The following is a 69,007-nucleotide window of genomic DNA, read 5'->3' as shown; positions in this document are numbered from 1 at the left end:
ACCACTAAAGAATGTTATTTAACACTGAAAAGAAAAGAATTCAGCACTAAATGACTTTAGTGTTAAAGTCTCTTTAGCACTAAAAAGAAAGCACATGAGCTTTTAAGCCTTGAAAAGATAAGAAGGAACCTTAGATGCCTATTATTCAATGAAAGAAGCCAATCTGAAAAGTCTACATACTATATGATTACAACTGTACACCCTTCTGGAAAAGACAGAACTGTGGAGATAGTAAACAGTTCAGGGGTTGACAGAGGTTAGGAGGGAGGGAGAGATAAACAGATGGAGCAGGGGAGGTTGTGTACGTGTGGGACAGAAGATGTAGGGGAACTCTCTGCACTTTCTGCTCAATTTTGCTGTGAACCTAAAATGGCTATAAAAAAGTAAAATCTATTAATAAAGAAATAAACTGAAAAATGAAAAACATCTATTAAAAAATAAACAAATGTAAGCTCTAGATCTGAAAATTATAATCTAAAATGAAGTCTTCACTTAATAGGCTTGACAACAGATTGAACACAACCAGAAGAAAGGGTCGGAAACTCAAAGGCAGGTCAAAGGAAGTTCTCCAAGTTGAAGCACAGAAAGAAACCAACAACGACTGAGTGGAGGAAGGGTCAGCAAACTGTGGGCCCATGAACCAAATATAACCTGCTGCCTGCTATTGTAAATAAAGTTTTATGGAAACCCAGATGTACCAGACATTGTTTATAGAATAGCTGAGTAGTTGTGACAGAGATCATATGGCCTGCAAAGCCTAAAATGTTGTCTTGACCTTTAGAGAAAAGTTTGTCAAACCCTTGTAATAGAGCATCAGCATCTACAAAACAATATATTAAATGGGATGTTATATGTATAACTGGAGTCCCAGAAGGAGAGGGAAATGAGAATGGGGCTTCAATAAATATTTGAAGAGAGAGTGACTGTACATGTCTTCACAAAACTCTTGAAAGACGTCAACACACAGATTTAGGAATAAAAATAACCCTAAGGAATATAAATATAAGAAAGACTATACATGTACATATATATATAATCAAGCTAGAAAACAAAGGTAAGGAAACGATCTTAAAATTATCCAGAAAATAGAATTAGATTACATTGAGGGGAAACAGTAAGAATTGCAGGTGGCTTTTCACTAGAAACAAAGTCAGCAAAAATAAGACTAAAGGACCACTTTAAAGGGTCTCAAGGAAAAAATTTTGTGAGCTTAGAAGTCTATTTCCAATAAAAATGTCATTCAAAAATAAAGGCTAAATTAAGGCATTTTTAGAAAAATGAAAGGAGACAAAATTAAGGAATTTATTGCTACACTATAAATAGTACTAAAGGAATTTCTGAGGCCGAAGGGAGAGAATCTCAGATGGAAGCCCAGACTACCCAAAAGAAATAGAAAGGACCAGGAAGTACACGGAAAATATAAGATAATATCTTTTGTTTTTTACTTTAAAAAACACTTTTGGTCATTTAAAGCAAAAATAAGAGGCATGTAGAAGTAAAATGTATGATAACACTACGGCAAGAGGCAGAGAGGGATCAATACAGTTACACCCTTGCAAGCCCCTTTTATTATCTGGATGTGAGTGATGGTCACGGCGTATGATTTGTGGAAACGTATCAAGCCGTGGCTTAGGGTTTGTGTACTTCACTACATGTTAACTATCCTGCACTTGAGGAAAGTACCATTACCAAAGAGAGAGCATGCGCCGGACAGAGCTCTGCAGCCAGGAAGACTCGCGGATGGAGCAGGTATTTACGTTTGTCAGGGGAGAGACAGGGCCCCCTCCTTGGCAGAGGCTGCTGGGAGCTGAAGATGGGCTTGCCTGGGACTCAGCCCACCTCCTGCGCTGCTGCTGCGGAGGCGGCGGTTTCCTCTGTGACCGACTCCTGCTGGAGCCTTGGCTTTGTGGAGATTGCAACAGGACTTGGCCCATGAGGTGAAGAGCCCAGAGGCCTGGCCTTCTTGTCCTGAGCCTGGTCCCGCTCCTGGGGACCCTCTCCTATGGTGGAGAAAACCGTAATGTCAGCCTGGAAGGGACTTCTGATTTAGCCCCGTGATGGCAGCCATTTTATAGAGAAGGGCTCTAGGGTTCAGAGTGAACACATTCTAGAAACAGGACTGGAAACCAGGCCTCCTCTTTATACTGTAGCGGCTGTCTTGGGCCCATTCAAGCTTGTCCTTTCTAGGTCCACAAGTATTCCACTCTCTTCTCTTTTCTTTAAAATCCTCATGCCACCAATGCTAAATAACTGATGATAAAACTAATTTATACGAAAATGTGAGTGACAGATGCCCAGTTAAAGTCTTCCCAAGAAGGGCATGCATAGTAACCACCTCCAAGAAACCATTCTAATGGTGTGACCCCATTCAGCACGCAGGCTGAGGAGAAATGTTTTGGGATGGAGCAGGCAGAGGTGAGAAAAGGGTTGTTAGTCTGGAGGTGGCATGATGCAGGAGAGAAGGCAGGCCTGCGTCTTTGGCCAAGCTCACCGGATCATCTTGGACACGTTCTCTGACCTCCTCGGGTCTGTTTCTTCTGCTGTTAAATGAAGGCTGGACACTCAGATAGCCCGGGGACCTTAAGGTCTGGTGTCCCGGCCCTGGTCACTTACAGCCTTCTGGAGCTTTTGCTTTACAATAAGCAGTCCCCTGATCATCAGTGTCTCTCACGATGTTCTTAGAAGCAGATGAGAGGCTTGGGTGTGTGGGTCTCCGTGTCACAGGTGAGGGAATGGGGCAGAGTGGTCGGGTCAGTGGCCCAAGGCCACTGTTTGGGATGACCCTGCATTCCTCCCCCTCCCCCAGGCTGCCTCATGGCGGGGCTAAAGGAGCCTTCCCTTCCTGACAGAACCAGCTGCTTCTCTGGTCAGCCCAGCACAGCCGAGCCCTCCCTGGGCAGGGGTGGGGATTCAGAGCCAGCCACACTCAAGTCCCCAGGGGCAAGTACGGGGCCCCTGCCAGAGGGACCCTTCCCTCTCATTCTTCCCCAGGGGAAGCCACCCCCAGTGCCTTCACCAGCTCCCAAATGCCTCTCACCTCTGCACCTCGATGAAGCCTTTGCCCAGGCATCCCCTCTGCCTGGACGCCCTTCTCTTCTCTGCTGAGCACGCTCCCAGCAAAGTAGCCCCCCAAGGCAGCACACAGCTCCTGCTGCCAGTGGTGGACGCTGTTTCCAGCTTACTTCAGGTTCCCTTGCTGCCTGCAGACTCCTCGGGGGGAAGGAGCGTGTCTCGTGGCTCCTGTCCACCCACTTCCTAATGCACAGACCTGGCACACAGTGGGGTCAGAACACACATTCTGAGAACTTCAGCAGGCTGGCATGGCACAATGTCCCTGAATGCCCTCAGAGTCTGGGTCTGGCCTAGGCACGTTCTTGAGGATGGGAAGCTGGAGAGGTGGAAATATCTGGGCTGAAAGCCCAGCTGGTCACATAGGAGCTGGTGAACTGGGCATTTCACCTAATGCGTCCGAGCCTCACCTTAACACAGGAACCCAGCTCCTCCTCTGCAGCCTGTGGTAGTGAGCAGGTGAGGTTGTGTATGTGAAGACTTACAGCAGACGTGCCTGGGACATAGGACATGCTCAGCCTCTTCTTCCTGTGAATTCTCCTCTTATACCCGAGGGACCCTGGCCAGGCCACCAAGCCTCCTCTGTTTTCTCATGGTCAAGGGGAATAAGGGTCCCAGCACGGCCCGGTCCCTAGGGCGTAGTGAGGGGCACAGGTGGTTCATGATGACAGTTGCTAGGAGCTACAGGAGAAGCGAGGAGGGCCGGTGGGCCCCGAGGCAACTCCCTGCAGCTCACAGGAGTGCTGGAGCTGACCTGGCCGCTCTGCTCTGCTGCAGAAACTCCAGCTGCTGCTCCCTGGGCTCTGGGCTGTATCTGCAGGAGCTGGGGACAGCAGAGCCCCAACCCTGTGGAGCCCCTGCCCCGTGGTTCTGTGTTCTCTAGTGGCAACCCACAGCTGCCGTGCACCTCTCTTGCTTTAGGGATTTAAAGCTGTTTTATTTCCAAAACAAAGAGAACAAAGCCTCCTTATGGCAATAATTATGCAGTCATAAGAAGGGGCTTAATGGGCCTTCGTTAAGAGGTACGCTCAGGGAATGACAGCTCTGACAGCTGCCAGTACTGACTGTCTAGAGTCATGGCGTGGTTCCCTGACGGAGCGTCACCCCTTCCCCTGGGCTGCAGCTGCTCCTCTAGGGAATGGTGTGCATGGGAAAAAAGTCTCAAGAGCAGATCTCTGGAGCTGCCAGAGCCTGGTCCAGTCTCTGGAGTAGCCTCAGATGGTGTGTGGCTGCATTGGTGGCACTTTCTGCCTGATCAGAGAAGCAGTGAACATATGCCAGGCCAGGATGTCAGAGGCATCTAGGCTGGTCTGACAAATCCTCAGCCACATCTGACCGCCTCTGTGCCCGTCATGCTGCGCTTGTTCCTACTGAACCGAGACTGCATCGGGATTCTTCTTCAAACGGCCCTCCAGATGGCCAGGCTAGGGTGGCCAGGGAGTGGTGACTGGCTCCATATTCCCCATAGAGTCCATTTCCCCTCATCCCCAGTTGGATGTCACCCTGGGACCCAGAAAGGGTGTGACCTGAGGAACAGCCACTGCCAGATCCCAGCGCCCTCACACCTCTGGCGTGTTTGGGTGTTTCCACAGTTCACTTGTCCTCGGGGAGAAAGCAGTGACTCAGGCCTGGCTGAGGGACCTGGACAGATACTCAGCATCTTCCTCCTAAGTCCTGTTTCCCCTTGCTCAGGAGAGGAGTTTGGATTGGTCCCTGATTCCTCCAAAAGTCCGTGTAATTCCATGCCAGTGTCAGCTGGAGCTCCAGGCTCGTGACTCAGAAAAGCCAGAGCATCAGAGGCCCCTTTACTCCGGTCCCAGCTGTGTCTCTCCTGGTTGATCTGTGCCTCGAAAGCATAAGGGTTCGTCCACTTTAGTTCTATGGATGGAAGCTGGCCCCTCTGCAGAGAGTTGCCCAGGGGCAGGAGTTTGAACACACCTGGGATTATGGCGCAGCTCACATGTCGGGTGAACCCTAAGATGTATGTTTGGGAGTGGGTGAGTGGCTGGCAGCTGCAGGATTTGGCTGAGCCAAAGACGGGGCCGGTCTGTCCATCTTAGGGTTGTTGGCCTGAAGCTCAACTGCTCTGTGATGGAGGAAGGTGACTCTGGAGCTCTCAGAGGCACAGGCAGGGGCAGAGGGATGGAGAGAAGAAAGGGACGCGGGAAAGACAACACACAACTCCTTCCACGAGGCTTGCTGGATCTTCAACTCCGGGATTTGCCCCCTGAGCCTGGGAGGCAGGATCGGTCAGGAGAAGGCCCTAAGGAAGGGCTTTGGAACCTACCTGTGGCCACACTGTTCTCCAGGCCAAGAAGAGACAGACAGGAGGGGCTCTGGACAGACAGCAGCACTGAGCTCTCAGGGTCAAGGGCTGGGTCCACATCAGGCTACAGTTTCATTCCATAATGGCAACTTAACAGAGTGCGGAGTGCTGGCTAAACACTGGGTATCTTCCCTGGTTCAAGGCCAACCTCTGGGGGCTGCCACATTTTTTTAGTTGAGCAGTGGCCAACCAGCACCACAGGCCCCTTATTGCATGCCAACACTGGGTAAAGCCTGTGCTGTAGGGGTGTTGGGAACCTGAATCTTGAATGCACCCTAATGCTCTTTCTCTTGCTGGGGACCCTTCACTGGGCTGTCTTGGTTTGTGCCCGGTTCACTGGGCCAGCTCCTCCCTGTACCCCCAACCCGGCCTTGGCACTGCATCTGGAGCGCAGATGGGGGACGGTAGTAGCTTTCAGGAAACTGCCCAGTGACAGGACTGCACTGCGTGCAGGGGATGACTCATGTTATACTCTGTTGTTTAGACAAGATGCTTCTAAAAGCTTCAGAGAAAAGGTGCAGTAGAAGAAAGGATGTCTGCAAATGTCATTAACGCATCCCCACGTTTAGCCGATAGAGCGGCTGGCATATTCAGCGAGGTGCTGAGCTGCAGATAGTGTCTCCAGTGGGGACGGCGGGTTGACCCCTTTGGCTCCCAGTTGCTAGGCAGCTCCCCTGACTTTGTGGATACGGCCCTCCTCGCACCACCTCCGCTGCAATACCCTGTCACTCAGACACTCCAGCAACCCAACCCCATCTCCTCTAAGAACAAAACATCAGCTGGGCGTGTGGTGGATGCCTGCAATCCCAGCTACTTGGGAGGCTAAGTCAGCAGAGTTGCCTGAACCCCAGAGGTAGAGGTTGCAGTGAGGCAAGATAGTGCCACTGTACTCCAGCCTGGGCAGCACCGTCTAAAAAAAAAAAAAAAAAAAGGAAGAAACCACAGTAAACTTCAGAAACCAACAAGGCAAAGAGGCAAAGGATGAACTAACAAACGGCAGCTTTGATGACCAGGAAAGCACATGGCGCTGTCATTCCAGGAGTATATTTTAATTAGAGGTGCCTCCTTGGGGAAAAAAAAAAAAAAGAAATAAATAAAAAAGAAACTCCTAGTAATAAAAAAAAAGCCCGGCCCTGCTTCTGCCAAGCTCAGCTCTGGCAGCAGCTGCTCCTGTTTGGGAAGACCTATATCCAAGGAATATTAAATTTTTTATTGCGATTTTATTTTACTTGTTGATGCAGAGGGTGTTTATCTTTTGAACCAGTAGCAGCAGCGGGTAAGGGAGAAACGAGGGGAGACGAAAACTACCTCAGGGTGTTCCCCCTTCTCTGCTGGGGATGGGAGATGGCACCTAAACCTCCTTCGCTGGGCTCGCTGGTCATACAGGCTCCTGTCTCTGCTGTGGTGTGGGAACTTGTGATATTGGGATGGAAAGAAGAAGTAAAGAGAGGGTGGGGGCAGAAGAGCAGGGGTGTGTGGCGGGGGCAGGGGAGGTGGCACAGAGGAAATCCAGCTGGCACTCCCACATTCAGGGTCCTGATCATCTGCTAGAATAGGCACAGAGGGAGGGGTGTGGTCCCTGCCCATGCTTGGGGATGTTGGAATGGACTAGATCGGGTCTAACCCCTCAGCTCCAGTGGAGGAAGCAGAGGCCAAGTCCCTGCAGAGGCTGCCCAGGACCCTGAGCGGCCACCTCAGGGGCAGACCCCCTATGTGCACCCAGGACTGAGAGTCTGCACACTTCTCCTATGCTCCTGGAAACAAACAGGAAAGACCACAGACGTCCACCCCAAAGAACATGGTGAAGAAAGTGCCAGGCCCTGGCAGGGACAAGCCGGAGCATTGTGGGAACCCAGGAGGCGGGGGTGGGGATGCAGAGGAGAACCTAGTGTTACTCTTATTAAGTATCCATTCTTCTTTATGAGAAAACAACAAATATCTGGTGCCTGAATATGATCATGAATTTTAAAAGATCCAGAGGAGTACCCGGGAAATTGTTACTGATTATTGGGAAAAGGGAAACATTTTATCTTAGACATTTGGTATCCCTTAAAGCTTATGTATTTGGAGGGTGACGTATTATTTGATTAAGCAGTCCTGGCTGAAGTGGTTACCTTTAGAAACCGAAATTTGTTCTGTGGGAGGGTTAGGTGGTTAAGAGACATATTAGCACTGTCTGTAATGCTTCAGTGTTTTTCTGACAAAAAGAGATGATCTTGGACAATTTTAAAACTCCTTAAACTCTCATAAATAAACAAAAACAAAGCAACTCCTGTCTGCAGCCTCTGGCCTTCCTTCCCTTGCACACCCTGCCTGGGAGCTCAGGTTTTAGGAAGACAAGCCCCTGCCTGCAGCTCACCTTCCTAAGAGGCCTCACTGACTTCCAAGAGAGGCTGTGTGCTGAGGCCAGGGCAGCTCAGCACCTGCCCAGCTCCACGGGGCTCCAGGAAGGCTCGGAGGGCACAGTGCTTAATCCTGCTGTCAGCTGTCAGAGGGGCACGTTGGGAGCCCAGGAGCCTGGCCCAACTCCCCAGCAGTGCATGCTGCTCCTGGCACTGGTCCCGGGCCCCAGACAGACAAAGCACCATCCTAGTCTCCAAAGTCTCTAAGGCCCTGTCCTTGTTTCCTTCCCAAAGGAGCCCTGGTGGACCCCGAGCCAGCAGGCCACGCCTTTGCCCAGGGTGAGCTCTGCCTCAGCTCTCGTGCTCCTTCCCCTCACCCATGGCCTCTGGCTCCTGAGGCTGAGGGCCAAGAGCTGGAGCGGGGAGGGTTCTTGGGGAGGCATGCCAGGCCCATTCCCGGTGCCAACCTCCCCTCCCCCTCCCCGTACTCCCCCTATCCTCTCTGCTCCTCAGTGGCTGGCAGGTGGCATTGTTCAGCACCTGACAGCTCCCTCCACTCCCACAGCTCCTTGCCTCCTGAACCGTTGTGTCAATTTGGACAGCTGTCATGCCAGCTCTGAAACATACCCAGTGTTCCCTACCCAATTCTGGAGGACCCGATCTGCTGCAAGCAGCCTGGTGACCTTGGGTGTCCTTTTTTCTGTCTGGGCCAGGGATCCACCTGGGTCAAAGAGGCCAGGGCAAGTGTGGTGCAGCAGGAGTCTATTCCCTTATTGTGCACTTGCTGAGAGCTCGCTTCCCCTGGGGCACGAGAGCTGTACCACCTTCCTGCCCAGCTGGGCAAAAACATTAGGAGAGCTGAGGGTTGCAGGAAGCCTGGAGAAAACAGTGTTTTCAGTAACGCAATATGCAGCATTCACCAGCACCTGCAGCATACAGGTGCAATGCTAGGACATAACAGATGATGGACAAAGGGCTCCAGCACTGAAGAGCCCACAGTGCAGTGGAGTGGCCAGCTGACAAGTGGATGGAGGATGATGTGAGAAATTCCACAGTGAAGACATTTCAAGGCAGCAAGATAGGGCTTTGAGTTCTGCCTAGGGGAACTCAGAAGCCTTTGCAGAAATGGGGGCATTTGAGTTGGGCTTTGAAGGATGGCTAGGAGTTCACCAATTTGAGGCGACTAGAGGGACCTTGTAGTCAGCAGCCAAAGCAAAGGGAAAGCAACACATGTTTCACCCAGAGAGGCATCAGAAGGGCAGTGGTGGAAAATGAGGCTGGGAAGACTCCACAGATAGTGCTGAGCCTTTGCATCTGTTAGGGTGATTTGGCTGTCAGTAAACAAGTTGTCCAATAAAGTATATAAACACACATCGTCTTACTATGTGATATAGTTTGGATAGTCCCTCCAAATTTCAGGTTGAGTTGTAATCCCTATGACTGCCAGAGCCTTGAATGCCAAGACACTTAGGCCACAGTGGGAGGGAGAACCATTAGGGCTCAGAGCCCAGGGCGTCTGGTTGAGAAGGAGGCACTGATGTCCCTGGTTGCTCCCAGCACCTCCCCTTCAAGTCCTCACTCTTCTAGGAAGCAGAGGCAGAATTCTTCGGAGCTGCAGCCCCTGAGGTTCAGGCTGAGGATAGATCAGTGGTGTAGGCAGCAGGGCCAGAGCAACAGCCTCATGGTTCTGGTGTTTCCCGAGTCCCCAGGGAGAGGCCCTGTACTGGCAGCCCTTTGCAGCAGCCTAGAGGAGCAGAGCTGTCCTTGCGCTCTGTGGGACGCCACATGCAGGCCCTGAGCAGGTGTGCTGAACAGATGACCTCATCGAATCCTCAAAGTGACCACTTCCTAGAGTGAACACTGTCACTACACCCACTTCACAGATGAGGTGACTGAGGCCCAGCCAGGCTCCACACACAGCTGAAAAATGCAAGCAGAGGGAGGAAAGGTAGGACTTCTGCATGCACCTGTCCCCACCCTATGTTGCCTCGGAGGCTGAGGCTGTGGGGTGGAGCCCCCTCCACCTCTGAGACCCTTTCCTTTGCAGGACATAGCCAGTAAGTGCTCTGATCTTCCCACAGACAGATAGGAGAGAGAAATCAACTTCCATGGTGTTCACGTGCCATTACTCATAGCAGAAACGGATCCCAACAGACCTGAGCCCCTTACCCTTTGGAGTCCTGCAGTTATGGCCAAGGGCTGTAACCACACCATCTCCCACAGGACCTGCCAACAGCCATGGGATTCCCTGGCATCCTCATTGAGCATGTAAGAGGACCGAGGCTGGGCAGTGTTCAGGAGTCCTGTCCAGAGCCAGACGCTATAGGGTGGCTTCAGCCATGGGGCCCTCAGCCCTCATTCAGCCTGTCTCCTTAAATGCTTGAGTGGCAGCATTTGTGAACTGCTTGTTTATGAGACCTCTGCAGACATGTTGAACAAGAATCTCTAGGGACAGGCCCAATTACATGCATTTTCTGCAGTCCTGAGTGAGGCTGAAGAGCAGAGCTTGCCTGAGGCAGAGAGAAGTGAACTGCCCAAGGCCACACAGCCAGCCAGGGGCAGAGCTGACGTCAGAGTATAGATCGGCCTGGATCCCAGGCCACACCGGCTGGGGGTGAAGTGAGCATTGGCTCCTGGGGTCCCCAGAGCTGGAGGTGGAGGGGCATAAAGGCCTAGGGGCAGTGGCTGTTCATCCTGCCCTGGGGCTGGGATTGCAAGCCAGCAGAGCATTTGCTGCTCCTCTGGGCAGCTGGGACAGCTTTGCCACCCAGCACACACTTTTCCTCCTGCTGGGAATATCCAAACCCAGCTCAGGAAGGTTCTTGCTCACAGAGGCTCCCAGTCTCGGCTCCTGACTCTGGCCACTGGCTCTGACCCTGGGCTCTAGGTTGCTGCTGCTGCTGACTGCCAGCACAGGAGGCTCTGAGTAGTTAGTGGGGAAAACACTAATCTGGGAGAACAATCCCTGGGCCGGACATCTGGCTCTGCTCTTACCTTGCCAGGAGGCTTTGGGCAAATCATGCCCTACCCTGGACTTGGGGCTCTACCTCTGGATGTTCTGGGACTCAGCCTGGATCAATCCAGAGCTGAAGATGTTGGTGGGGGGGGTGTTGGTGGACTCTAGTCCCCTTCTCCAGGTGAAGATTCTATTCATTCATTCAGTCATTTGACATTCAACAAATATGCATTAAACGCTGGCTTTGTGCCAACTCCAAGGCAATAGGATACCACAGAGAACAAAGTCAGCAGTAATCCTTGACCCTTTAGAGCTGATGTTTTAGGAGACCCTAGGGCACAGGGTGACATCATTAAGCACTCTAAGATTAGATGGATGGACATGTGGATGGATGAACAGATGAATGGATAGATTGATGGATGGATGGATGGATGGAGGGATGGATACATAGGTGGATAGATGGGTGGATGGGTGAATAGATGGACTAACGGATGGATGGATGGATGGATGGTAGATGAATAGATGGATGGACAGATGAAAGAATGGATGAAGGAATGGATAGATAGAATGCATAGATGGATAGGCATATGAATAAATGGAAGAATGGATGGATGGTAGGCAGATGAATGAATGGGTAGATAGATGAGTGAATGAATGGATCATTGGATGGATGGATAGATAATTGAATGGAAAGATGAATGAATGGATGGAGGAATGGAAGATAGATGGGTGGGTGAATGCATAGATGGATACACAGATGAATGGATGGATGGGTGGATAGAGGAGTGGATGGAAGGATGGATGGATAGATGGGTGGATAGGTGGACTGACAGATGAATGGATGGATGGTAGATGGATGAATGAATGGATAGATGGACAGACAGTTGAGTGAATGAATGGATCAATGGATGGATGGACAGATAGATAAATGGACAGATGAATGAATGGATGGAGGAATGGATAGATGAATAGGTGAATGCATAGATGGATAGATGAATGGATGGATGGGTGGATAGATGGATGGATGGATAGATGGACAGACAGATGAGTGAAAGGATGGAAGAAAGAATGGATGGTACATGGATAGACAGATGAATGGATGGATGGTTGGAATGATAGATGGGTGGATAGATGGACAGACAGATGACCCAATCGATGGATGGGTGGATGAGGAGGGGAAGAAGCCTGAGCCCCTGCTCTCCTCCCTGTGGCTGCATTTCCATCTCAGGACAGAGCTGACTGGCTGGCTGGCTCTCCCAGATAGAAAGTGAAGGGGGCAGTGGCCTGGCTGATGCAGGGCTGAGGAGGACAGTAGTTGGGCTCCGGGGAGACTCTGGTGATGGATGGGCTGGATGTCAGAGAATGTGGCCTGGGAGGAGGCAGTGGGGTACGGGCTGAGTGTTATGGGGACAGGGGACACAGTACAACCATGTGAGCCTCTCTGTCCTCTGCCTCCATCCAGGTGGGAGACTCTCCTTGGGTGTGAGGATACCCAGTCTGAGATGTGCTGTTTCTCCTGTGTCCCATCAGGGCCCAGTGTACAGCGTCCTGGGGACACCAGGCGTTGGTGAGAATGAATCAGGGCGCCATAGTCGGGGGTCCAGTGCAGGGCAGGGGTGAAAGGAGCACTGGAAGCAAGCAGGCTCGGGAGTAGGTCATGTATTTGCTATTTGTGAGGACCACCTCACAGGGGGTGCCTAGCAGGCTGTGGTGGCCTGCCACAGTGCTTTAGTCTTCTCAGCAAGTCTGTAGCAAGAACCTGCCAGAAGCTGTGACATTCACAGCTGCAGGATGAGCAATTGGCTCTACAAGTTGGGCTCTGCTCCCACCTACAGGCCTACATGTGAGGTCAGAGGAACACTCAGCCCGCAGGTCTGCACAGCTGGGCGGCACAGGGCGAGGATGGAATTCACTCACCATGCAGCCACTAGGGGCCTGGCCACTGCTGGGAAGCAAGCTGAGGGCAAAGACTGCCCCACCGGGGCAAGAGCGGGAACCACAGCAGGAGGTCACCCCCCAGGCACCCAGGGCACAAAGCTGGGTGTAGACAACAGTGACTTTGAGGAATGAGCTCCCTCCACACGCACCCCTTCCCAGCTGTCCCTGAGTCACCGGCACCCTTCCTTTCCACTGTCAGGGAGGCTCTGGAGCTGCTTCTTATCCCCCACTGTCCTGTGAGTCACTGCCCCACCCTCCTCATCCCTCCCACATGGTGCAATCAGCATCCCCCCTCTCTGCCCACAAAAGTGCTTTCAAAAGGCAGAGGTGATAGGCGGTGGGTGGTCAGGTGGGCAATGCTTATCACCTCCTAGTCCATCTCTGTTCTGTCAAGTGGGGCAGCGGCAGGGCAGGAAAGACCAAGTTCAAATGATCCTGGAAGGCCTTGGGTTGTCAGGGTTTCCAGGCAGCGCATGAGGCTTTGAGGGGTGACCGTGTCTTGCACCTGGGCAGGCTCATTTCCTGCTCTGGGCTTCCCATTTGAGCAGACTCTGGAACTTACCTTTCCACCATTAGAGTGACAGATGGGCTGGATGTCAGGAAAGGTGGTATGTGTTCCTCCAGTCCATAGCCCTGGGCCTCTATGAGAACCCCTTTGAAATGAAGTGACCCGGGTGGGGAGTCTGTGGGGTGGGGGACCCATCTTCAGTGCTCTGGCATGCCTTCAATTTTCAGCCTGCTCCTATAGCCACCCCCAGCTGAGGACCAGGCCCAGATCCACAGTGGCCTGGGAAGTGCGCCCAGCAGAGCAAGCAGAGCTGGACTCCACTGCTGTCTTCCCCCTGTCCTGCTCCAAGGCCAATCGCCTCCCATTTCTGGGCCTTGAATCCCTTTTACAGCGTGGGGGTTGGATGCTCTTTGAGCCTCCTGGCTCCGATCCTGGAAACCGACACCTACTTCTGTTTGCAGTTGTGTGACTTGGTCAAATCGTATAACCTTTTGAGCCTCAATTTCATTGTGTGTGAATGAAACAGATAGTGAAAGCCCCTGAAGATTAGATTTTTGATAGAAGAATTATAACACCAGTGATCCCATAATCTTTAGCATTTGCAAGGTGCTTTCAGACACATCTCACTGGTCCCTCCCAACAATTCTACCACCAAAGGTGGTGTTACTTTCATCCCCAGCACACACTTTGAGGAACGAAGGCCCAGCGGTAGGGGCAGGTGCAGAGGTGGGCCTGGCTCCCCGGTCTCAGCCTCTGGATGAAGGGCAAGATCCCTGCAGCTAAGGACCAGGGAGTGGTGGCACAGAATGTCAGGCCTGCTGGCCTTCCTTTCCCAGCTTGGGGCATCTCTGTGGAGGCCGATGAGTGGCGGTCCCTCTCCAGGTGTTGGTGCGAGGCAGCAGGGAGCTGCTTCTGACAGCTGTGCAGATAATCGTCACTTCTCCATCACTGCTAATAGCATGTTTAGCTTGCCGACTCTTCTGTTTGCCTGGTGCTTCCCACGGGCCCAGAGCTTGGAGTCTCTTCATTGGCTGGAGTGGGACAGGGTGGCAGAGGGGCATCTCTGACACCCTGGCCCTGGCTGCAGCCAGTGGCTCCACCCAGAGCCCTATACCTGGGAGGTGGCCTGCAATGCCATGCCTTGGCTCCCACACCCCAGGGAGTCTGTCTGGGCTCTCGGACAGCAGAAATGGCCTCCGGGAAATCTCCTACCTGACACTGGACTACGTGTTGGAAGGTGCTGGTCCAAGGGGCTTTCTCCAGCTCTCTGGACCACAGGGAGCTGGTGGAACAGAGGCCAGTGCACCTTCCGATTACACCTGTACCCTTGTCTCAGACTCCTTTGCCTCCCAGGCCACTATACGATGTCTCTTACTTGCAGATCTGACCATGATGGGGGCAGGATGGACCCCAGCCTGTCAGCCTCTCATTTATGACCCTTCCTGAGCCCCTACTGGTTAGGTTATGAGAAAACTCAATTCACATTGTCGGGGACTGCTCTTCCCCAAGTCTACCCACAAACCTGTAAGCTTCATGGGCTTCCTAAAAGCAGCGTGACAAACTTCCTTCCTGTGGGGAGAAGACCCTGTGGTCTGGCAGGACCCACAGCCCTTGGTTAGGCGCCCTGGCTTTGATCCTGGGCCTGGCTCCTGCCTTAGCAGCCTGCGGACCTCTGTGGGGCCACTCCCTGGTGACCCACCCCCTGGTGACCCACCCAGCCCTGGCAGGATGGACCCCACAGTTGGCAACACTCAGTTCTGTCCATCTCCCTGCCTTGGGGAAGTACTTATCTGTGGTTTTGATTCACTTTTGACCCTGTGGCTCACTTCTGGAATGTTCCCTCCATGAGGGCAGGGACTTGGTCCTGTTCACGGGGATCTCTCTGGCACCTGGAGCAGCTGCATAGCCCAGACGGGTGCTCAGTCAACATCTGCTGCCTGCAGAAATATGTGCAAGTTTGTCTTCTCACTGCCCTTAACATTATTTATCAGTAATTTTCCAAGTTTACCAGTTTTCTAGGATGTATAATAAATACCCTGCCTTATTGACCCGCAGTTACCCCTCCCGCAACTTGCAAAGTATTTTGGCTGACTTGTCTTGTTTACTATTATAAATAATGTTGCTATAAACAGCTGTGCACATATAGCTATTTTTTCCTTTGCAATTATGTTTTTGGGAGAAATTCCAAACAGTGGGATTAGTGGGTCAAAGAGCATGGCATATTTACGGTCCCGGATGTGCTGGGACTGCCTAATTCTCAGCCCCCAGGCCACCCATGTTTTCCCTGAGGTCTAGCTCTGGGTGAACACTCACAAAAGTGTCTTTCCTTTGGTGCCTGAGGCTAGCCCGGCCACCCAGAAATGTTCCCTCTCTGGCTCTTGTGGGCATGGAGCAGATCTCATAGCGCGAGAGCTAGAGGTGGTTGTAGGAGTTTGTGGAGGGGCGAGAGGAGGCAGCTGTGGCAGCCGTGAAGATGGCTTCACAGGCTGGAGCCCTGTTCCGGGAGGGCGGTAGGACCCCCTCTTCTCCCAGAGCCCTTGCCTTCTCTTGCATGGCTCTCCTGTCCTGGAGCTGCCTGTTCCCTGCAGCTAAGCCTCTAGCCCCAGTCTCTGAGAAGGGTGTGTTTGGAAGAAGGAAGGGTGTGTATGCAGGTGTGTTTGGAAGAAGGAAGGAGACCCAGTGCCTCAGTCTATTCCCGACTTTCTCCTGTGGGCCCTGGGACAGCGCCATCCTGGGGAGAGTTGCCCCTGGAAGCTAGCTGCTGAGCAAAACGTTTTCATCACTGCAGAAAATGCACCCAAGATCTGTCCGTCTTCTGCTTCCACCGGCTGGCTCTATGGCTCCTTACTCAGGTCCTTCAGCCTCCTCTCCCCATCATTAGCCCCAGACCTGCAGCCTGGATTGTGAAAGGGGAGGGGTCCACATCAGCCCTTCAGGGAATCTTCCAGAACCTGGCTCCTATTGGAGGGCAGGGTATCCAGGGTGGCTCCTCCCTAGGCAAATCTTCCCATCCTGGGGAGACCAATTCTCTGTCTGGGGATGCCTGAATTTTATGTGGACCCTGAGGCTTTCCCCTGCCATGAGGTAGTGCCTAGGAGGTGGGGCCTGCTATTTCTAAGGGCTGGTGATCACGGAGGGTTAGGCAGTGCCCTGGGGCTGGGCCTGAGAGGCATGGGCGTGGCCGGTGCTGGTTGGGAGGAATGAGGCCCTTTTTGTCCCTAGGCTCTCCCTGGGAGCAGGATCTCTGTACCTCCTGCCCTGTCACTTCTGGCTTGCAGGCCCCTAGTGGCAGAAGTTTTTGGAAGCAGTGCAGAAGCAGCACAGGATTTGGGCATTCTCATCCAGTCTCTGCCACCAGTGGGCTGTGGGATCCAGCCCCTACCTCGGTCCTCAGCCGGACACCCGCCTGTGGCCTTGTGCAGCTCCTGCGGCCTCAACAGGGTGGCTGAGGGTGTCTGAAACCCAGGTTGTTGGGGGATCTGGAAGGAGCCTGGCTCCTGCCTCCCCATGTGGATGTCAGCCCTTGGCCTGATGCTAGGAGCCCCTCAGGGTTGGGGATGTTGCCCCCCTTCCTGCTGCCTCCCAGTCCTCCTCCCATGCCCCCACTCTGCTTTTCTGCTGACAGGTACAGGACGCAATGGCTATGGGGCATGTGGGTGCAGGTGTGGGGGGCCCAAATGGGTTGTGTAATTTTCCCGGACAGCAGGTGTGAGAGGGAGAGGAAATTATTCTGTCTAAAATCTCAGAGATGAGTCCTCGAGAGCTGGCAGAGTGACGGCTTCAAGTCTGGGTGGGGAGGCAGGAGACAGGGTGGGGCGTTTGCAGGGACAAGAGCAAGGCGGGGCAGGGCCGGTCCTCAGGGAGAATCCCAGGAAGCTCACAGCACCACAAAGATAAGCCCTCATGTTTCCCACGTGTCACCTGGACAAAGAGCTGTGATGCCCCCCATAACTGCCAGTCCTCACAAGGATCCAGAGAGCTCACTAGAAGGGCAGACATTATGATAACCCAGTTTACAGATGAGGAAACGGAGCCTCTGGAGGGGTTCACTGACCTGCCTAGGTCACAAAGCCAGCCCATTAGCAACTGAGCCAGGGCTTGAACACAGGTCTCTGGATCCTGAGTCCACATCTTCCTCCTAAATGGCCACAGGGAGGTGAGGTCTCTGAAAGCAAGCCAGGGAGGGTTCAAAGGCAGACAGGTGCTGCAGTTTTGTTCGGGCAGAAAATGCCAAAGGTCCCACACTCCCACCTCACCCCACGCAGCCATCGCCTTCAAAAGTGCATCTTTTATGCTACAGGGAGGGGGAAGGGTTGAACTGGGAAGACGTCTTCCCTATTGGGACCCTGAGGCCCAGAGGCTGGGCTGGGCAGCTCTCTGGGATTCACAGGGAGCCTCCTATGGGACTCCTAGATCTCTGCCATGATAAATTTTATTTATTTATAGCCACAGAAAAGGAGCCAGATAGCAATAGCTAGAAACTGAACCCTCCATAGGATGTCTCCCTCCTTCCCTGGCAATGTTCGCTTGCGTAGTATGAATTCCTGCAGCGATGGGCCAGGTGAAACGGAGCAGGCACGGGCTCTTGGTGAGGTGTCATTACGGTAGTCATTGGGGCTGTTCACAGATGTTCAAGCCTCCTTTATGCCAGGCCCATGGTAGGAGCTGACTTCTCCATCCACCTCAATTCAAGCATGGCCATGTGAGTTGCCCTGACCAGAAAAATGTGGGCGGAAGTGGATGGAATGTCACTTTCAGGCAGAACCCTTAGGAGCCCACGTTCTCTTTCCCCGTCTCTGAGATCCGGGACACACCTGTCGAGATGAAGCCTCTGTCAGACTGGGTCACCCAGTGACTGTGATGCCCAGAGCCCTCCTGCTGACTCGGTGGACATACTGCCTATGTCAGAACGAAACTTCACTGTTTTCAGCCACTGAGATCAGGGGCGGCTTGTTACCAGCATAACCCAGCCTGTCAGCCTCCATATAGTCACCAGGCTGGCCAGTAAGATCCCTGCCCAGGACTTCAGAAATAGGACCTACAACTCTCCAGAGGGCTGGGCCCGTAAGATGTGAACCTGGCTGCTGTGTTTTGCACTGTGGGACTGTGGAAGCAGAGAGATCATTTTTCTTTTTTTCTTTATGATGATTTATTTTATTTTATTTTAATTTTTTTTATTTTTTATTTTTTTTAAAGAAGAGGAAGAAAGAGAAAGAGGAAGAGGGAGAGAGGATGGGGGTATTGCTTTATTGCCTGGGCTACAATGCAGTCTAAATATGGGTATGCCTATAATTGTGCTTAACAATGGAGACATGAAAGAAAATGAGGGAAGAGAATAGCAAACAAGGAGCCAACCAAGATTTCTTTTAAACTTCTAAGTTGATATGATGTGGTACTGATAAGAGTGTATATTTTGTATATTTAAAGTGGAGAGTTCTATAAATGTTAATTACGTTTACTTGTTCCAGATCTGAGTTCAAGTCCTGAATATCATTGTTAATTTTCTGTCTCATTGATCTGTCTAATATTAATGTTGAAGTCTCCCACTATTATCATGTGGGAGTCTAAGTCTCTTTATAAGTCTTGTATGTCTGCGTATTCCTGTATTGGGTGCGTATATATTTAGGATCTTTAGCTCTTCTTGTTGTTGCATTGATCCTTTTATCATTATATAATGTCCTTCTTTGCTTCTTTTGATCTTTGTTGCTTAATTGTAACTTCTGCTTTTTATTTATTTATTTTAGCTCTCTGTTTGGTTGGTAAATCTTTCTCCATCCCTTGTTTGGAGTCTTTGTGTATCCTCGAATGTGAGATGGATCTGGATGCAGCATACTAATGGGTTTTAGTTTTTTATTCAAATTGCCTGTCTTTGGATTGGGGGACTTAGTCAATTTAAATTTAGAATTAATAATAATATATGTGAGTTTAATATTGCCATTAGCTGGCTATTTTGCCCATTAGTTGATGTAAATTCTTCATTATATTGATGCTCTTTTTGGTATTTTTTTAGAAAGGCTGATACTGTTTGTTCCTTTCATATGTGTAGTGGTTCTTTCAGAAGCTCTTGTAAAGCAGGCCTGGTGGTGATGAAATCTCTGAGTGCTTGCTTATTCACAAAAAACTTTATTTTTCCTTCACTTGTGAAGCTTAGTTTGGCTGGATGTGAAATTCTGGGTTGAAAGTTCTTTTCTTTAAGGATGTTGAATATTGGCCCCCACTCTCTTCTGGCTTGTAGGGTTTCTGCTGAGAGATCTGCTGTAAGTCTGATAGGCTTCCCTTTGTGAGTAACCTGACCTTTCTCTCTGGCTGCCCTTCATTTCAACCCTGGTGAATCTGACGATTATGTGCCTTGGAGTTGCTCTTCTTGAGGAATATCTCTGTGGTGTTCTCTGTATTACCTGGAGTTGAATATTATCCTGCCTTACTAGGCTGGGAAAATTTTCCTGACTAATGTCCTGAAGTGTATTTTCCAGCTTGGATTCATTCTCTTCGTCACATTCAGGTACACCTATCAAGCGTAGATTAGGTCTTTTCACATAGTCCCATATTTCTTGGAGACTTTGCTCGTTCCTTTTTATCCTTTTTTCTCTAATCTTGTCTTCTTGTTTTATTTCATTGAGTTGGTCTTCGACCTCTGATATCCTTTCTTCTGCTTGATCAATTCGGCTGTTAAAACTTGTGCATACTTCACGAAGTTCTCCTATTGTGTTTTTCAGCTCCATCAATTCACTTATATTCCTCTCTAAATTGTGTATTCTTGTTAACATTTCGTCAAATCTTTTTTCAAAGTTCTTAGTTGCTTTAGATTGGGTTAAAACAAGTTCTTTTAATTCACAGAAGGTTCTCATTGTCCACATTTTGAAGCCTGCTTCTGTAATTGGAACACACTCGTTCTCCATCAAGCCTTGTTCCGTTGCTGATGAGGAACTGTGATCCCCCGCTGAGGGAGAGGCGTTCTGATCTTGGGCATTCTCAGCCTTTTTTGGCCGTTTTCCTCCCTTCATTATAAATTTATCCATCTGTGGTCTTTGAATTCACCGTCTTTGTAATTAGGTTTCTGAGTGGACGTCCAACTTACTGATTCTCAGCGCCGAAATCTGAGCAACCCACTGCACCGACTAAATCAGCGGCGTTAAGATTGATGGTGCTTTTCCGACTCTGCACCAAGAACCGTCGCTCCAAGGCGCCGGCAAAACCGCCTCGCCGGTCACAAGAGTCGCGCTGGCGACCCGTGGGGCTCCTCCGCTGGGAATCTCCTGGTGCGTGAGCAACAAGAATTCATGTGAAGGTGTGGCGTCCTCTCATTCTTTGCGCTTTCAGTGGGAGCTACAATCCTGAGCTGTTGGTGATCAACCATCTTGGATCTCTCTCGAGAGGGATCATTTTTCAAAGACAGTGAAGGAAGCAGGCACAGAGTAAGGAGAGGTGCACAGCCCTCCTCAGGATTCTCTCTGCTGCCTAAGATCTGGATGCCTAAAAATCTCCGTGTCCCGGGAAACCCTTCCCCTTTTCCTGTACAAGCTTTGGTTCGTTTAGGTTGCGTTCAACCGCAAGTCCTAACAAAGTAAAAGGGGACGTGGGAGAAGCCTCCATCTTACAGATTAGACACTGAGGTGCTTGTCCAGGATCATAGGGCCACTGAGGACTAATGCTCACCTCCTCCCTGTCTAGTGAAATAACCCAAACAGTAAAATCCACTCTGAGTCCTTCCTCTCCCTCTCCTATCCCGTTCTCCAGAAGTAGGCACTCTTAAGAGTTTTGTGGGCATTGTATCAGACCTTTTAAAGCATGTATTTATAAACGTATATGTATACAATATTCATAAAGTTATACTGGCAAAATGGAATATTGAACTCATTTTTTTCTGAAATTCACTCTTTTCACTCTTCAGATTGTCAGTATTGCTGAATTCTCTCTGTGCCTGGCAAATCCGGTGTTGTGTCCGGGAGGGAAGTGGTAAATAAGGTCAGGGCTACCTTGAGCCCTTGTGTGTCCAGACCAGGCGTCCCCAAACTATGGCCCGCGGGCCGCATGCGGCCCCCTGAGGCCATTTATCGGGCCCCCCGCCGCACTTCAGGAAGGGTCACCACTTTCATTGGTGGTCAGTGAGAGGAGCACAGTATGTGGCGGCCCTCCAAGGGTCTGAGGGACAGTGAACTGGCACCCTGTGTAAAAAGTTTAGGGATGCCTGGTCCAGACTAAAATGACTTGAGGTCAGAAAATTCTCCAAGCATGGCTGAGACTTTGACTCGGGTAAAATCTTCCAAGAACTGGTGCAGCCCCTCCTGAGGCTCCCAGCAGTCCCTCCAGGCAGTCGGCCCCTTGGGCTAGCTCTGGCCTGGAAGAGTTCAGCCTTTGGTTTCAGTGAAATCTGCTTCCCTGTGGAATCCTCCCGCAGGCAGGCCCAGTACCTCCCCCTTAATTCCTGGGGCAAATTGCCTTAGAAGCCTGCCTTCCTCCCACAGTGGGCCAGGCAGGAGAGAGGCTGTTAGCTGTGGGGTAGGGGCTGCAGCTCCGGATTTTTACCCGGCAGCCCCAGTAACGGGCAACCACAGACACCCGTACTGACCAGGAAGAAGTCAGGAGCCCAAAGGCAGAGAACTAAGGGGCTGGGGGCCTGGGGAGAACTCAGGGAAGCCTAGACAGCCAGAGGCAGGCAGGCAATTAAAGAAGGGGGTGGAGTTTTCAGTTAACAGGTCCTCTGCTAGAAGCAGATAATTAAGGGATTAGCAAGGTTGTTAGCAAGGCTGCTTGCTGCCAGTGAGGAACCCGGCAGGTGCTGTCTTGGAGGAGCGCCAGGCTCCAGATTCCACAGGATGGAAAGGACTCTTTGGACTGGGGAACCTGAGGGCAGCTGAAGGTTGTGAGACTCAGCAGGGACACAGTGAGCAGGCTGGAAGGGCGGGAGGCAGGCCAGAGGGGATGGGACAGTATAATCCCACTGTCCCCTGGCCTGACAGAGCCCCTGGTTTGCAGAGCCCTCTTTGCCTGGAATGGGCTAAGGAGGCAGTTCATGAGAATATCTGGGGGTCATGGTGTTGACACCCCTGAAATTTGCATATCACCACACGGCTCACACGTTTTCACAGTGATCTGGGGGAAGCTGCATAAGGCAGGGCTGGCGGCAAGGACTTCCACATTAGACACGCTTCAGTTAAGCCTCGCTCCACTTCCCATCCGAGGGAACTGGGGGTCATCAGACAGCCCAGATGCTCCTCAGACTTCTCAGCACCTTTCTAGTTAGGCAGGATCATGCCAAATTCTAAAGGAGCCAAAATGCACCTGAAACTGTGTCTTCCCTTCCCAGGGAGTTGGCAGAGGTCACTGTTCCAGAGAGCAGGGCCTCAATCAGCCTGAATCCCTGAGTGCCTGCATGGAGCAGATTCCTTCACCAGCACCCCTGAGACATGTAGTGGGAGTGAGAGGTAAACTACTGTGTTAAGTTATGTGATGTTTAGAGCTGTGTGTTAGAGCAGCATAACCAAGCCTACCCTGACTATTACACAGGGGCAACCTCACCTTTGTAAAATGGGTAAGAAAGACACCACCTAGAACCATTATTGTGAGGTTGAGTGAGATGATCTATGACTTGCCTGAAGGGTATACTCAGCTCCTGGACCCCACACCCTCTCCAAAAGCAAGGAATGTTGGGGCCAAGAGCCAAGGCCAGGGACATTTGATTGGCCACTTCTAGCAGAAGCCACTACTATAATGCTGAGCAAAGTGTTAAAAGGTTGAACACATATGGGGAGGGGCCTGATCCATGGGATGCTGGAGGCCTGGGCTGTGCCCTCTCAGAGGGGGCTTGGCCAGCTCCCTCTCTCTGGCTTCTTCAGCTCTCTTCTGTCTCTAGTATGGGGAAAGAGGTTGGGGGCTGCTACCCCAATTCTTGCTGGTTGGAGTGGTGAGCATTGCTCGAGGTGTTGCTGGACTCTGGGAGGATTTCCCTTGGTTCTTCAAGGCCCCAGTCCATAAGTGACTCTTGTGACCCCCATCAGCAGCATGAACTTTCCCTCTGCCCCTCTGTCCCATAGCATCCCCCAGCTTTGTCTCATCTCCTGGCCACACCTGTACCTCACCACATTTCCATCATAAACCTCCAGCTATCCCCTGAGCTGACCCTACTTCCCACCATTTGAGAGAAGCCATGGAAGCTGCTAACTGTTCTCTTCCCCTCCTTTTTCAGCCTGTTCTCCACTGTTCATGTTTGGTCTACAACATCAAACCCACTTTTTTTTTTTGGTTGATCTCATTTCTCTGGAGTTTCTGATGCTCTGTGTCCAAAGCCCAAGCCACCGTATTCTTTTCACTTTCCAAATTCGAAGCCCTCTCGCCCTGGCTCTGCAGTTGGCTCCCTGCTCCGAGCCAGATCACCTGATTCTTTAGAGGCAGAATGTTCCAAGCACAGGCTATAAAAATGTCCTTCCTAGCTGTTGCATATTTCCCTGGGACTCTTTCCTGCTTACCCAAGAAGATGCCATTTCCCCCACAAAGCTGGCAGCCTTAATACCCTTCTCCAGCGCACTTCCTGCCCACCGTGGCTGAGGTCACAGCTGTGGACTATGAAATTCACAAATCACAATCAGAGGTCACCTCCTGTCATTTGAGGATCCCTGATTAGAAAAGAACTTGATACATAAGCAGGGTGTGTACAGAAATGAAAAATTTGACAAAAGGCAGAAAGAAAACTAGACACAGATCAGCAAAGGTCAGCGGTTTCCTTGTCGCTGTCACAAACAAACTCCTGTTCTGGCTCATGCCAGCTGCTGCCAACCTGACAGCCAGAGGTACAGTCATTGGGCCTGTGCCATCCAGGACAGCAGCCACTGGCCACATGTGGCTGATGAGCACTCGAGAGGAGCTCAGAAAAGCTGAGATGTATATAAGATGGATATAAAGTACATGCTGAATTCTAAAGACTGAGTATAAAAAAGAATGTGAAATACCTCACCAACATTTTGCATACTGATGACACACTGAAATGATAGTATTTTGAATATATTAGGTTAAAGAATATTATTGAAATTAATTTTACCTGTTCTTTTTCTTTTCTGTTCTTTTTTGACATGTTGTCTCACTCTGTTGCCCAGGCTGGAGTGCAGTGGTGTGACCTTGGCTCGATGCAACCTCCATCTCTGGGATTCAAGTGACTCTCCTGTCTTAGCTTCCTGAGTAGCAGGGATTACAGGTGCCCATCATCACTCCTGGTTAATATTTATATTTTTAGTAGAGATGCGGTTTCACTATGTTGACCAGGCTGGTCTTGAACACCCGACCTCGAGACCTTCCCACCTCAAACTCCCAAAGTGCTGGCATTACAGCCACCATGCCTGGCCTCTTTTTCTTTCTTAATGTGGCCACTAGAAAACTTCAGCTCCCCGTTGCAGTGCACGTTGTATTTCTGTCACACATCACTGCAGAGGGCACCGCTCTGTCTCTCCCACCAGGGAGCTCTGCCCTTGGAATGACGTGGCTTTGTTTCTTATTGCTGCTGTAACAAACTGCCACCAGCTTAGTGGCTCAGAACTACTCATTTATTATTTTGCAGTTCTCAAGGTCAGACTCTGACCTGGGTGTCACTGGGCTACAGCCAAGGTGTCCCCAGGGCTGTGTTCCTTTCTGGAGACCGTGGAGAAGAGTCTGCTTCTCTGAGCTGCCCACATGCCCTGGCTTGTGGCCCCCTTCCATTTCCAAAGGGCGAAATCGTTGTGAGGGTTTCTCACACCTCACATTTTCACGTGGACTCTCCTACCTCTCTCTTGCACATTGAAAGGATGAGCGTGATTGTACAGAGCCCACCTGAATAATTCAGGATCATTTCCTTACACTGAAGTCAGCTGACTAGTAACCTTAATCCCATTTGCCACCTGAACTTCTTTTTGCCCAGGGTCCAGTTTCCTAACATATGCATGGGTTTCAGAAATTAGGACTTCTTCATCTTCGGGGCCCTTCTTGAGCTGCCCACTTGCCCGTGCCCCATGCATCTGTTTTCTTATTCCGTGCAAACTGGCCAGGTCTTGGAAATGACTGGTGTGGGGACACTTGCTTCATTTTCTCCCTTTTCTTGGTTAGTTCAGAGATATGCTGGGGGATGGTGTGACCACAAACAAGCCAATTTCCTCCTTGAAGGGGGTGAGAAGAAAGGAGCATATGACTTGACCAAGCCAATCAGCAAACGACCTTCCCTCCTCAGTGTTGATTTGTTCAGGAGGGGACATGTGACAAAAGCTGGGCCACTCAGAGCTCATCTAAGGACTTCACTGAGATGCTGACAAAAGCAGCCATTTGTGCCACAGGGGGAAAGCCAGCCTGAAATGAAACTGTCTCACAAAGAAATAGAGATGAATGACTTGTAGAGAACTGGAAACAGAAACAAAATGAAACTTGCAGAGAAAATATTGCAAGTAAATTTTGAACCTCTGGATCGAACCATGCCTGAGTCCCTCCTGGCTCTGACTTTTCAGTTAGGTGAATCCACACATCCTCATTTTTGGCCAAGCCACTTGAATTGGATTTTCTGGTATTTGAAAAATAAAGATCTGCCATGATTCAGAGAGGGGTTAAAGCCGTATTTGATCTGGACACATCATGAAAGCTCATGAAGCCTGTCCTCACCCAGCTGTCACTTCCCTCCAGCCTTTGAGGCACAGGTCCTAAAGGAATGCCCTGTCTTACCTTCCCCCAGATCTCCCAGAGGAGCCTCCTGCCTCTGCTTCTCTTCCTTCCCTGGAGTCAGTGTTTAGGTGTTCTGGTCAGCCTCATCCAGCCCCTCATTTCTGGGAACTGCTCTAACTCCATGGCTGGATTGACTGGTCAAGAGACAGACACCAGGGTGAGCTGGACTATCAGACAGTCTCTCCTAGGAATCTGAAATATGAATTCAGATTGTCCATGGCAATGCAGGAGCTGTGGGGCTAAGAAGCCCCTTTCCATCCAGAGGGAGAGAAGGTATGGTGGGTGAGGCCAGAGCAGCAGAGGCAGGCAACCGTGAGGCCAGGGGAGGCAGAAGGAGCAGCTGCCTCTGTCTGCAAGTGCTCGCTAGCTTGAGGTCAGGTTCTTCCTGAGGTCTGACTGCTCCTCTTGCCCACTGGGTCAGAAATAAATGAATTATCACCCGGCCATTTTCCCTTTCGATGAGATAAATGAATTTCCATCACTTGCTATCAGAAGAGCCTTGAATAAGCCACTCTTCCCAATCCCACGCTTGCCCCAGGTCCCACTACCCCAGATGGGGAGAAAACCAAGTGAACACCCACCCTGCAGGGACGCTCATGGAGGCAGTTCTCTTCCCCCACTTCGTGCCAGGCAGGTGAGGCTGCGGAGGTGGCAGGCATGACCTGGGCTGCCCGGGGTTACTGAAGGCAGCAGGAAGCAGTGTTGAATGGAGTCCCAGGTCTCCTGACTCCACACCTGGTGGCCTACGCAGCTAGCTGCCCAGCTCAGAGCCATTCTCCCCTTCCTCTCTCTCAAAGCCAAGGGTGGCCACACAACCCAGGACAGCCCAAGACAGGTGTCCTCTGAGTGGGGCTTCCCGGACAGCTACTGCTTTCCTGTTGGACCTGGTGGCTCTTCACTGTACCCTTCCCTTTCCCTATATTCCTCCCTGGGGCACAAAACTCTGCCAGAAGGTGCAGCAGCAGCCGTTTGTGATGCTGAGGATGAAGGAACCTGCTGAGGATGGCAAAGGGAGCTGGAAGAACCCTGGCCCGCCAAAGCCTCACCGAACTCCAGCAGTGGGACCATCAGGGATCCTGGCCTCTGGGCTTCTCATTACTCAAGAAAAAGAAAAACTCCTAACCCTGCTTGCTTAAGACCCTGTTGTCAGGTTTCTGAGTCTTTGTTATTTGCGATTATAACTGATCCTGTCCTATGTTGTCTGAAAATTTGGGTCATGGGTGGAGTTTTCTGGTGAGAAGGAGAAGGGCTCAGGGACTTTCTACTTTCATCATTTTGCCCAGGGTCCAGTTTCCTCGCAAGTTTGCTTGGACAGATGGAAAGTCAGCAGAAATGTGGCCTTCTCAGTGTCCTGGTGGGTGAATTTTATGAGGATTTCTTGGTACGGAGGATGGGAGCCCAAAGGAAAATGGCCACCATTGGAACCTTTCCTCTCCCTCCACTGCTGCAAACACTGAGCTCTGTGTCAGGTGGGCTACAAGCAAAGAAAACTCAAGTAATGGAGGCCTCATTGAGCAGGAGTTAATTTTACTCACATAGCAAACTGATGTGGTCCCAGGATTGTCTCACAAGCCAATAAAGTCAAAGCATGGGGTTGGCAAGTCTGAGATTGTCTTGATTTTCACCCATGGCTGCAAGATGTCCCCCATAGCTCCAAACAGCACATCCTCAATGGTGAATAAAGCTGATCTCCAATTGGGAAGGGCCTCTGCCTCCTTGTGTGGTGGAGGCTGTTGGAGTATCTGCAGGAGTATCTGAACCCTGTGCTACTGGGGTAGTCCACACCCATCAAGCCAATCATGGCTTTCTTGTTCGCTTTGCCAGATACTGGCTAAGGATAGGTCTGTGATGCAATTCTGACCAGTGAGACATGATGGAAGAGCTGCTGGGTGGAATTCTTGGAAAAGTTCCCTTACTCTTTGCAAGAAAAGAGAGTCTCCTCTGCTGGGTGTTGTCATATCTGGAGATGATGCCTGGAACTGTGGCAGCTGTCTTGTGATCATGAGGGAAGCTAGCCTGAAAACAGAGCTGGCCCACTGAAGAGGGCAATATGGAAAGGTGGAGCAAACCTGGGTCCTTGCTAATGTCCCTGTGGCACTGAACTAAGCAGCCCTGAGCTGTCCTACCTCTGCACTGCTTGGCACAGGAGACACATTTTGATTGTTTAAGCCCCTGTGAGTTGGGCTTTCTGTTCCTCACAGCTGACAGCACTCTAACCAATCCACACATTTCCCTCTGCTCCATTTCCTGCTCCAGAGACACAGGCACAGACCAGTACCAGGCAGCCTGGCTCTGGGGAAAAGCAACAGTGCTTACTCTTTGCCGGCACAGTGGGAGCGCTGCCTCCTGTGGCTGGCTGTTCATTCCATAATCACACTGCCTGCCACCAGCATACAGAGGCCAGGACTGTGTTCAAAACCCCAGGCAGTGGGAGGAGTGGTTTGGGGAGGTGTTGTGGGAGTGGATAAAGGGAGGCCATTCCCTGACCCTCAGAACCCACCCTGCCTTCACCCCACACAGCTCTACCCAGCCCAGCATTGCCTCCAGTACCCCTGGAGACAATGATGGCAGTCACCCTCTGGCTGCTCCTGTGCTGGGCAGGGCAGGAGGGCTGGTTCTTAAGTGCTGGAGAACCCCCAGGCCCTGGGGCTAGAGAGAGCGTGGACATTCTGTCCCCTGCAGCCTGCCTGGTGCCGGATGAAAACTGGCCGGCTTGGTACTTTTCTGCCAACTGATTATATAGATGTGCGTCCACATGAGCGGCCTCTTGCAATGACCCAGGCCCCCACGAGGGCCCTCTGTACAGTCATTTGTGTTGAGAACACTCTGAGCCCTTCAGCCTCCTTTCTCTCTGGGAAAGGGACATTTTGGTAGTGACAAAGGCCTAGAGGGAGGCACTTTTGGAGGCATTTTCTTTCGAGGAGGAAATGCTCCAGGGCTCTCTTCCATCCACTGCTAGCTGCCAAGTTGAGTGAATGGTGGCGAAGGTCCCAGGTGAGCTGCACAGCCACGGAGCCTCACTTTCTACTTTTCAAGTTTCACTCCCCAAGACGTCCCTCCATGAGCTCGTGCTCCTGCCATGCCCATGCTGGATGCCTGTGCTGGCGGCAGGTGGTGATATGACCCAGGCCTGGAGCTAGGGATTACTTCATGCATGCCATTCTTTCTAGGCCAAGGGGGCAGCCTTAGGGCTTTTGTGGAAACCTCTGAGTAAGGAAGGCTCAAATTTCTGGTTTCCTAGCTGGAGAGAAAATGCCTGGCACTGCTGGAGACTGTCTTTCCCACCCAAGGGAGTCAGCCTGGACTTTTTAGGCACTTGAGTCAATAAATTCTCTTCAGTTAAAAAAGCAAAATCAATTTGCGTGGGACTCTCTGTGTCTCGAAATGGAAAGTCATTAGTAATATAAAGGCAGATGTCCCTCTTAGGCCAAATTAATCTCTCCTTTATTGCTCTCTCTATACCACACACCCACTTCATTGGTGTTTACTGTTTCCCCACCTGCACAGATGACCTCCCTCCTTCACAAAGGACTGGACAGCGCTGCCTCTGCAGCCACCCCTGGATCCAGGTGCAGTTAATTCTACTGTCAAGTTGAGCTAAACTCCTCAGTGAATTATTATCATTGGTCCAGTAAAACCACTCTTGTTTTATTTATTCTTTTCTCTCCACATTTACTTCCCTTTCCTTCCCCTGCATGGGCAACACACTCCCCATAGATTCCTCCACCTCTTGCCCTGCTTTTAAAATGCTCTTGCAAAAGAGATACTTTCTTCATTTGTTTCTTAATTTCTGCAAATGGTAATGTTTGGGTTCCCATGTTGCTCCCTCCTTTTTAAACTCAGCCCTGTGTTCAGGCCCATCCATGTGGCCATGTGTGCATTTCATCTCTTATTGCTGCTGCAGAATTCTCTATGGTGTGGACCATTCCCACTTTGCCTTTCCATTCCCCAAGGTAGACCTCTAGGGTGCCTCCCACAGCCCCCATCCCCACACTACCACAAAGAACTCTGTAGTGAACATCTTGGTGTGCATGTTTGATGAATCTGTGTCAGTTTCTTCTACATCTATGGTTGCAGAGGATGCATATTACTGACCAAAATCCCTCCACAATGGCGGCTCTGGTCTATACTCCACAAGCAGTGCCCTCACCAACTTCCCACTTCCACACCCAACACAAACGCTTGTGGTTTTTTTTTTTTTTTAAGAGACAGAATCTCAGTTGTTGCCCTGGCTATTGACAGTTGCCATTGTAGCTCACTGCAGCCCCAAACTCCTGAGCTCAAGCGATCCTCTCATCTCAGCCTTCTGAGTAGCTGGGATGACAGGCATGTGCCACTGTGCCCAGCTCCAATACTTGTCTTTACCCAGCTAAGTTTTGCCCAATAGATTGCATTAGTATTCTACTGTTACTGAACAAGTTAACACAAATTGTGTGACTTAAAACACCATAGAGTTTTCCTCTTCCATTTTCTGTGGGCCAGGATTCTGGGCTCAGCTTAGCTGGGTTCTCTCCTCAGTCTGCAATCAGGTGTTGGCCAGGCTGCATTCTCATTAGAGGCTCCACTGGAGAAAGATCTGATTCCAGGCTGCTTCGGTTCCCTGGTGGAAGTCATCTCCGAGTGGTTGTAGAACTCACGGACACTTGCTTCTTCAAGATCAGCAGGAGCGAGAGAGTCTCCTACTTTTACATCCTTTTTTAAAGGGTTCACCTGATAAGGGGCACCCAGGATGATATCCTTCTTGATTAACTCAAAGTCAACTGATCAGGGACTTTAATTACAAATTGACAAATTCCTTTCCCCCTTTCCATATGGCATACCATCACCGTTGTTATAAGCTATTGATTAGAAACACTTCACAGGTTCTGCCCACAGTTACCAGGAGAGGATTACAGAAGGGCTTGCCTATTGGGGTTCAGCTGAGAATTTTGTCTCCCATGTATGTATTAGGTGGTATCTTGTTGTTCAAACTGTAGTAAAAGAAACATAATGTAAAATTTCCCATCTTAACCACCGTTAACTGTACACTTCAGGGGTATCAAATATATTCACACTATTGTTCAACCATTACCACCATCCATCTCAAGAACTCTTTATTTTTGTGAAACTGAAACCCTGTGTCCAATTAGACACTATCTTCCCATCTCCTCTTTGCCCAAGCTTTTGGCAATCATTCCAGTTTATGTTTCTATGAATTTGATTATTTTAGGTATCACATGTAAATGGAATCCTGTGTTTTTGTCACTGGCTTATTACACTTAGCACAATGCCCTCGAGGTTCATCCATGGTGTGGCCTGTCACAGGATTCTCTCCCTTTTTAAGGCTGAATCATATTTCATTGCACGTATAGACCACATTTGGTTTATGCATTCATCCATCAATGGACACTTGCTTCACCTTTCGGTTCTGTGAATGTTGCTGCTATGAACTTCGATATACAGTATCTCTTTGACATCCTGCTTTCAATCCTTTTGGGAATATGCCCGGAAGTGGAAATTCTTGGTCATATGGTAATTCTATTTGAATTGTTTTTTTTAGGAATGGCCATGTTGTTTTCCATAGTGGCTGCACCTTTTGCATACCCACCAGCAGTGCACAAGGGTATAATGTCTCACTCCTCACCAACACTCGGTATTTTCAGTTTTCTTGACAGTAGCTCTTCTAGAGGGTATGAGGTGATATCTCACTGTGGTTTTCATCTGCATTTCCCTTATCCTGGGTGATGCTGAGCATCTTTTTGTGTGCTCATTGATCATCTGCATATCTGTTTTGGAGAAATATCTGCTCATATATCTTATTGTTATAATGTGTATTTCTATACTAACGATCTTGGCCACCTCCTCATATGCTTCATGGATTTTGGGGTTTTCTCTTCCAAAAATTACCTGCTTGTGTCCTTTGTCCATTCATTTTTCTTGTTAATTTTCAGGAGTTCCTTGTATATTGAGGCTACTAATCTCTTGTCAATTTTAGACTGCACATAACTTCTCTCATTTTGCCATGTGTCATTTGGAACAGATCTATTTGATTTTAACATCATGAAGTCCCCACCCCTTTTTCTGCCTTATGGTTTCTGCTTTGAATTTTTGTCTAAGAAATATTTCACTCCCCTTGGGTCTCAAAGATGTTTCTCTTTGTGTGTGTGTATGTTTTTTTTTTTTTCCAGCATGTTATAATATGGTCATTCATGGTGGTCAGCATGAAAAATAACACCATATAATGTGGATGCTCAGATAATTGATTAAAGAATCCTTCATGAACAATGTGAAAAGAATGTGAAACAGCCGGGCGCGGTGGCTCAAGCCTGTAATCCCAGCACTTTGGGAGGCCGAGGCGGGTGGATCACGAGGTCAAGAGATCGAGACCATCCTGGTCAACATGGTGAAACCCCGTCTCTACTAAAAATACAAAAAATTAGCTGGGCATGGTGGCGCACGCCTGTAATCCCAGCTGCTCAGGAGGCTGAGGCAGGAGAATTGCCTGAGCCCAGGAGGCGGAGGTTGCGGTGAGCCGAGATCGCGCCATTGCACTCCAGCCTGGGTAACAAGAGCGAAACTCTGTCTCAAAAAAAAAAAAAAAAAAAAAAAGAATGTGAAACAAGTTGAAGAGAATCATTCACTGATTCTTTAATCCATCATCTGAGTATCCACATTCTATGGGATCACATTGTTTTTCTCCATATGCTAAGTAAGAGTTTTTCCAACAAGAACAGCAGCTCTTTCCCACTGACTTGTGGTGCACCTTTTATCATAGATGAAGCTCCCCTCTAACCAGGGATCTCCCTCTCTATGCTGTCGGTGAGTTGTGTATTGGTTCAATGTCACCATACTGCTTAAGACAACACCAGCGCCTTTAGCTGGTACCCCAGTATCTGGAAGAGCAAGCTTCCGGCCTACCCTCCTCTGACTTAGCCATCTGTGGACTTTTATCCCTCCTCACGTTTCAGAGAAAGTTTCTAAAACTATTATCTTTACTGGGACTACAGTGAAGTGATAGCTGAATTGAGGGAGAACTGAATCTCCATATATTAGGTCACCCCTCCCAGGAGCAGGAGATGAATTTACTTGGGGTGTGTCTACACCCTGTTCTACTGCCACTCACCAATGAATCAGCAATGGATGGAGTTTGCTAAATCAATGTTAGGGAGGAGATCTCCAGGGAGGAAGACAGAGTGGGCCTGGAATATTCTTTTGTACCACTGCTTCCATTCCCAGCCATGCCTGGCAAGAGGGAGGAAATATCCTGTCACAGAATCTATATTTCCTGGGTAGATGAAACCCAGGTATCCCAGAGGAAGCAGGTATGGTAGGATGTTGGGGCAAGGAACGAAGGGACACAGAGCAACAGAACTCCTGGCTTTCCCTAGCATGAGCCAGTCCTCCCAGTCAGCATCTTGAGGTGGCACTGGCTAGTTCCCCCTCGTCTTGGGTGTTGGGATTGATGTGCTTCACTCAGCTTGTCTACCTCATGACTTGACTGAGCCACACCTCAACCTTGTGAAGTAAGTAGACAGATTATCATCCTTATTCAAGAGAAGAGGAGAAGCCATCTCCTGCTAAGGTCCACAGAGAAGGAAGTTCACACATCACTTGACAAACATTTATCAAGAGCCCACAGTGCAGCAGCTTCTCGGCCCTGGGAGCTGGCAGAGACCAGACAAATGGTCAAATGGTTCCAGTCAGCATTAGACACCACGGTGGACATGTTGTTCTTGTCAGGCAGCACCATTTCCTGACAGAACAAACCCCAAGCACTCCATTCCTGCTAGGCTGGTCAATCGTGGTGCCCCCTCACCAAAGACAGGAAAGGGGGCAATTGTTTAGGTCCAGCCACTATGGCAGGACATGCCACACCCCCTAGCCACACTGACTGACCGAGAGGGCAGGAAGACGATTCTTGTAGGACCAGAGTCTTCCCTGGGGTTTCACATGTATGTTGGGGGACAGAAATTTCTTTCTACTAAGGTTGCTGGAGGAGGGTGGAAACAAGTCTTGGGCTGCTGGTAGTCATCTTTTTAAAGGAAAGAGGCTTCAGGAAGAAGAAAACCAAACAGAGACAGGCAGTATGGACACATGAGAGTGAACTAGAGGTCTGCCCATGTTGCTTTAGTACTTGGGTCCAGCAATGCCTGAAGTTAACACATTCTTACTTTCTACGTGAGCCAACCCATGATCTTTTGGCTTACGCTCATTTCAGTTGGAATAAGGTGGAAACAAGGAGTCCCACTGGACAGAGCCCCTACCAACAAATCCACCTCTCTGTTCCCTCTAACAAACTTTCACCCCACAGGTTCCACCAGACTCTTTTAGGTTGGGGCTTATTTTGATCATAATTCCCATTTCTCAAAATGTCTTTGAATTCAGATTCTGCCAGTAAGTACCCTTTATTCCTTATTGATTTCTGACATCTGTTAGAAGGCCAAGCCTGCCTTCTGTGTCATCCTTCAAGTTGGCGATGAAGAGATCGATGTGGAGGACAGAGCAGTGTAGCATGCCGCACCCGCCTCCCTCAGGCTGTCAGCCCTTGAATCTTTCACACTGTCCCTGGTCTTCACAGAATCCCAGATTCCCAATATTAGAAAGAACCTCAGGTTCCCCACTGACTCTTTCACAGTCTCTTGGCTCAAGTTTTCATCTACAGAGGTGGTGCCAGCCTTGGCCAGAGGAAAGTGGCCTGTGTGGTGAGTGTCCGTTGGCAGCTTCCCAGAACAATGTTCCCATTCTCCTGCCACTAGCAGCCAAATTGGACTTCTCTGTTCTAAGCTGTGGTTTGCTGCAATGCTTAGTAAGACTTTATGGAAGGTTCCGGAATAACGGACGGAACTACAACATAGAGCACCACCAGTGGCTACCTCTTGAGGTGGCTGTGCTCAGAGGACCTGGGCCTAGGAAGGAAAGGGGTGTCTCAGAAAGAGGCATGTCTCCTCCATTAATCAGGTTACTCAGAGATTGGCACTAGAATCACTGGACTGAGTAAGGAATGTTCACCTTCACCCCATGGGGGCAGACACCGTCCAGTCGGTGGAGGGCCTTGATAGAAACAAAAGGTAAAGGAAAAGTGAATTTCCGCATAACCCTGACTAATGGAGGAGACATGCCTCCTTCTGAGACACCCCTTTCCCTCCCAGGCCCATGTGCTCTGAGCATAGCCACCTTCAGAGGTAACCACTGGTGGTGTCTATGTTGTAGATCCCTTCCATTATTCCAGAACCTTCCATAAAGTCTTGTTTGACATTGTAGCAAACCACAGTCTAGAATGGAGAAACAGAACCAAGAGCACAGGTACGGAGAGGAACAGATGAGCTTTATTATGGGAATTGGCTCCCATCATTAGGGAAGCTGAAAAGCCCCACTGTACGCTTTCTGCAAGTTAAGAGAACCAGGGAAGCTGATGGCGTAGCGCAGTCCAAGTTTAAAAGCCTGAGAACCTGGGGGTGGGGGTGCTGCTGGTACAAGTTATAGAATCCAAAGGCTGCATCTGATGTCCAAGGGCAGGCGAAGATGGGCATCCCAGCTGCAGAAGAGAGGAAGGGAGAAGGGGGGGGAGGTGAGAGGGAAAGAGAGAGAAGAAAAGGGAGAGCCTGCATGGCAAATTCACTTTTCCTCTGCCTTTTGTTCTATCAAGGCCGTTAACTAATTGGATGCTGCCTGCCTCCACTGAGTGAAAGTAAATATCCTTACTCAGTCCAGTGAATCAAATGGCAATCTCTTCTGGACACACACTCACAGATATACCCAGAATAATGCCTTCCCAGCTATCTGGGTACCTGGGTATCCCAGTCAATGCGGAATTTTAATCTCACATAAAATTAAACATCACATTTCCTTTTCTCGGCCCCCCTTGTGGTCCCCCGACAGACAGGCTGGAGCCCCTCTGCCCATTCTAATGCCAGCCCGAGTCCTTTTCTCCAGATGACGTACAGGAGAAAGGCTCGTCAGTACCTTCAGGGAACACCTGTCCCCAGCCACAGGGAGGGCCTTTGTCCCTCTGGGAGCAGGCAGTTATGGTTGCATCAGGACATTCTGGGTAATGCGTTCTGGCATGAGTCCAGGATGGGGCTCACCAAGCCCAGACCAGGTTGGGCAGGGCCCACCCCAAATCGGTTTCTGTTTCTCTCAGGGTCGGGTCGGTCACCATCAGTGGGCATGGCGGCTGGCCTGCAGGTCTTGCTGCATTGCAGCTCTGCCTGTCCTGCAAACTGCTTGAAGGAGAAAGCACACACTGAATCCTTGGTGCCTCAATCCAGGTCTGAGAGGAATGCTTCTTTTTAAATGTCCAGATTGCAGCAACCTCCACTACCACCACAACAAAGCATGTTTCTTCCGAAGAAGCCGCAGACCTGCGAACTGAACTATGTGAGCTGCTGGGCCTACTTCTACAGCCAATTCATGGAAACTTCTAGTCTAAAGCCTCTGCCTTGGGGCTACTTCTCAGCAGGAGAACGTAAGAGGTGGGGTCCTGTTCACAACGGCAAAACTCAGCTGCCTGTACAGATGCTGTTCCTAGAACTAACGGGCATCAGCCATCGATAAGTTCAAGAAGCTGAGTCTCAGGATCTCGATGTGGACAAGGCACCGTGATAAAAAAGAAAGGTAAGATGAGGTACAAAATAGATTTTGCAGGTACCGGGAGGACATTGCGAATCCAGGTGAAGGTGAATGGAGCCACACATAGCCTGGATAGACACGAAATGGCACCAAGGGAGAGAAAGGCTACATGCTGGAGGGACAGGGTGTGAGTCACATCAGGGTTGGTGAGTCAGAGAGGAGGGATGTGAACACGTTCTGTGCTCTCTTGGGTCTTGCCAGGCTCACGTGTGGCTTTGCTCCGGCACGTTTGTGTCACAGGCTGTGACACTGTGGAATCCTCTGGCATGTCACATGCTGTGACACTGTGGAATCCTCTGGCATGTCAGGTGGGCTCCTTCCATGGGGGCAAGAACAGAGGGACAGTCATTCCCGCGTTCTTTTGTTCTATACTGCTTGCCTCCCACTGGCTGGTCTCCTGCTGGGTGCCGGGAACACAGTCAAAACATGAAGGAACGCAGGTCTCTGTTCACGTGGACCTTAGGGCCGGGACAGGAGTCTGGTGTTAATGGAATAACCACAGGAATGAACAAACTGGCCACAGGCCCAGCTGAAACCTCGGCACCTCGCGGCTGCAGAAGGTCCCCAAGTGAGATTTAGGGTTTTCATTAACAAAGGAACTGACCCTGAGGGGGCCTGACTTGTTTTTCATGACTGCAACTGGCTGTTGACGATCTTCTCTGCTTTCTAAGCGTCTCCAGCTGGGAATCTTGCTAGAACCCCAGCTTGGAGGAGCGTGAGCCCTGCGAACCTCTTTATCAGATGGCCTGAGTTCCTGCTTGAGGCTCGGTCATCCGGGGCCTCGCGGCTGCCTGCGACATCACACGCCACCAAGGGCCCGGCGGACCTGGGAAGCGGAGCAGGCCCCGCCCAGAACCCGTGTCAGGAGGCCACGTCCCGCTACGAGGGCACGCTGCGTGGGGCGGGGCTTCTGACCCAACTGCGCTTCCCAATTGGCTTCGGGGCTTCCTTGGAGCTGGTCGCAGGGAGGTAGGCAGTCCTCGAAGCCGGGCTGCTTGTTTGGCGGGAGTTAGCGGCTGGTGTGAGGTGAGACTCGAAGTGGCTGCTCTCTGGCGAGGCCCTGTCAGACCCTGACCGGGACCATCCAGGGGCCTTCCTCCTTCAGGAGCCTGGTCTGAGCGGCCTGTTGGGGACCCAGCAGGAGTTGAAGGGGGTGGAGCGCTGGCCGTGCAGGGCCTGTGGCGTGAATGAGTCTCTCAGGGGCCTGGTGTTGGGGGCGGCGGTGGAGAGCGCCGCTTTGCCTCGTCCTCGGCATCCTGTCCCCCTGCATCCAGAGGGGGCGTCCAGGACCCGACGTGGGGCAGGTGCTCTGCGAATAATTTGAGGTAGTTCTGGGAGCGCCCGCCATGTCTTTGGCGAGGGAGCAGAGTTTTGAGCAGCCCTGGGCGGGGACTGTGGGACGCCGCGCCATGTTCCAGGCTCTCTGTAGGGCACAGGCATTCCAAACATGGGGACGGGTTTAGAGTTTTAGATCAAGGGCTGAACGCCCAGGTGTGTACAAGGCCAGGCATCAGTGATAATCAAGAGGGAAGCAGATGGGAGGGGTCGTGTTGCTGGGCTAAAGAGAGTGGCAGGCAGCTGGGCCCTGTGGGCTGTGTGCTCAGAGATGCCAGAGCTCAGCTTTTTCTATGACAACCGTGACTGGAAACCTTGTTTTAGAGAGAGAGAGAGAGAGTGTGTGAGAGTGAATGTGTGTGTGTGTGTGTGTGTGTGTGTGTGTGTATCTCAAGCCCTCTGTTGTTAATGTTGGTTTTAATTCATAAGGTTTTAGTATGTTGTATAGCCAAATATCTATATCTATCCATCTATCTATCTATATATCTATGAGTTGAATTTCCCTGGGGCGCCAGTTTGCAGCCTCTGCCATAGGAGTCCTGAGCTGAGTCGTTGAGTTAATTGGAAGATGGGGGTTACCCCTCGCCCTGGCTTTTACTCTGCTTCGGTAGAGCTAGCACAGACCTACTGGGTTTAGATTTGGGCACTGGGGGTGATCTGAGGCTAGGGGACAGGCATCTTCCTTGCAAAGTAGGCAGGACTCGCCACAGGCCTGTGGTTTGTAGCCTTCATGTACCATGTGTCTGTGAGTGGGTCTATGCAAACATTTTCAAAATAGCGAGTCCCTTTGGGATGAGCCTCCCACGGCTCCCCAGACCCTGGGCACTGCAGGGATCCTGATCCCATTACTGTTTGGATTCATGGCTTGAAAGTGAGCTGACTTGGGAAAGGAGGAGTACGCCTGGGGAATTCTTGGGAGGAAGTTACTGTGGGTCAGCTGGCTCTTCTGGGCCCCTCTTGCACGGAGGGCAGACAGCCGGACATACAGAGATGAGCCTCTGCCCTCAGGACACTCTGATCCCATAGGAAGGTAAAACTGTAGCCCTGGAGGAGGGCTTCGTATGGCTCCTTGCCTAGGAGGCTTGGGCTGGGGAATTCAAGGAGGAGAGGGAGGGCCTAGAGGGTGTACCAGAAGCAATGTGGACTTAGAGCCCAGTGCAGAATTGGGTGGGTGGCTGGGAAGGGAGAAGAGGCTCCCAGGTGGGCCTGATCACAGTGTGGTAGGGATGGAGAAATATGATTAGACCAGCCTACTCATCAGGGTCATGCTGGAAAATAGGAAGAGGGGCTTTTAGGCCTCAATTTTTGAGTCAGGAGGGGTTTAGTGCTGTTTTAAGGAACATAGATATTTGTTAATTCAGGGAAATATTGTGGTGGGAAGGAGGGGTTGAGGAGGTACAAGTGGCATCTTCTGAGGAGAAAGTTCATGTGAGAGGGGATTGATTGTCTCCAGCTAGATGCTCATTCCCTGTGAGTAGGTCTCTGTGTTCTGACCCCCAGTTGTCCCTCTTCTATTAACCAGCCCAGCTTCCCATAATGTTTGGGTGGTTACAGGAGTGTCTCCTGGTGAGGAGGGAAAGGGCAGCTGAGTAGGACCTGGTGGCCTCATGGTGATGGTCTTCTTCCTCCTTGGCAGTCTCATGCCTCTTTCCTGCCAGTCCAGCCCTTACTCTTTCTCTCTGCACAGAAAGAATCAGCATCTCCAGTACAGCCCCTATCTGTGCTAGGAGATGGCAGGATGGGTGTGGATGGTAAGACAAACCAGTCCCACTCACCACCTGAGGCGGCCCCTGACCTGGATACTGTGAGACCTTTTGAGGACAGCTGGCTCCTTGGTGGGACCAGTTGGGTGTGGGGTGGGGCCTTGATCTGAGCCAGCCCCTAGTTTCCACCCTAGGTTCTCCTCACTGCTGATGGCCTAAGTGATGTCTGTCCTGGGAGTGGGGTATTGCAGTTACCCCAGGAATCCCTGGATTATGGCTCAGATTCCATATGGCTCCATCCTTTCACCTTTCCTAGCTCAGGTTTCTGTGGAGAGGAGAGTGGCAGAGGTGACTGGTTCCTGAATCGTATAGGCTCTCATTGCCACCATGTTGGAAAGCAGACTCCAGACCAAACCAAGGAGCAGGCCCAATGGCCGAGAGGTAGTGTGCCTCCTCCCATTCCTCAAATCCCTTCTGCTCTGCTACCCCTTCTGCTGTGCCCCTCACTCCTAGAGCCTCCTTCACTCCATCTTTCCCCTTCTGCCAAGGCCTTGAGTCCTCTCATCTCTCCTCATTGCTCTTTCCAGACTAGCCTGTGGTCCTCAGGCTTTGGGATGAAGCTGGAGGCTGTCACCCCATTCTTGGGCAAGTATCGTCCCTTTGTGGGTCGCTGCTGCCAGACCTGCACCCCCAAGAGCTGGGTGAGTGATAGTAGGGCCGGGCCACAACCAGGAAGCTTGGTTCTGGGAGCCAAAGCTCTGGGAAGCTGCTTCCTTTGTGTCCCTCCGAGCTTGGCTCTTCCCTGCCCCATGCCTCTGCTTCTGTCTTTCAGGGGAATGGATGCACTGGTATTGGTTGTGTGGTTGGGCTATGGCTTGCTCCCAGGCCTGGGAGAGTTGGGTGGGGGAAGTGCAGAGGCACCTAAGTGGTGATAGGGTGTGCTCAGAGGGCTGGGGTCTCATCATGCCTGGGTGAGTTTTGTTGTTCAGTTGTGGGGACATCACCCACTCAGACTTCCCCAGCCCTTGGTGCATGCTTGAAGAACTCTTTTTTGGTTCATGCCATGTGATGGTGGTGAGGGCTCCCAGATTTCTGATGAAGACCCGGGCTCCATGTTCTCTGCTGTTGAGAAGATAACTTCTTGGAGACTTTCCTATGCCACTCTGAAAGAGGATGATTCTGTACAGGATACAGCACTTCAATTTTGAGCATGGGCCCCATTTTCCTAGGCCAGCACAGGATCTGGGATCAAATCCCTTTTGGGCAATATCGTGCTATAATCTTTTCTCCTGGAAGACTTAGCAGGCCACCAGACAGAGACCAGAGGGGCAGCACAGTGGCTTTTCTTTGCCAGTTTGCAATGGCCCTCCAGGACATGCTATCTCTCCCCGTCTCTGGCAGGAGTCCCTCTTCCACAGAAGCATAAGGGACCTAGGCTTTTGCAATGTGATCCTGGTGAAGGAGGAGAACACCAGGTAGTCAGAGCTACAGAGTGGAGCAGGGTTGGGGACAGGACCCCTTGGGTACAGGGCTTTTGGGGCCCTGATTTTAGGTGCCATTTTCTTCCTCTGATAGAAATAGAAGGGCCCTGTCCTCTGTTTCATACAGAAGTCTGCAGGGAGGGGCACTTGGAGCTCTCCTGCAGTTCCTTCTGTGAGCATGTATGGATTGCCCACCATGTGTCAGGCCTTAAACCTGTACCCGAGTCAGCAGGGTGAGGGGTGGGAATGGGGCACAGGTGAGTAGGCTGTTCCTTTTCCTGCTCAGGTTTTCCTGAGACATGAGACTGGGGTATGGTTCCTTTCTGATTGAATAGCCCTCTGTGAGCCCTACTGGAGGTGGGCCCTCTCTGAATGATCTTCCCTCCTTCTTTGGGAGTTGTGCCCAGGTTTCGGGGCTGGCTGGTTCGGAGGCTCTGCTATTTCCTGTGGTCCCTGGAGCAGCATATCCCTCCCTGCCAGGATGCCCCACAGAAGATCGTAGAAAGCACTGGGTAAGGTGGCAAGGACTGGGGTCTGGCTGGCACTTCTGGGATCCTGAATGGGATGAAAATGACTCTAGGTAGGGTTGGTTGAGAGGGCAGGCTGTGGCACAGCTTCTAGAGCAGGAGCTTTGCCTGGGACTCTTCCTTAAAGAGGAGGGTGAAGACTGGAGGCTGTGCCCTGCCCCAGCTGATACCACTTCTCCCAATCCCCTCACAGGGTACAGAACCTTCTCTCAGGGAGGGTACCAGGAGGTGCTGGGGAAGGCCAGGTACCTGACCTTGTGAAGAAAGAGGTACAGCGCATTGTGGGTCACATCCAGGCCCCACCCTGTCCCTTCCTGGTCAGGTAACTGTGCTGAGGGGCACTCACCCCTCGGTTGGGGACTCTGTCCTTCTGGAGAGTGGGTGTTGGCCAGGCTTGGGGAAGTGCTGGACTTTCCTCCTGGGGAGCTGGAGAGTGTTTACCAGAGTGGGCTGTGGCTGACTTCACCACTGCCTCCCGTCCCCACATTCCCCCAGCATAGGTCTGAGTTTCTGTTAGATGCAGGGCACTGTTCCAGGGAAACGAAGGGGTAAACAGTGATACATGTGGCTACAAGAAGGAAGGAGCAGGGCTTAGACAGAATACCAGGAAGGGGATGAAGATACTGTAAGCCAGGGCCAAGAGGAGGAAAAGGAGCCAGGCTTGGGGACTCTCATTTCATTTCTAGTCCCTTGATCTGCCTCAGCCATCAGCCTCCCTTTCTGTGTTTCCTTCCTTCCAAGCCTAGCTGAGATTCCAGGCTCAGGGTGCTAATAATGCTCTTGTGAGGGAGTCATAGGCACAACTCCCTGCTGTCTGCCTTCTCTTTGCACCTGAGCAGGCCAGCATTGCCAGAGAAACACACCAGTGGACTGGTTTCCTTGCTAAGTGCAAATGTCAAAGGGACACATGGCACTCTCCAGGGCTCCCACCCGATGTGCTCCTTCTTGGACTTACCCATTGTCGACTGATGCCCCATGTCATGCTTCACAGAAAGATAAAAGCCATCACATGGGACTTGCTGCTTATCCACCATACCTCCCTGCTACCTACAGCTATGTGTCTGTCTTCAGTTAAAGGTTCCAGGTCGGTGTGGTGGCCCAGGCCTATAATCCCAGCACTTTGGGAGGCCAAGGTGGGTGGATCGCTTGAGCCCAGGAGCTCGAGACCAGCCTAGGCAAAATAGACCAGCCTGGCAACCTCGTCTCTCCAAAAAATTAGCCAGGTACAGGGGTGTGTGCCTGTGGTCCTAGCTACTTGAGAGGCTGAGGTGGGAGGATTGCTTGAGCCAAGACAGAGGATGTAGAAGGCAGAGGATGTAGTGAGCCAAGTTGGTGCCATTGTGCTCAAGCCAGGGCAAGATAGCAAGACCCTGTCTCCAAAAATAAATAGAGCTGTTCCTCCTATTGAGCTGGGGAGACAACCCCACCTGCCTGCCCACCAGGGACTTCCCTCCTGCAGTTATCCCCTTTCCTTCTTCTATTACTAATTCTTCCCTGTTATTTTACCTTTCCTGGCACTTTGCAAAGACCAGGGTGGGTTCAGCCTGGGAGAGGCTTGGTCCTCTTGTGTCCTTTAGAGTAAATGGAGGCAGATGCTCTGATTCTCATGTGAGGTAGCTGCACCATGAGGTCTTGGGAGAGTAGCAGCATCTGGTGGGCATGAACTCTGGGTCAGAACTTACAGTCCCAGCACTGCTACTTCTTAGTATTCTCTACCATGAAGCAGTTCTGTAGCTTCCCTGAGTCTTACTTTTCTCTTTTGTAAAATGATGATAGTGATGGGGCCTGCCTTAGAGGAGCTCTGGGCAGCCCTCCAAGGTGACTTGGGGCTGAGCATCGCCCCTTGCTGCACCTCAGCCCCGGTGTCACTCCCAGGCTGTTCAGCTGGGCGCTGCTGCGGTTTCTGAACTGCGTATTCCTGAATGTGCAGCTCCACAAGGGTCAGATGAAGATGGTCCACAAGGCTGCCCAGGCGGTAAGGCCTGCCCTCCTTTGGGATGGGGATGGCAGGAGCAGAGAAGCAGAGGAGCAGAGGCTGGGCCAAGCCCTTAAGTCAGGAGTAGTCCCCATCTGGTCCTGCTTCCTGGCCTCTCTGCTCCCAGCCATACAGCAGTGCAGTCCCCATCAGCTGGTGGGAAAAATCCACTGCTCTTTGCCGACCTTCCCTTTGTGTCTCACGGTCCTGCTCCCACGGGGCTTCCTCTAATGTCTTTTCATCATGGTCTTAACAACCATTAAGTCAGTGCGTCAGTGCAGTTACCTTAGAAGTTTTGGAAAGGCTCCTTTGCTTTTGGGAAATGTGCTCAGATGAAGAACTCTTCAGCTGAGCCCTCCCTCCCTCCGGGGGTGCCCTGGGTTTTTGGTTGCTTGTGTCCTCAGAGTGGGGCAGGCTGGCACTTCCCTCTGGCTCTTCCCGGAGCAGGGCTCACCGCTTGTCCTCCTCTCTACTCACAAAACCCTCCTGGATGGGATCCTGCTGCCCTTTGTGCTGCTCTCCCAGGGCCTGGGTGTGCTCCGTGTGGCCTGGGACTCCCGTGTCTGCTCCCCTGCCCTCAGGTAAAAACCTTGTGTCTGTAGACACACATGGGAGAAGTTGCAGGCTGGGGTCGGGTGTGTATTGGGGTGTGTTGGCGGCAGCTCCCTGCCAAAGGCCTTCTTCCTGGCTTCTCTGTTCCCAGCCACACAGCAGTCTAGCCTGTGGGGCTTAGATGGAGGGGTCAGCCACAGGCCCTAGGGCCATGGCTTCGCCTCAGTGTATTCAAGTAGGACACAGTCTATTCCTGGGGGAGCTGAGACTCTTGCTGGTTTGAAAGATTATGATGCATACAGTTTTCTAGCAATTTTCTTTGTTTCTTTTTACAGCATTGTCTTTGCTGTACTCTTGCTGATGGCTGCTAGATTTTTATTTGTTTCCCTACTTGATAATATTAGTGATTCTGATTTCAGTTTTTCTTTGTTTTGCTTTTGTTTTTTTCCTCATGTAACATTGGTAAAGGATCCAGGAATATGACACAAAGGTGGAATAAACATTAATTTTGTGCAAAAAAAAAAAATTCTCATCTTCAGAGCCCGTTGCCTTATCAGGCTCTGCCCTATGTCCCACAGAACTCTGCTGAGGAAGCTTGGGGGGCTTTTCCTGCCCTCAGAGGCCAGCCTCTCCCTGGACAGCTCTGAGGGCCTCCTTGCAAGGGCTGTGGTCCAGGCGGTGAGTGTCCCCACAGTTATGTATGGGCCAGGCTAAGGGGACAGGGGTCTGCTTCTGCACTGGCCTTAACACCTCTTCTGTCCCTTCCTATTCCAGGTCATAGAGCAGCTGCTGGTCAGTGGGCAGCCCCTGCTCATCTTCCTGGAGGAACCTCCTGGGGCCCTGGGGCCACGGCTGTCAGCCCTGGGCCAGGCTTGGCTGGGATTTGTGGTAAGGGCAGTCCAGGCGGGCATCATCCCAGATGCTCTGCTGGTACCAGTGGCTGTCACCTATGACGTGGTTCCGGATGCACCATGTGACATATACCATGTGAGAATCATGTGAGACCCTCCAGCCCCTTGGGCAGAGGCTGATAAGGCAAGGGGCCCCTAGGTGGACACCAGCTCCAGACAGAAGGCACAATATTGTGTCCTGTGGCTGAGTCCCTCTTAGAGCTTCGGGGGCTTCAAAGGACAGGTCCTTGAACTGTCCTATCTCTCTGGGTCAGCCAGTTTCCAGGGTCCTTCATTCCAAGCGAGGGTCTGCACCTGAGCTGACCTCCTTCTGTGGGACCTCGGGGCCATCTGAAGAAAATGCAAGTCATCTTGCAGCACCTGCCAGGGCCCTTACCATCTTCTCATTTCATCCTCTGAAGACCTTGATAGGGAGGGATTTTCCCTGTTTGATGAAGAAAAGAGGAACTTGGGGAGGGCAAGGTCATGCACCAGTACAGCCTGAGACAAAACTGAGCAGGCTGGGACCTGAGGATACCCCTGGAGAGCAGGATGGGGTGGGAAGCCCTGATGTCCACCTGAGAGCAGTGCTTCCGGTGAGGCTGTACAGTTATCCTCTCCCTCCTTGCAGACTTCAGCCCCCCTTGGGCTGTGGACAGGAGCTCTGGCTGTCCTGCGGAGCCTCTGCAGCCACTTGAGCAGCAGCCGTCAGATCTGCTCCCGGGTGCACCTAGCTCAGCCCTTCTCCCTGCAGGTATGGAGCCAGCTGGGGAAGGCTGGGAGTACCTGCAGGTCTGTCCTGGGCCTCCTGGCAGCCTGGCCCTCAAAACTACTGCAGGGATAGCCTTGCCTACTTCCAGTGGGCTGTCGGCAAGTTTCCTGGTTGGCCAGAGCAGGTCACTTAATAGCCTTGTCCTGGGCAGGAATACACCATCAGTGCCAGGAGCTGCTGGGGCAGCAGGCAGACCCTGGAGCAGCTGCTGCAGCCCATCGTGCTGGGCCAATGGTAGGGGCAAGGGAGCGTACGGCCTCAGGGGCAAGGCAGGCAGCCCGTCAGCATCAGCTCATGTATCCTCCGTAGACACAAACACACTAGCAGCCCTCCCTCACCAAATATCCTGGGGTGGTCTAGGATAGTTCCAGGCACTCGCCTTGCTAACAGTCTGAGTGTGGGATACGGCACAGAGGCCTGGAAGGGGCTGGGGTTTATAAATGCTATCTTCTGCCCTGGGACTGGGATGGGGGATACACCCTCACCTTTCAGAAAGCCCTGGGCTTCCTCACAACTGTTTTTAGATTGGTGCCTTCATTTTGTGATCTCTGTCTCTGTCCCAGTACTGCTGTCCCAGACACTGAGAAGGAGCAGGAGTGGACCCCTATAACTGGGCCCCTCCTGGCCCTTAAGGAAGAGGACCAGCTCCTGGTCAGGAGACTGAGCCATCACGTCCTGAGTGGTGAGGGTGAACCAGATCTGGGCCTTTGGGGGTGGGTCCTTGAACTGTCCTATCTCTCTGGGTCAGCCAGTTTCCAGGGTCCTTCATTCCAAGCGAGGGTCTGCACCTGAGCTGCCCTCCTTCTGTGGGACCTCGGGGCCATCTGAAGAAAATGGAACCCTCCTCCTGCAGGAGGAGCAGGGCAGCCAGGGCCGGTATGAGGGAGCAGTTAATTGCATGGACACAGACGATGGCCTGAGCACAGGAGGCCGCAGCTGCTTCCCAAGGTCACACCCAGCCCTGCCTTCTGAGTAGAGTCTCCCTGGCTGTGGATGGGGATGGTGTTGACTGAATGGAATGATACGTGTAAGGGGCTTAGCACAGCGCCTGTGCAGAGGGCCCTTATAGGGAGATGCATCAGTATCTTCTCTAGTGCCCCTGTGTGGTGGAGGCTGTGGGTTGGTGTGTGGGCCCCGTGATGGGACCCAGGGAAGAGCCCCCAGGTCCTGGCCTGGCTCTCTGCCTCTGTGTGATAAATTAACTGCTCTGGGCATATGTTGCCCCTCCCTGGGGTGGAGTGGGGATGTCTGATAATGGAGGGACCAGGCTGCTGGGCCTCAATGCCTGACCAGCATCTCCACCTGCTGTCCTGCCTCACCCCACCCCAGCCAGTGTGGCGAGCTCTGCCGTGATGAGCACAGCCATCATGGCGACGCTGCTGCTCTTCAAGCACCAGAAGGTAGGGGGTGCAATATGGTGGGGACCTCAGTGGGCGGGGTGTGGCCCTCCTGCTCAGCCCTGCTCTACCCACCCAGGGCGTGTTCCTGTCGCAGCTCCTGGGGGAGTTCTCCTGGCTGACGGAGGAGATACTGTTGCGTGGCTTTGATGTAGGCTTCTCTGGTCAGCTGCGGAGCCTGCTGCAGCACACACTGAGTCTGCTGCGGGCACACGTGGTCTTGCTACGCATCCGCCAGGAGGACTTGCTAGTGGTGCCGCGGCCCGGCCCAAGCCTCGCGCACCTGGCACGGCTGAGTGCCGAGCTGCTGCCCGTCTTCCTGAGTGAGGCTGTGGGCGGTGAGTCTTGAGGGGTAGGTGGGATGTGTGCGCAGGTGTTAAGGGAACAGCTCCTTCCTCATAATGGTCCCTCCTTCCCCAGCCTGTGCGGTGCGGGGGCTGCTGGTAGGCAGAGTGCCGCCCCAGGGGCCCTGGGAGCTGCAGGGCATAGAGCTGCTGAGCCAGAACGAGCTGTACCGCCAGATCCTGCTGCTGATGCACCTGCTGCCGCAAGAGCTGCTGCTGCTGCAGGTCAGGCCTCCCCCATGGCCCACTTGGTCCTAGGCCTTCCTCTCTTAGTGGTAGGAATGGCCATCCCTGCCCAAGCACCACCTCTGAAGTCTCTTGGGTGGGTCTGGCCTTGCCCTGCCATTGGCTCGGCCCCTGCCCATGTGCCCAGGCTCGCCTGAGGCCACATGGGTCCCTTTTTCTCCCTAGCCCTGTCAGTCTTCCTACTGTTACTGTCAGGAGGTGCTGGACCGGCTCATCCAATGTGGGCTCCTGGTTGCTGAGGAGGTAGGCAGGGCCATTGGAGACAAGACCCGTGCCTGGGGCCTGGCCTCTTCCAGCCTCCCACCCTGAGTGCCAGCTGCCACAGACTCCTCCTCTGCCCTATGTGTGCTGTGGGGGTGGGAAGCCCCTGGCCTTGCAGTGGGGAAGCCTAGCTCGCACTGCACCTCTGCACCCTGGGCCTTGGGATATGGCCACCTATGCCCTGAGTCTGTGTACGTCTCTCTGGACAGCACTGGCATGTGTGCCTCTGAACTCCTCTGCACACCTCCTGTTCCACAAGTTTCTTGGCCACAGGGCTGCTGCCATTGAGGGTGGGTGTGCACTTCTTCTGACTCTGCAAGTTGGCCCAGCAGGTGCTGTGTGGCATGGCTCTGGGCATCCTCTTGGGCACTCCAGATCTGGTTTTACTGGATTCACCTGCATGTACCTGGTCTGGGGGTGTAGGGTTGATCCCTGGCCAGCTTGTCAGAGAACAATGGTTCCATGGCCCTCAGACCCCAGGCTCCCGAGCAGCCTGTGATACAGGGCGACAGCGAATGAGCCGAAAGCTGCTGTGGAAACCAAGTGGGGACTTTACTGATAGTGACAGTGATGACTTCGAAGAGGCCGAGGGCCGGTACTTCAGGGTGTGTTGGGAGAAGCTATCCCTGGAGGGAGGTGGTAGGGAGGCTGTGGGGAGCTGCACTCATCCCGACCTGTCCTCTCCAGCTTAGCCAGCAGTTGCGCTGCCCAGATTTCTTTCTTTTCCTCTGCCGCCTGCTCAGCCCAGTGCTCAAGGCTTTTGCACAGGCTGCCGCCTTCCTCCGTCAGGGCCAGCTGCCAGATACTGGTAAGGCCCTTCTTCCCCTGCAATCCTCAAGGCAGGCTCTTGTCTGTGCGGGGCCCCAGATCTAGGTCTCTCTTCTGCAGAGTCTGGCTACACAAAGCAGCTGTTTCAGTTCCTCCAGGCCACCGCCCAGGAAGAAGGGATCTTTGGTGAGTCCCAAGGAGTCAGCCAAGGCTCCTGGAGGCAGGGGTGTGTTTGCTGGTGGCTGCTGCCCCCTGCCGGACAGTGACAGCCCACTCTAGGAATGATGGCTGCGGAGTACCACGGGTCTTCTGTCGAGTCTGAGCTCTATCCCTCCCTAGGCTCCTTCTTTATACAAAAGGAGAGGAGCCTGTGCCCAGTGGCTCCCTGTCCTCCCGACCTAGAGCCTTCACTTCTGTCTTCTTTCCAGAGTGTGTGGACCCAAAGCTCGCCATCAGTGCTATCTGGACCTTCAGAGACCTAGGGGTAAGAGGAACCAATGTCACCATCTTCCTGTCCTCCTGTTCCCACCCCAATAGAGCTGCTCAAGAAAACCCAGCTATGTTTCCATCACCCCACAGGGCTGGCCTGATGGTGCCTCATTAAGACCCTGGGGTTTACCTGGTGTCTGCCAGCAACAGGTGGTGATGGGTTGGAGAAGGTGGGATGGCTTTCCTGCCTCTTGGTCTCCCAAATCACTGACTCATCCTTCTAGGTGGGGTATTGGGGCTGCTTTGAGGCAGCATTTGCACTTAAACAGAGGCCTAAGGGGCCAGAAGTCTCAAGACAGGTTTCTGGGGGACAGGCCTGGCCCCTGGGCCCTATGGACACAACCCCTGTGGTGAGGGCACTCACGGCCCATCTTCCATGGCCCAGGTTCTGCAGCAGATGCCGAGCCCTGCAGGCCCCAGGCTCCACCTGTCTTCTACTTTTGCCAGCCGGGACAATCAGGAAAAACTAGAACAGTTCATCCGGCAGTTCATTTGTAGCTAAACTGTGAGGTGGAGCCTGTGCTGAAACTTCTCAGCTCCAGAACACAGCTGTGTCCTAGAGCCAGAAGACAAGACGGGAGGCTGCAAACTCTTAGCTGGTCTATAAAACCATTGAGGCTTGGTTGTCCCTTGCCATTTCTTGTTTTCTCCCTCCTTTGATATAATAAACAAGAAGACTGGTCGTGTTGTCTTTTCCCAAGCCCAGCAGTATCTTTTTGGCATACATGTATGTGTGTATTTGCCTTCTTCCCCAGTCCCACAGTGCCCCCACTTGTCCCATGAAACAAAGCCCAAAAGAAGACAAACAGTAGCAGAAGCCAAGCTGCTGCTTTGGCCCGACGAGTTTATTGAAGAGAGTTTTCTTTCTCCCTTCTACCTAGAAGAAGAGGCTTGCAGGGCTGGCCCCTGCGCACACCTGGCATTGGGCCTTTCCCTGGGCTAGGCTAAGTGGGAGCAGATGCCCCCCTCCTATGTCGAGGGCCTGAGCAGGAGCCATCACACCACCTTGTTGATGATGACACCTAGTTCTTCAATCTCACACTGGACTTCATCCCCCTTCTGCAACAGAGCAGGAGGCCGTGAAGGTGTCAGCCCTTCTGTCAGACACACATACATACATGCCAGCCTGTACTTCTCCAATCTGAGCCAACCCTGCCAGGCCTTTGGGGCCTTTCCTCTCTTTCCTTTTCGCTAACCTACCTTGAGAAAGACAGGAGGTTTCCTGAATACACCGACACCTGGGGGGGTCCCAGTCAGGATGACATCCCCTGGGTAAAAGGTGACAAACCTGGAGAAAAGCAACAGGACCCAGTGAAACCAGGGCTGACTGAGCTGGCCATGGCCAAGGGTGGAGGGCTCGCATCAGCCTCCACATGTGTGGCAGGTGAAGCGGCGCCGGCAGGACAGGCCCTGTCACTCACTGGGAGACCCACGCTATCAGCTCCTCTGTCTTGAACACCATCTGGTTGGTGTTGCTGCTCTGGACCACTTCCCCATTCACTCGGCAGCAGATCTTTAAGTTGTGTGGATCTGAAATGCAAAAATGGTACCTCGGAGTTATCCCTTTTCCCCCCTCAGCTCCCTATTTCATAAACACAACTGTAGGGGGACTTCATGACTTTCCAGGTGACAAAAAGGCTTTGTGCCTACACTGACTCAGTGCTCTACGTTAGAACTCTCTATATAGACATTGGCCTTCTCAGGCCTCCCTGTATCCCCACCAAGAGCACCAGGCAGTAGTCACTTGGATGAGTTGAGAGGCTGTTCCAGACTGAAGGGGGAGAAAAAAATGCCTAGGCTTTTTGTCTTGGAAAAAAAAAAAAGGGCATCTGTCTACAGTATAGGATGACACTTGTAGATACAAAGATGACTTGGCAGGGCCAAGTGTAGTGGCTCATGCCTGTCATCACAGCACTTTAGGAGGCCAGGGCAGGCGAGGATTGATTAAGCTAAGGAGTTCAAAACCAGCCTTGGGAATGTAGTGAAATAATAAAAACAGCCAGGCGTGGTGGTGCATGCCTGTAGTCCCAACTACTCAGGAGGGTGAGGTGGGAAGATCGCTCAAGCCCAGGAGGTTGAGGCTTCAGTGAGCTGAGATTGTGCCGTTGCACTCCAGCCTGGGTGACACAGAGACCCTACCTCAAAAACAAAACAAAACAAAAAGCCTCAACATTGATAGAGCAGTGAGGTAATGGCGCAAGCAGGGAGTGAAGCCTTGTGTACTGGAAGCTGGCGGGGGATGGATTACCGTGAGAGCATCCTGGCTAACCAGCACTTTTAACTGTTTTGCTGGTGGTCTTTGTGTTCTATCCCCTTAAGTAGAGCATCTGAAACACAACTTAACTTTGCCAAGGACTCTGCACGGGGTGCTTTGAGGCACTGGGGTTTTCAGCATCCTGGCAAGGCTGCCCCTCATGGACACCCCCCACCTTCACCATGGTTGTGCGTGGCTGTGCGTTAGAGGCTACGCTCTGCTCTCTGGGCCACTGCCTCTGTCCTGGCACGCTCTCCTCACTGTGTGTGGTCAGTGCTGTTGTTTCCACAGTGGCTGGCTGAGTCCTACTGGCTCTCATCTCCTGTACTGCGGAAAATGCCTGGGCCTTGCGATAGTTGTGCTCCATGATGCTCAACTTAAAGGTTGTTCCAGATAGTGGCAGCCACAGGAAGCCTGATCCACCCATTAGCTCAGAGTTCTTTGTAATTTACTTCATGCATGGTTTCATATCCTCTGCAGTCGAGTTTCCTCTAGGGGGCTTGGGAAGGAAGCCCATGGGAGAACTCATGGCTGAGGATAAGAGACTTGCCCTGTATGGAGTCAGCAGTGAAAAGGCAGCCAGGGAGGGCAGGTGCACAAGTACTGAACCCACACTCCTCCCTGGAGTGCTGTTCATCTGTGCAGTGGTAGGCACAAGGGGGCAAGGACCAGGGACCTACCTGCTACACTGTCCTTGGTCACCAAGGCAGGGCCCAGAGGGCAGAAGGTGTCGAAGGTTTTTCCCAGCAGCCACTGTTTCCCATTGCGTCTTGTTAGCCAGTCACGAGCACTCACGTCATGAGCCACAGTGAAGCCAGCCACATGGGCCATGGCATCTGTGGCCTATGGGGGCAGGGGATTTGGCCATACAGGAGGTGAGATCACAGGTGACACCAACCCCTATAGCAAAGGATCTCAAAGCTGTTATCCCATGTTAGTAGCCAGAGCCAGCCAAAGGTGGGTGAAGGGCAAGGCAGCGTCAGGAGCAAGGAAGCTGACCGCTTCCTAGTGTCAGGGACAGCTGGCACTCGTGTGTTGGTGAGTGAGGTCAGCACTAGGAGAGGCAGGAGCTGGGGCTGGCCTGGGAGCCCACCCTTTCCACCTCACCTTGATGTGCTTGCCTTTCTTTCCAATGACCACGGCCAGCTCCACTTCCCAGTCTACCTCCTGTAGGGTGGGAGAGAAGCAGTGAACCGCAGTGGCCCCTGGGCCCATTATTTATGCTGAGAGGCTGCACACCGTGGATCTCTGTCAGTATGGCTTGGCTGCCAGCCCATGTTTGCCATCACCAGGAACCAGAGCCATGTGAATGACAAGGGAGGTGTGACTTATAGACCCATACATTCATTTTGGGCAGTGGCAGGCAGCGTCATGGGACGTAGGCACAGGTCCCCACCCCACTGTGACTGCAGAATAGCAACACGTGTGTCCAGGGGTCTGAGTTTAAGTCACTCTGGATACCTGCAACAAAGGATAAATATGAAGTAATACCACCTACCAATATGTCACTGCACTGTGTGTCAGGCACTACTCTAAGTGCTTTAATGTGTTAACTCACTTTAGTGAGAAAAAGATTGACATTCCATAAAGGCCTTGAATAAACAACAAAAAGGAAAGGCACATGGCCACAAAACATGAAAAATGCTCAGCCTCTCCCATAGTTCATAAAGTATAGCTACAAAGTTCACATATTTAGCTTTAAAATTGGCAGCTCTTTCTAATGATAGTAAGCAGAGTTAGTATAACTAAGTATACCTGACATCCAGATGTTGGTCTCTAATACCCCTCCCCTCTAAGAAGCACCAGGTTCCTTGGGAAAAATGGCTAATTCCAGGTCCAAGACAGACAGTATATGATAAGCTTGGAACGTCTTGGCCAGAAAGCAAATATATGCTGAAAGCGATGGGGATGGAAAAACTTGAAGGTCCCTTACTGGCCAAATTGAGGTCACCTGAAGAATGTAAATTGTGGGTTACAACCAACTGAATAAAACCAAGGAATTCACAGTGATATTGAAGACATAGGAATAAAGAGGGAGGCGGCTTTTTTTCATAGAAGAATACTGGCTAATAAAAACAGAAGGCATGATTTAGAAAAATCATTGTCCTTGGTGTGTGGTGGCTCCCACGTGTAATCCCAGCACCTTAAGAGGTTGAGGTGGGTAGATTACCTGAGGTCAGGAGTTCAAGACCAGCCTGGCCAACACAGTGAAACCCCATCTCTACTAAAAATACAAAAAATTAGCTGGGTGTGATGGTGCATGCCTGTAATCCCAGCTACTAGGGAGACTGAGGCAGGAGAACTGCTTGAACTTAGGAGGTAGTGGTTACAGTGAGCTGAGATGGTACCACTGCATTCCAGTCCAGGTGACAGAGCAAGACTGCATCACAAAAAAAGAAAAGTCAAGTCATTGTTTTCCATCCCCGAATGCAATAATGGATTCAGGAAGGATGGTAAGGAAGACCATAGGATACTGGATGAGAAGCCATGGGACAATAAGATACTTATGTGATCTCAAACTACCACCCATAGATTGCTTACTAATTATAAAAGAGGAAATGCATCTTCACAATGGAGGGACCGAGTGAATATCAGGTAAACCAAGTGGTCAAATTCTGGGACCACTGACATGAGCCTTCCAGCAGAATGCAATGGGAAATGTATAATGTCTTCTTTGTAGACCTGATAAAAATGCTTACCCTGACACTAATCATGAAGAAACAACCAGACAAACCCAGGGTGTGAAATGTGCTGAGACACATGAATGGTTCAGGGAAAGGGCAGGGGGGATTGTTTGAAATCAGGAGTTGGCAAACTATTGCCAGTTCACCGTCTGCTATAATGAAGTTTGACTGGAACACCACCATTCATTTCTGTATCATCCCTGGTGGTTTTCACACTGCAAGAGCAGAACTGAAATGTTGCAAAACAGACCATATGACACTCAAAGACTAATATTTACTAATTGGCCCTTAATATGGTTTAGCTCTGTTTCCCCACCCAAATCTCATCTTGTAGCTCCAATAATTGCAACATGTTGTGGGAGGGACCCGGTGGGGGATGAATGAATCCTGGGAGCAGGTTTTTCCCATGCAGTTCTCGTGGTAGTGAATGTGAATCTCAAGGGATCTGATGGTTTTAAAAAACGGGAGTTTCTCTGCACAAGCTCTTTTTTGCCTGCTGCCATCCACCTAAGATGTGACTTGCCCCTCCTTGCCTTCTACCATGATTGTGAGGCTTCCCCAGTCACATAGAACTGTAAGTCCAATTAAACCTCTTTCTTTATGAATCATCTAGTGTCAGATATGTGTTTATCAGCAGTGTGAAAACAGACTAATACAGCCCTTTAAAAAAACAGTCTATAGAACCCTGTTCTATATTGAAACCACTACAAATATACAACTGAATATAGTGTGTGGCTTGGCTGATCAGCGAGCAATAAAGTAACCAAATGAAAAGTCACCTTTGGGGCAGTCAGCAGTAGTTCCGATTGGGAATTGGGACAATATGATTTCATATTAAATATTATTCAAGTTAATCTTCTTGGTTATGATAATGGTGATAATGGTCATGAAAACTGTTGTCCTTATTCTTAGAAGATGGCTATTTAAGTTTCTATAACTAAATTGTCTTAATATTTGGAATGTGTTTTAAAAGGTCCCCTCCACTCTACCCCCTGCAAAAAAGAAAAAAAAGTATGTGTTTGCATCTGGAGGACAGGGAGAAGGCAACGGAGAGGAAGCAAATATGGCAAAATGTTTACAGTGAAACCAGGTGAAAAGTGTATGAGTGTTCACTGTATTATCTTTTCAGCTTTCCTATAATTTCCAAGACATTTCTAAAATAAAAATTTGAGAGAAAAAGTAACCAGTGTTAGTAAGTGCATGTACTACTGATGGATATGTAAGTTGCTTTTACAATTTCTTTAAAGGCCAATTAACAGATTTCCTCAAAAGTTTTGAAACATTGCCTATAGTTTGTCATATTCAAATTCTAAGTGTTTATTCAAAGGAAATAATAATGTTTTAATGGACACGCAAAGTCTTTTCTACATAAGGATGTTCACTGTAACTATTTATAGAAGACAAAAACTGGATACAACTATCCAGCTGTAAGGTACTTGGGAATATAAACTACCCTGTACAACAGAAAACTTCACAGTAATCTAAAACACGTCAGGGAGAGTATTTAATGACATGAAAAAATGCCCCAGATGGAGTCTTAAGTTAAAGGTAAGTATATGTACAGTATAAATATATACAGGAGTGGAGAAACACTGGGAAGATAGATAGCAAAACATTAATATTGCCCTGGCAGTGGGTATACACATGACATAATTTTTAAATGTTTATCTCTATTTTATTAATTTTCTACAATGCAGGTGTATTGCTTTTGTAATTGGGAAAACATGTACATTAACTTTATTTCCAAGGCCAGTGTTATTACTGTGTATAATCGCCTAGAGTTTCTGTTGAATGCATTATTGAGTGAGGGGTGGCTCCAGTAGGCTGAATACTGAGCTCAGAACGCCCTTCTGGTGGGACCAGTGACTAGGGAGAGCAGTGGGGAGGCACTGACCTGGCTCTCTGGTGGGAGGACCACCTCATCATAGGGCCCCACGATGGAGCTGGCAAACTTGCTGAAGATGATGGGCTCCTTGGGCACAGGCATGTTCAGTTCTTTGCAGTGGTCCACATAATTCATGCCCACACACACCACCTTATCTGGCCGCGTGACCGGAGCCAGGAAGGTAACCTCCGACCGTGGTAGGACTGGCAACTGGGCAGCCAAGGCTCTGTAGAGACCAGAGCAAGTGAGACGGTCTGGCTGGGAACAGGTTGCAAATCCCGGGCAGGCTGGGCAGATCCTGCAGCAGCTACAGGTTTTGCTTTTTGAAATGATTTCCTAGCTCTATCAACCATCAGAGTCAGTGTGAAAATCAAGCCCAGCTATTGTCCTTTGATATCAGAGCAGGGCTGTTATTTATCCAGTGTTGATTTCCTCTTCCCTTTAGGTAACTCATGTCCATGTAAGATAATTCAAAAGATACAAATTGGAATACATGGAGAGGTTTCCCTTTCTGGTTACCCCATTCCCCTGGCTCTTCACTGCTACTCTATAGATATTCTTCTCACACCCTTTTGTATGGAAATGATAGCACACTAGACCTTTTAAAAAACAACTGATTTTGGAGATCTCTCCTTAACAATATGTAACAATACATAGAGAGCTTCCTCTATTTTTCTTGTGGCTACATATTACTGCTTTATAGAGATATACCCAAGTCCCTAATGAAGGGCATGGAGGTTGTTTCCAATCTTTGCAGAATATGGCAATATGGGAACAAACAGTTAATGATACTGTGGGCTGGGAAATATTTGTATTTTTTCCCATTTTAATAGATGAAAATGACATCTTTAAAGTGTTTTTAATTTATTGTTCATCAACTCCTTAGACCAGATTCTACAGGGCTCCAGGCTTCAGGGACACTCTCACCTAATCTAGTCCAAACCCAGGAACGATTGTATTGTAGAAAACCTCTTTGCAGTCCTCTCTCCTTGCAGGATCCAGGAGTCTAAATCACTCCCCTAGCTGCGTAAGATGCCTTTTAGGACCCCTAGTCCCAGACCTGTCAGTCAAGGACTCCACTCCCACAGGAGGCAATATGATGAAGTATAGAGTCCTGGTTCCAGCACCAAATGTATGGCCTTGGGATGGTTAATTACCTCTCCTAGGTCTCAGTTTTCCCCTCTGAAAATTGAAGATGTTGTTATATAAGATTTCTAGGCATCTTTAAAGAGAACAGGTGGGAAAGGAAAGTGGGGTTACTCTGATCACTTGCAAAAGAGCTACTTGTTGGTGCCGTTTCCCAGAGCAGGGATGAGGTGGGAGGGTGCAGGGGCACCAGGGCAGCTGCTTCAGGGCTATGCTGCCCACTTACTTACCTTCTTGCCACTGACAGGGTGGCTTCTCCCTGCTCGAGGAACTGTGTCATCATCCTGGGGATTGTGGGGTCAAAGGCATTGAGGCTGATAACTCCTCCACCATTCCCTGTTTCCAGGCCCAAATGAGGCCCCACCAGGTGGGGTGTCTGGAACTGCACTAGTCTCATGTCTCTGGATGGTTGAAAGGGCCACTTCTGAGCCTGCAGCAGACCTGAGAGCAACCTTCTTCTACCAGAGACCAGCATCAGAGCCTGCAAAGAAAAAAGCGGAATCCATGAGATGGAGGATCCCAGCGCCATCATCAGGATCCCTGAAATGCCTAGGGCTACAGCCCAAGGCCCTCTGCCCCATCAACTGTTCCCTGCATACCACATGGGAAGTGGTCCGGGCTTGTATTTTACCCTGCTGTACTTTATAAGGTGAAACTTTTCTAGAGGAGCAACTACTATGTGATAGGCACTAAGTCCCAGGGATTCCAGAGTTCCTTCAACCAGTGCTTTCTGAAAGTTCCCACTGTGCTTGGCTCTGCTGCAGGCATTGGGGAAACAATGTAGCTCAAACTCAGCCCTGCCATTCTCCCTGCAGAGGTCACAGACGTTAACAACTGACCTAAGATTCAGCTATCAGGACTAGTGCTGTGAAGATGATCAGGGGCCCCACTCTTGTCTAGTTTCTTCAGGAAGTGATATGAGCTGAACTGGGCTGAATGAGCAGGACCAGGAATTAGCTGAGTGGCAGTACAGCATGGGCAAGTGGCCGCTGGTGAAACTGGCTTCATAGCGGCCATAAGCAATTTTTAAAATGCTAATTTATTCCTGTTAACCTCCTACTTAAAACGGTTTCCACTGGCCACATGATCAAGCTAGATCCAGTCTTCTAGGAGCAGCACCCCACCTGCCTCTCCAGATAATAATTCTTTCTTTTCTCCCGATAGAGAACAAGTTGCCTGAGGGAAGAGGCTGCAGACCAATAGCAAGGTCTGGGTCTGACAGGCATCACTTGGTCGTCCCCTCCCTGGGTTCAGGGACCATGTCTGTCTCTTTCACTGCCTAGCACTGTGCCTGCTGCACACAAGGCTCTCAGTGACTTTCTGCTGAATGAATAAATGACAGAAGCAGGGCCTTGACTTTTCACTACTTGGGAAAGCTTAGTGCTTGTTAACTTCAGGAAACATGGCTGTGCCTTTCCTCCTCAAATCACCAGAAAGTATCCACAAGGGCCGGGCACGGTGGCTCACACCTATAATCTGCAGCACTTTGGGAGACTAAGGTGAGTGGATCACTTGAGGTCAGGAGGTCAAGATCAGCCTGGCCAACATAGTGAAACCTCATCTCCACTAAAAATACAAAAAATTGGCTGGGAGTGGTGACTGGCGCCTGTAATCCCAGCGACTAGGGAGGCTGAGACATGAGAATCACTTGAACCCAGGTGGCAGAGGTTGCAGTGAGCTGAGATCATGCCATGGCACTCCAGCCTGGGTGACAGAGCACCTCCACCTCAAAAAAAAAAAAAAATCATCCACAGGGCTCAGGTCCTGTTTTGAGTCCAAGGCTCCACTTAAAGACAAACACTACCCTTTTGTTTTTTTCCTTAATCCAAGTCTGGCCTCTATTCCTTACCATATAGTGCCTTCCCTGAATTGCTCCTTGCTCTTACAGTAAAGTTGTTTGTATAGCCTTCTATGCCCCAAAATGTGGAGGCAGCTGAGCGCCAACCTCTTGGTCCTCACCTGGATAATTCAATCTGCCTTGTTCAGTTAAAGACTCCTTAGACTTACGTAACCACTGTTGTGGCCCGCCAATCTGACCAGAAAACCGAGGGCTTTGAGTTCCCCGCCCTGCTGTCTTACACAAGCACCAACTGTGCCACTGTCAAAAGGCTGCTTGAGCCAAACTGCACACGCTGAGACAGTCCACACCCCAAAATAATGGTAACTGCTGCCGCTGAATGCCAACTATTAAGTGCTCTACCTACAATGCCTGATTTAATTCTTGACAATTGTGGAAGGTAGGTACTGTTAGCCCCAAGTTAGAGACGAAAAAAATTAAGGCTTAGAGAGGCTAAGGAATTTGTCCAAGGCTACGCAGTCCTAGAGATAGGAGGGGAAGGAGCTGAGATGTGAATCCAAGTCCGGATGACACTGAAGTCCTTGGTTCAGGGCTTATAAAGCAAATCATCCCCCATCCCCCCAACGATATTTTAACCCAGAGTGTTGTGAGAAGTGGCGACCTTCCGTAGGAAATCCTCCAAAGGCCCTAAAGATTGTGGTGAGAAGCAGGGACCTCCACAGGAGATCCTCCAGAGGACCTAAATGCTAACATCCATGCGTGGGGGAAACTACAGGCGCCCTCTGGCTGTTGCCTCAGGGACAAGGCTGGTTACCTTAACCCCGGGTTCCACTGACTGCGTCCACCCCACAAGACATACAGGCAGGTTCATTCCAACCTTACAGCAATCCCCTCAGGTAGAGCGCCCTCTTTTTACAGAAGGGGGCACTGACTCTCAAAGGAGCGAAGTCCTTTGACTTCGAGCCCAAGTCACGAGCCCAAGGTACCCGTCAGAAAGTGGCCCTGGGGTGTCTGCGGCAACCCCTATGTCACGCACGCAGCCCGAGCTCAATCCAGCTCTGCAAGAGTCAGTGCAAAGGGGCGGTGACCTGAGGTGGAAACAGCAGCCTCCATCTTCCAAAGCCTGAGACGGTAGTGTGCACGTCGGATCCCAAACAATAATCCACTCGCCCGGAAACCCCCAGTTTCCCTATATGCCCAGCTCCGTCCCCTGCAGTTAGTGAGCGCTCACACGGTTCCACACCGTCAGTGTGGTCGGAAGCTGCTGGGGACCCGGTTCCAGTTCTGGCCTCGGCGCGAGACGCGCGCCATGGACACCCTTCTGGCCTGACCCAGCCAGACCCAGTCTACCTGGGGGCGGCAGCCGGTCCTCCGGCGCCCAGTTAGGGCTCGCGGGGCCGAAGGTTAAGGGCGGCGGGCGCCTGAGCACTGGCACCAGTGACTGGGACCAGCCGGGAAGCTGAAGCAGCCCCGACAAACCCAGAGCCTCGGGCCCGGATCACTCCAGCGAGAGGCGGACGCGTCCGGTGACGTCACAGGCAATGGCCACTAGGCAGGGCGCCAATCCTGAGGGCCGGGCCCAACGCTAGCCGGGCGTTTACGGGTGAGTGTACGCCTCAGGACGTAGTCCGGCGCCTGGCGCGTTCTGCGAAGTCGCTCGCTCCCAGAGAGACCGTGCTCTTGCCCGAGCCCGAGAGTGGGCGCTGCCCGAAAGTTTTCCCTAAGCGCCTTGCTGGCCTCACCCAGTGTCGGCCCTGTTCTGGGCCTGGCGCCGTTCTCATTGCTGGGGAAAGTGGTGGAGGAGACCAAGGCAGCGTGCTGGGTGGCAGAGATCTGTGGCTGCTGATTGTGACATAGGTCGTTGAGGAGGGGAGGGATGACTGCCCTGTTTTACTTACGGGGAACTTGGGACCAGAGCTGTTTTCCCAGGGTGACACAGGCAGTGAGTAGTGGAGCTGGCATTGCTGACCCCAAAGCCCAGCGTTTCCCAGCCTCTCAGCAGCCCGGCCTTCAGCTGCGCTGCTGGGCGCAGGTGGGCAAGTGGGGAAACGAGGCTCCATCCCCGGCAGAGGGCAGGCACACGGAGCAGCGGCTGGACTCCACAGACAGCTACAGCTAGCCCTTCAGCTGCTGGCTTTGAAGAGTGTGAGGGGCTCTGGGCAAGAGACCCCCACATTGCTCAAGGACCAGCTCATCAGGGGGTTTACTTGTCCCAGGAAGGAGTCTGGATCTTGCTTAAGTGCACAGGAGACCGCTGGAAGGTCCTTACCGGCGTGCCATGGCCCGACTTGTATTTGAGAAGTTTTTCTCTGGCCACTCCTGTAAAGGAAGGAAGGGTGTCTCGGGTGAGTGGTGCGGGTGAGAACAATGGTGGTGTGTGGCGGAGAGGGTGAGTGTCCAGAGATGTTCAGGAGGAAGAACTGACAGCTCTGGATGACAGGAGGTGAAAGTGGGAAGGATGTCCAAGGCCGACTCCTGGGGATCTCTAGGCGGGTAGGTGCAGGGCCATTCACGGAGACAGGGCTTCTGGAGGAGCAGCTGGTCTGGGGAGAGGATGGTGAGCTGTTTTGCATGGGACATCCAAAGAACATTGCATGGTGGGCACTTGGAGACATGGGTCAGGAGCTTGGGACTTCAGCCTGACTTGCAGAAGGAGGTCACCACAGATACAGAAATGGAACCTGTGGGGGTGGCTGTGACCAGGGGGATGCGCTGAGGAGAACCTGGCACAAGCGTTTCACTAAGCCATAGTGCCCAAAGACTTTCTGAAAAGATAAGTTACAGCCTGGAAGAAAATATCTGCAAAGCATATATTTGATAAAAGACTTGTATCCAGAATATAGAAAGAACACTTAAAAGTCAATAGATAAAATCAAACAATTCAGTTTTTTAAATGGACAAAATATTTGAACAGACACTTCACCAAAGAAGACATACAGATAGAAAATTAGGACATGAAAAGATGCTCAGCATCATTAATCATTAAGGATATGCAAATTACAAGCACAATGTGACAGCATCTCACACCTACTAGAACGGACAAAGAAGACTGATTATACCAAGTATTGGCAAGAGTGTGGAGGACCTGGGACTTCTTGTATACTGCTGATGGGTTCATAAAATAGTACCACCACGATGGAAAATCATTTGGCAGTGTATGAAGAGAGTTAAACATACACCTACCATATGATCTAGCCATTTCACTTGTGACAATTGACAGTATTGAATTTTACCTTTGCCCTTTGCTCCTAGAAATAGTGAAGGTTAAGGAATCCCTCCACTCTTTGGTTCCAGAAAAGACCCTACTGGAAAGAACCAGTGACTTTCCATATAACTTGGATAAGACTCCCAGATGCTCCCTTGTTTATTCATTACCAGGCCAGACGCAGACCCTCTAAATTCCCATTCTTGGCTTCATAAATGATTAGCTGGACTGCTTGTCCCCACGCATCAATAAGAACACACTGCTTGTAACCAAACTTTGGTTCAGATTCTCTCCTCCAGGCCCTGAGCTTTGGCCCACCAGCAGCTTGTGGCAACCCACAGCCCTCCTGAGAGTCCCTCCTGAGAACAGGCTGTCCTCAGGGAAAGACCTGCTGAATTGTGACACTCCTGCTTAGCCCACTTTTCCACAACAGTTCTTTCTAGCCAAGTTTACTCCTCCCTATACAAGATTAGCCACTTGCCTAACTCCTGAGACACTTGCTGATCACATGGGGAGCCCGAGAGTGGGCACACTGCAACGTTTCCCTATTGGAATAGTCCCCTCCACACGCCCACAACAGTCCTTTAGAATAAATTCTCTCCTTATGAAATCCAGATTTATGTTTTTTACCTGAGAATAGAAAAAATATGCTCATGCAAACATTTATACATAAATGTTCCCAGCAGACTTTGTAAAATCTCCAAACTCGAAACCATCCAGTTTTCCATTAACAGGTGAATGTGTGAACACTCTGTGTATATCCACACTAGAGAATACTACTCAGCAATAAAAAGGGACACATTGTTGATGCAACATGGATATATATCAAGATAGTTATTTGGAGTGAAAAAAGGTAGATTTAAAATGAGTATGTATGAGATTATTTCATTTGTATAGACTATCCTTGGGGGATACCTTCAAAGACCCGTAGCGGATGCCTGAGACTGCAGACAGTACCTAACCCTATATATGCCATGTGTTTTCCTATACATACCAGTGATCAAATTTAATTTAAAAGATGAAGTTAATCTGGTGCTACATGGCTGCAGCCAATCAGAATATGTTTTTGTTCATCTGTTCCACCCACAAATCTAATGCCTTTTCCACCCTAACCCCCTCACCAAAGACAGGAAAGGGGGAAATTGTCTAGGTCCAGCCACTATGGCAGGACATGCCACACCCTCTAGCCACACTGACTGACTGAGAGGGCAGGAAGACGATTCTTGCAGGACCAGTGTCTTCCCTGGGGTTTCACATGCATGTTGGGGGACAGAAATTTCTTTCTACTAAGGTTGCTGGAGGAGGGTGGAAACAAGTCTTGGGCTGCTGGTCGTCATCTTTTTAAAGGAAGAGGCTTCAGGAAGAAGACAACCAAACAGAGAAGCAGTATGGACACATGAGAGAACTAGAGGCCTGCCAATGTTGCTTTAGTACTTGGGTCCATTCATACTTTCCACGTGAGCCAACCCATGATCTTTTGGCTTACGCTCATTTCAGTTGGAATAAGGTGGAAACAAGGAGTCCCACTGGACAGAGCCCCTACCAACAAATCCACCTCTCTGTTCCCTCTAACAAACTTTCACCCCACAGGTTCCACCAGACTCTTTTAGGTTGGGGCTTATTTTGATCATAATTCCCATTTCTCAAAATGTCTTTGAATCTAGATTCCGTCAGTTAAGTATCCTTCATTCTTTATTGATTTATGACATCTGTTAGGCCAAGCCTGCCTTCTGTGTCATCCTTCAAGTTGGCGATGAAGAGATCGATGTGGAGGACAGAGCAGTGTAGCATGCCGTGCCCGCCTCCCTCAGGCTGTCAGCCCTTGAATCTTTCACACTGTCCCTGGTCTTCACAGAATCCCAGATTCCTATATTAGAAAGAACCTCAGGTTCCCCACTCACTCTATCCCAGCCTTTTGGCTCACATTTTCATCTATAGAGGTGGTGCCAGCCTTGGCCAGAGGAAAGTGGCCTGTCTGGTGAGTGTTCGTTGGCAGCTTCCAGCATCAATGTTCCTATTCTCCTGCCACTAGTGCCCAAATTGGACTTCTCCATTCTAGGCTGTGGTTTGCTGCAATGTTTAGCAAGACTTTATGCAACTGTCAAAGGGACACATGGCACTCCCCAGGGCTCCCATCCAGCCTGCTTCTTCTTGGACCTACCCACTGTCAACTGATGCTCCATGTCATGCTTCACAGAAAGATAAAAGCCATCACATGGGACTTGCTGCCTATCCACCATACCTCCCTGCTACGTACCGTTATGTGTCTATCCTCAATTAAAGCTGGTTCCAGGCAGGTGTGGTGGCTCAGTCCTGTAATCCCAGCACATTGGGAGGCTGAGACGAGTGGATCGCTTGAGGCCAGGAGCTCCAGATCAGCCTAGGCAAAATAGAACAGCCTGGCAACCTCGTCTCTCCAAAAAATTAGCCGGTACAGTGGTGTGCACCTGTGGTCCTAGCTACTCAAGAGGCTGAGGTAGGAGGATCGCTGGAGCCCAGGAGCAGAGGTTGTAGTGATCCAAGTTCATGCCACTGCATTCCAGCTAGGGCAGCAGAGCAAGACCCTGTCTCCAAAAATAAATAGAGCTGGTTCTCCTGTTTGGTTGGGGGGACATCCCCCCTGCAGTTATCCCATTTCCTTCTTCTATCACTAATTGTTTCCTGTTATTCTACCTTTCCTGGCAGTTTGCAAAGACCAGGGTGGGTTCAGCCTGGGAGAGGCTTGGTCCTCTTGTGTCCTTTAGAGTAAATGGAGGCAGATGCTCTGATTCTCATGTGAGGCACCTGCACCATGAGGTCTTGGGAGAGTAGCAGCATCTGGTGGGTATGAACTCTGGGTCAGAACTTACAGTCCCAGCACTGCTGCTTCTTAGTATTCTCTACCATGAAGCAGTTCTGTAGCTTCCCTGAGTCTTACTTTTCTCTTTTGTAAAATGATGATAGTGATGGGGCCTGCCTTAGAGGAGCTCTGGGCAGCCCTCCAAGGTGACTTGGGGCTGAGCATCGCCCTTGCTGCACCTCAGCCCCGGTGTCACTCCCAGGCTGTTCAGCTGGGCGCTGCTGCGGTTTCTGAACTGCGTATTCCTGAATGTGCAGCTCCACAAGGGTCAGATGAAGATGGTCCACAAGGCTGCCCAGGCGGTAAGGCCTGCCCTCCTTTGGGATGGGGATGGCAGGAGCAGAGAAGCAGAGGAGCAGAGGCTGGGCCAAGCCCTTAAGTCAGGAGTAGTCCCCATCTGGTCCTGCTTCCTGGCCTCTCTGCTCCCAGCCATACAGCAGTGCAGTCCCCATCAGCTGGTGGGAAAAATCCACTGCTCTTTGCCGACCTTCCCTTTGTGTCTCACGGTCCTGCTCCCACGGGGCTTCCTCTAATGTCTTTTCATCATGGTCTTAACAACCATTAAGTCGGTGCGTCAGTGCAGTTTTGGAAAGGCTCCTTTGCTTTTGGGAAATGTGCTCAGATGAAGAACTCTTCAGCTGAGCCCTCCCTCCCTCCGGGGGTGCCCTGGGTTTTTGGTTGCTTGTGTCCTCAGAGTGGGGCAGGCTGGCACTTCCTTCTGGCTCTTCCCGGAGCAGGGCTCACCGCTTGTCCTCCTCTCTACTCACAAAACCCTCCTGGATGGGATCCTGCTGCCCTTTGTGCTGCTCTCCCAGGGCCTGGGTGTGCTCCGTGTGGCCTGGGACTCCCGTGTCTGCTCCCCTGCCCTCAGGTAAAAACCTTGTGTCTGTAGACACACATGGGAGAAGTTGCAGGCTGGGGTCGGGTGTGTATTGGGGTGTGTTGGCGGCAGCTCCCTGCCAAAGGCCTTCTTCCTGGCTTCTCTGTTCCCAGCCACACAGCAGTCTAGCCTGTGGGGCTTAGATGGAGGGGTCAGCCACAGGCCCTAGGGCCATGGCTTCACCTCAGTTTATTCAAGTAGGACACAGTCTATTCCTGGGGGAGCTGAGACTCTTGCTATCCCTTTATTCATTCTCATCTTCAGAGCCCGTTGCCTTATCAGGCTCTGCCCTATGTCCCACAGAACTCTGCTGAGGAAGCTTGGGGGGCTTTTCCTGGCCTCAGAGGCCAACCTCTCCCTGGAGAGCTCTGAGGGGCTCCTTGCAAGGGCTGTGGTCCAGGCGGTGAGTGCCCCCAGTGGTTATGTATAGGCCAGGCTAAGGGGACAGGGGTCTGCTTCTGCACTGGCCTTAACACCCCTTCTGTCCCCTCCGATTCCACGTCACAGAGTAGCTGCTGGTCAGTGGGCAGCCCCTGCTCATCTTCCTGGAGGAACCTCCTGGGGCCTTGGGGCCACGGCTGTCAGCCCTGGGCCAGGCTTGGCTGGGATTTGTGGTAAGGGCAGTCCAGGTGGGCATCATCCCAGATGCTCTGCTGGTACCAGTGGCTGTCACCTATGACGTGGTTCCAGATGCACCATGTGACATATACCATGTGAGAATGTGAGACCCTACAGCCTTTTGGGCAGAGGCTGATAAGGCAAGGGGCTCCTAGGTGGACACCAGCTCCAGACAGAAGGCACAATATTGTGTCCTGTGGCTGAGTCCCTCTTAGAGCTGCGGGGCTTCAAAAGAATCACTCCTATAGTCATCTTGTAGCACCTGCCAGGGCCATTACCATCTTCTCATTTCATCCTCTGAAGACTTGATAGGGAGGGATTTTCCCTGTTTGATGGATAAGAAAACAGGAACTTCGGGGTTGGGGGCAAGGTCATGCACCAGTGTGGCCTGAGACAAAACTGAGCAGGCTGGGACCTGAGGATACCCCTGGAGAGCAGGATGGGGTGGGAAGCCCTGATGTCCACCTGAGAGTAGTGCCCCCGGTGAGGCTGTACAGTTATCCTCTCCCTCCTTGCAGACTTCAGCCCCCCTTGGGCTGTGGACAGGAGCTCTGGCTGTCCTGCAGAGCCTCTGCAGCCACTTGAGCAGCAGCCGTCAGATCTGCTCTCGGGTGCACCTAGCTCAGCCCTTCTCCCTGCAGGTATGGAGCCAGCTGGGGAAGGCTGGGAGTACCTGCAGGTCTGTCCTGGGCCTCCTGGCAGCCTGGCCCTCAAAACTACTGCAGGGATAGCCTTGCCTACTTCCAGTGGGCTGTCGGCAAGTTTCCTGGTTGGCCAGAGCAGGTCACTTAATAGCCTTGTCCTGGGCAGGAATACACCATCAGTGCCAGGAGCTGCTGGGGCAGCAGGCAGACCCTGGAGCAGCTGCTGCAGCCCATCGTGCTGGGCCAATGGTAGGGGCAAGGGAGCGTACGGCCTCAGGGGCAAGGCAGGCAGCCCGTCAGCATCAGCTCATGTATCCTCCGTAGACACAAACACACTAGCAGCCCTCCCTCACCAAATATCCTGGGGTGGTCTAGGATAGTTCCAGGCACTCGCCTTGCTAACAGTCTGAGTGTGGGATACGGCACAGAGGCCTGGAAGGGGCTGGGGTTTATAAATGCTATCTTCTGCCCTGGGACTGGGATGGGGGATACACCCTCACCTTTCAGAAAGCCCTGAGCTTCCTCACAACTGTTTTTAGATTGGTGCCTTCATTTTGTGATCTCTGTCTCTGTCCCAGTACTGCTGTCCCAGACACTGAGAAGGAGCAGGAGTGGACCCCTATAACTGGGCCCCTCCTGGCCCTTAAGGAAGAGGACCAGCTCCTGGTCAGGAGACTGAGCCATCACGTCCTGAGTGGTGAGGGTGAACCAGATCTGGGCCTTTGGGGGTGGGTCCTTGAACTGTCCTATCTCTCTGGGTCAGCCAGTTTCCAGGGTCCTTCATTCCAAGTGAGGGTCTGCACCTGAGCTGCCCTCCTTCTGTGGGACCTCGGGGCCATCTGAAGAAAATGGAACCCTCCTCCTGCAGGAGGAGCAGGGCAGCCAGGGCCGGTATGAGGGAGCAGTTAATTGCATGGACACAGACGATGGCCTGAGCACAGGAGGCCGCAGCTGCTTCCCAAGGCCACACCCAGCCCTGCCTTCTGAGTAGAGTCTCCCTGGCTGTGGATGGGGATGGTGTTGACTGAATGGAATGATACGTGTAAGGGGCTTAGCACAGCGCCTGTGCAGAGGGCCCTTATAGGGAGATGCATCAGTATCTTCTCTAGTGCCCCTGTGTGGTGGAGGCTGTGGGTTGGTGTGTGGGCCCCGTGTTGGGACCCAGGGAAGAGCCCCCAGGTCCTGGCCTGGCTCTCTGCCTCTGTGTGATAAATTCACTGCTCTGGGCATACGTTGCCCCTCCCTGGGGTGGAGTGGGGATGTCTGATAATGGAGGGACCAGGCTGCTGGGCCTCAATGCCTGACCAGCATCTCCACCTGCTGTCCTGCCTCACCCCACCCCAGCCAGTGTGGCGAGCTCTGCCGTGATGAGCACGGCCATCATGGCGACGCTGCTGCTCTTCAAGCACCAGAAGGTAGGGGGTACAATATGGTGGGGACCTCAGTGGGCGGGGTGTGGCCCTCCTGCTCAGCCCTGCTCTACCCACCCAGGGCGTGTTCCTGTCGCAGCTCCTGGGGGAGTTCTCCTGGCTGACGGAGGAGATACTGTTGCGTGGCTTTGATGTAGGCTTCTCTGGTCAGCTGCGGAGCCTGCTGCAGCACACACTGAGTCTGCTGCGGGCACACGTGGTCTTACTACGCATCCGCCAGGAAGACTTGCTAGTGGTGCCGCGGCCCGGCCCAAGCCTTGCGCACCTGGCACGGCTGAGTGCCGAGCTGCTGCCCGTCTTCCTGAGTGAGGCTGTGGGCGGTGAGTCTTGAGGGGTAGGTGGGATGTGTACGCAGGTGTTAAGGGAACAGCTCCTTCCTCATAATGGTCCCTCCTTCCCCAGCCTGTGCGGTGCGGGGGCTGCTGGTAGGCAGAGTGCCGCCCCAGGGGCCCTGGGAGCTGC

General features: G+C 51.4%; 3 protein-coding genes across 4 annotated transcripts in view; 2 read left to right on the top strand and 1 right to left on the bottom strand.

Moving 5' to 3' along the window:
* The first annotated feature begins 39,844 nt into the window (after nucleotides 1-39,844).
* Nucleotides 39,845-49,862, top strand: GPAT2 (glycerol-3-phosphate acyltransferase 2, mitochondrial). Its single transcript, XM_039460671.2, has 21 exons — nucleotides 39,845-39,901; nucleotides 40,048-40,161; nucleotides 40,862-40,935; nucleotides 41,349-41,453; nucleotides 41,662-41,790; nucleotides 43,344-43,443; nucleotides 43,891-44,024; nucleotides 44,574-44,673; nucleotides 44,770-44,982; nucleotides 45,517-45,639; nucleotides 45,809-45,891; nucleotides 46,221-46,339; nucleotides 46,987-47,057; nucleotides 47,134-47,392; nucleotides 47,475-47,623; nucleotides 47,810-47,887; nucleotides 48,379-48,510; nucleotides 48,593-48,713; nucleotides 48,794-48,859; nucleotides 49,102-49,157; nucleotides 49,548-49,862. The coding sequence occupies exons 1-21, from the start codon at nucleotides 39,848-39,850 to the stop codon at nucleotides 49,662-49,664; spliced, it is 2,397 nt and encodes a 798-aa protein (XP_039316605.2). The 5' UTR covers nucleotides 39,845-39,847; the 3' UTR covers nucleotides 49,665-49,862.
* Nucleotides 49,863-49,989: 127 nt separating this feature from the next.
* LOC120360408 (oxaloacetate tautomerase FAHD2B, mitochondrial) lies at nucleotides 49,990-60,459 on the bottom strand. Of its 2 annotated transcripts, none has more exons than XM_074403499.1 (8): nucleotides 60,280-60,459; nucleotides 57,362-57,612; nucleotides 55,995-56,211; nucleotides 52,524-52,583; nucleotides 52,097-52,259; nucleotides 50,584-50,692; nucleotides 50,363-50,450; nucleotides 49,990-50,221 (listed from the first exon to the last, which is right to left on the bottom strand). In XM_074403499.1, the coding sequence occupies exons 2-8, from the start codon at nucleotides 57,604-57,606 to the stop codon at nucleotides 50,159-50,161; spliced, it is 945 nt and encodes a 314-aa protein (XP_074259600.1). In that variant the 5' UTR covers nucleotides 57,607-57,612; nucleotides 60,280-60,459; the 3' UTR covers nucleotides 49,990-50,158. The 2 variants fall into 2 exon arrangements, with proteins under 2 accessions (XP_074259600.1, XP_074259599.1); XM_074403498.1 differs by lacking the exon at nucleotides 60,280-60,459 and adding an exon at nucleotides 59,744-59,868.
* Nucleotides 60,460-65,166: 4,707 nt separating this feature from the next.
* Nucleotides 65,167-69,007, top strand: part of LOC120363161 (glycerol-3-phosphate acyltransferase 2, mitochondrial-like) — a 6,200-nt gene continuing 2,359 nt past the window's right edge. Inside the window, exons 1-3 of the mRNA XM_074403500.1 lie at nucleotides 65,167-68,530; nucleotides 68,607-68,865; nucleotides 68,948-69,007. The exon at nucleotides 68,948-69,007 is cut by the window's right edge and continues 89 nt beyond it. Coding sequence (XP_074259601.1) covers nucleotides 68,483-68,530; nucleotides 68,607-68,865; nucleotides 68,948-69,007 — 367 coding nt within the window. The 5' untranslated portion in view covers nucleotides 65,167-68,482. The remainder of the gene's footprint in view (nucleotides 68,531-68,606; nucleotides 68,866-68,947) is intronic.

Source organism: Saimiri boliviensis, chromosome 1, assembly GCF_048565385.1.
Source record: "Saimiri boliviensis isolate mSaiBol1 chromosome 1, mSaiBol1.pri, whole genome shotgun sequence".
In the NCBI taxonomy this organism is placed as follows: domain Eukaryota; kingdom Metazoa; phylum Chordata; class Mammalia; order Primates; family Cebidae; genus Saimiri; species Saimiri boliviensis.
Note: the sequence above shows the minus strand (reverse complement) of the source record. Positions and strands in the feature narration are given on the sequence as shown.

Excerpts from the sequence above, each read along its gene's own strand:
- LOC120360408 (XM_074403498.1), bottom strand. The coding sequence starts at position 59,800 with ATGAACCTGCCTGTATGTCTTGTGGGGTGGACGCAGTCAGTGGAACCC. Across the intron at positions 52,260-52,523 it reads AGAAAGGCAAGCACATCAAG|GCCACAGATGCCATGGCCCA; the intron begins GTGAGGTGGAAA and ends CTGCCCCCATAG. Across the intron at positions 50,222-50,362 it reads AACCTCCTGTCTTTCTCAAG|AAGGGGGATGAAGTCCAGTG; the intron begins GTAGGTTAGCGA and ends GCTCTGTTGCAG.
- GPAT2 (XM_039460671.2), top strand. The coding sequence starts at position 39,848 with ATGTTGGAAAGCAGACTCCAGACCAAACCAAGGAGCAGGCCCAATGGC. Across the intron at positions 40,936-41,348 it reads GTGAAGGAGGAGAACACCAG|GTTTCGGGGCTGGCTGGTTC; the intron begins GTAGTCAGAGCT and ends AGTTGTGCCCAG. Across the intron at positions 43,444-43,890 it reads TCCACAAGGCTGCCCAGGCG|GGCTCACCGCTTGTCCTCCT; the intron begins GTAAGGCCTGCC and ends TTCCCGGAGCAG.